The sequence below is a fragment of the Nothoprocta perdicaria genome, unplaced genomic scaffold, assembly GCF_003342845.1.
Source record: "Nothoprocta perdicaria isolate Ctin4 unplaced genomic scaffold, notPer1 scaffold_2, whole genome shotgun sequence".
NCBI classification, from domain to species: domain Eukaryota; kingdom Metazoa; phylum Chordata; class Aves; order Tinamiformes; family Tinamidae; genus Nothoprocta; species Nothoprocta perdicaria.
In genome coordinates, this window is record NW_020455204.1 from 610518 (window position 1) to 671465 (window position 60948).

The window sequence follows — 60948 nt, forward strand, 5'->3', positions numbered from 1 at the left end:
TTCTGTAAATGGGAATATGGACTTGCCTTTCTAAAAATCCATCCTGTGTCCAATGTGTAGAAGGTTACTTTGATTAATCCTTAAAACAGGGTCATGTTGTGGTGATCTCTCGTGTTTTTCAGACAAGAAATGTTTGAAACAACCTGGGTTGAGATTGAATTCAAATTGATAGTGGGTCTTGTAGTAGCTTTGTGCATGGACAGGGTACGTTTGCTTGCAAAGTGCATGTGTTTGTGTGTGTGATATGAGATCACAGCCATGTAAAGGTGGTGAAGGTGATATGGAAGGGGACAAAGGAGAAGTCTGCTACTTATTTATTCTGTCCAAATGCTTGTAGACTCCTGACCTTGAACATCTTACTGCTGTTGGCTTTCTCAGTGTTTGGGCAGCTCAATGCTTTCATTCGGTGATCCCTGCTTTTAATCTTTATCTTTGCAGGTACCACAAGAGCCAGGCGATTTATCTGGAGTCTAAAGAGAACACCAAGATCAGCTGTGTGATCAGTTCTGTGGGCGCCAACGAGGTTAGTGGTTTGTGTTGTGTTTCATGGGAGTGTGAAATTCCATGGTCAGGCAGTATGGGCAGACAAGACAGCTGTCTGGTAAGGGCTGCGAGGGAAAAATCTTTACTATGCAAACTCCTTGTGGAGCGACCTTGTCCTTTCAGAAAAGGCGGACTACTGTGTCTGAACAAGCTGAATCTCAGATGAAACTGAATTTTCTTTATACTGAGGTTAATTGCAATGCTCAGCACTTGTTGTTGAGGTTAACTTAAGTAGCTTTGAGCAGTCTTTGGCCAAGAACTTCAATCACCAAAAAAAAAATATCATAAACTGTTTTTGTCTTCAGAGACTTGGTAAAGTGGGAGGCTTGCTGTGTTTCTCTGCAGAGTGATCTACTACTACAAATGGTTGTTTGGTAAGCAGGAAGATGAGGGGAGCTGGCATGTTGCATCTCTTTTGCACTGCATTTATGTGTTTCGTTTCTATTATTTCTATTATTCATTTCTATTATTTCAAGAATTTAGATGCTATTAATGCAAAATAATAATCTTGCTAGGAAACCAGAAGAGAATGAGGACAGAAAATTTGTCACCCAATTTAGTTACCGTAAGGAGACCTAATCTAAATATGTGTATCGGGAAATAAGCTGGGGGATGTTCATCTAGATTTGGTGTGATTTTGCTGCAGCATCCCCTCAGTTGGAGAGCAGTGCATCAGCAGGGCAGAGGGAGGCAGCTTTTTCTTTGAAGCCTGCAAACAGTTCAGGGAAACAACCAAGATTCGATTTCTCTTCAATCAGCCAACAAAGTAACTTAAGTTAATTTGGCAGTAAAGGGAAAATATTTTATTATCAGCAAAATCAGTTGCACAAGGGATTTGCTTTTTAATGACACCTGTTCTCCTTGCTGTAGTGATTGTTGGGTTTGGTAGCTAATTATTTAGATAAAGTAATAGCAACTTGCTAACAGGTGTGTTATGGAAATAATACTGCTAATTTAATTGAAGTTATTACTATTTAAATCTCAGTCTTTTGGGAACAGGTTGCCTGAAACCTGAGAAACTGCAGTCTGTTAAATATATATGCATGAATTTCATTTTAAAGGGAGACACTTCTGGGGTTATTTTTTGTCTATTTGGGTTTTGGGAAGGTTTTTTGGAGTGGTGGTGGCTTTTTTGGCAGGAAGTTTGGGAAGGAGCTGCAGTACCTGTTTTCTCTCTGGTGCTCCTTTGCAAATATAGAAAGGCAGAGGAGATAAACACTTCAGTCTCCTGAAGTGAGGAGGTATTCTTAGGAGTACAAGCTGTACTCCAGATTTTATAATACATTCAAAAGCACAGTTGTCAAACTAAGATCTTTCTGGGCCCTGTTTGAATTTAGAATCTAGAAGGCAGATTTAGATTAGAGACTTCTGATTGCAGCCTGGAGTCCAAATCTAATAGCATCTCTAAAAGAAGCCAAGTCCTTCAAAGAAACTTTACTGAAAACCTTTGCACAAAGTTTCTCTCTCTCGATATTTCCATTAATGCTCAAAGTGAAAGGACATTAAAGGACCTTAAGGAATGTTAAAGATAGTATGACATGCAAGGGTCTCCTTGTGGCTGGGGAAAGGATATATCTGCAGTGCATCAGAGACACCTTTCTTTGTGTGAAGGTCTGAATGAATTTACCTAAACTAGGTTTGAGCTGTGTAACTGGCTGCTGGACTCTGAGCTGAGAAGCTCTTCCTTGATGACTAGAAATAAATTCAGACCAAGTCTTTGGTCTTGAAGTGAATTTGGTTGTTTCTGGTCACTGTGTTCTTCATTTTCTTAGAGCTGGCAGTTGTTATTAAAATACATACATGTCTTGATGCCTTTAAATTTCTTAACCATGTAGCACATTTTAAGGTTAATAAATAATTTTAATTTTATAATAATTTGAAACTTAATTAAATCTTCCTTGCAGATCTTCCAGAAAATGTTAACTTTAATGGAATCAGTTTACTGTTTTGTCCTATTCTGACAGAATGTGAAAATATAAATATTTAGCTATGGCTAGCAAAATATACTAAGTGTTTTAGTAAATCTTCCTGCAGAGAGATAGCTGTCAATTAAATATAGATTTTAATTTGTCTGGGGACAAAACCAAAGTATATATGTAGGCAAAGATTACACTTATATTGAGGGTCTGCTAGTAAAATCAATTTATAACTAGAATAGTAGAGTTCAATCAGCGTAGCTTGCAAGACCTGTGGCCAATGCAATAGCTAAAAGAATTTTGGATAATTCACATTCCAATGCTTACTTTAATCCTTTGTAGTACAAAATATTGGGCTAAAATATTCTAGTTCCAAGAACTGGAAAAGTCTTAATTTTTATGCATTTATTTAAATGTTTTAAGTGCATTAGAATGATTAAATGCAGAGGAGTTCTGCACTTCAAAAATCAAATCTGAGCAGGTATTTGAGGTCTCAAGTTCTTGAAAGTAATCATTATTTTGAAAAATTCTCTGAATGGCTGCCTCTGTGGAAGCAATTTTGTCCTTTGAAACCTGCTCCATATCTGCAAATGGTGTGAATTTTTCACTGCAGGTGTTTAAAAAGGAGGCCCTTTTATCTTTAAATACAATTTATTTAATGCATTGCGAGAAATGCTTCACTGAACAAAATCGGAGCACGCTTTTCGTTTGAGTAATAGTTACTTGTCTGAGCAAATCCCAGGAGAAGTAATTTTTTTTGACCTGTGGGCCTAGAGAGACTTGCTTTTGATTAGGTAGAGCTTAACATTAGAGTTCTGTTGCAAACTGTAGCAAGAAGGAAAGTTTGCTTTTGTGATGATCCTTGGAAAGATTAATTCTTCTTTAGGACTAATTTGAGTGAGAAGTTGGGGTGGGAAAGGTAGGAACGTGTCCTTTCCTACTTAGCTTGCAGATGCCTGAAGTGAAACAATGGCCATGGGTTAAGCTCAGTCACTTGTGCTTCCTGAGAGCTGTCAAGTCAGGCAGTAAGGATAATTGGAGCTAATTTTCACTGTATTTATGGGGGGGTTCCCCTTTCCTTCTCCAACACAACTCCCTCTCCCCTTTTTCTTTCATTTTCATGCAGATCTGGGTGAGGAAAACCAGTGACAGCACAAAGATGAGGATCTACCTGGGGCAGCTGCAGCGAGGGGTTTTTGTGATTCGCCGGCGCTCGGCTGCGTGACTCTCCGCTCCCCCGAGGCCTTTTATTCTTTTGTAACAGGTAGACAAACCTCTAAAGGGGAATGGCAGTCAGTTCTCTCTGGTTTTAGCAACAGAGAACCCTGTCAGGACCTCCTGCAAGACAGTTTGTGGCTGGCCACATCATCCCAGTAGCCCTTAAACCTTTAGTGATACCCACCCATTGCCCTGGACTGTTTTTGGACTTTGCATCAGGCTCCTGTCATGCTTTCTTTATATTTCGGGAGGCTATTTAAGAAGACCTTGCATCAGACTTTTCTTCATCATTTCGTGATGCACAGATGGGACTTGTATGTCGAAAACAACGTAGCATTTATGTTTTGATTCAGACCAATGGAAAAAAACCCTTTGCTTTTCAAGACCTGAGGTTTGTGTTCTTTTTTTTTTTTCTGTAAAGCTCAGGATATTGGGCAAAAAGAAATGAATGCTGCCAGCTTGCAGCTGAGATGTCTGTAACATCTGGTGTACATGAGCTTTATTGGATGAATCGTTCAAAGACTTGAGCACTGAGGTGTTTTTAGGAAAAAAAAATATGAACAGTTTAGGAAGTGTTGAAAATCTGGTTGATTTTAGTGTTGTTAAACAGTCACACTTGGTTAATCCAAAGCTTTATTTTCTGTTCATATTAAAAAAACCCTTAAATGACCAAGTAAAGAATATGTCTATACTGCTGCAACAGACTTCCTGAAATAGGCAGATAATTAATCCTTTGGTTTACACCTAAGTGGACTTTGCATTGGAGGTGAGGCCATATGAATGACACACACACATATATATATGTAGTGTGTATACCACTTGTATGTAGAGTGATGAAAGGTAAATTTCAGTTTCTTTACTGGTGTCTTGAGTAATGGGTCATGCTGGAAGGACACTGGAATAAGATGCTGCATCTATTGTATCTTACAAAGAAGCTTGATACAGAGTGGCAAGCTGCATTGGCAAGCTCTTAGTGTATATCAGAAACCTTAGTTTCCTAAAATGTCATTTAAAGTTTTTCCTTGAAGGGTATTTTAATTACAGGAGATAAGACTGGGTTTCTACTCTTTCCCTCCAGTAGCACAGGAGTTAAAACGTTCAGGGGGTGATAGCGATGTTTGCCTTTGAGATGTTTAAAGATCTCTGGACTCTGGCATTGCTTTGTTCCCAGTTTTTTGCGGAAACCAGCAATACAATCTGTGACTGCTCTGATGTGAACAACACAGCACTGGCAGCACTGTTAGATTTTTGCCTTCTGTGCAAATGGACTTGGTGATCCTTTTGATTACTGGACAAAAAGTTGTAATTTCTGCCTTTATCAATATCTGTCACCTTGTGAGGCGTCCTTTGTTTTTGCTTTTGAACTGCCTTCCCTTTCAGCATCAGTCTAGCCTTTCATATCTGTATAAAGGGAATATTTTAAATGACTGTTTCCATTTCTTTTGCTTACTGCAGTTGGGTGGCAGTCAAATCCCAATCACTGATGTGAGGATGTGGGTCTGGAGTGGAGTGTCATGGCTGAGCTGCTGCTGTGCTGTCTGTGTGGCCGAGACCTCTCACATCTTTATTGTGTTTAGAGATGCAACCAGATCTGGAGCTTTGGGGCCAGGAGAGGGGCCTGTTTCCCACCTCCTGAAGATACAGCATCCTTGCTTCCAAGTTAGGTGGAAAGCACCAGGCTGTATCTTGTCAAGGTAACAGCACACTTGATATAACTTAGTGTTCTCTGCATCTGTGAGAAATTTTTATAAGGTGATGATGTGCCAAACAGGATTTGTCACTGAGCCCCAAACACTAGTTCTTTAAATAAAAATGTTAAGTAAAAAGCAGGATTTACTTCTTATCCATATCATCATATCAGTATATGTGTTTAGGGAGATAGTGAGAATTCAGTCCAGACTGGGGAAGATGTTACCAACTCATTTTAGCAGGTGGTCTATCTGCTTCTATAACATCATCTATTTTGGGGATGCTATAGAAGTACTGAGAAATGTAGAAATGTGCCAGCTCCCTTAGAGCCAGGCACAGTATGGGTGTGTACAGTACAAATTCAATTAGACATTTTCAGCACTTCACCTTAATGCAGGCACCTAACATGCCCCGACCCTCTCTACCCCGGGCAAAAGAGGGAGAAAAGAGCTGTTGTCGTCACCAAGAAAACTCTCCCATCAGCCGGGGTGCTGGATGGTGGGAGATGGATGGATGTGCTAGTGTTCCTACTGTGTTGCCACACCGACCTTGGATGCCTGGGAGCAGGTAACAAGGGTTGTAGGGGCTCCCTTTTGTCAGAGTTTCCCGTCTGTTGCCTGATTTCCACTGATTACCCTATGGGGATATTCCTATAGCTCCATTTAAATATTAATTTTCACTCTTGGCAGTCCAGAGTGTGACCTTATAGCCCGTTTTGATCCAGTTATCTTCTGCACTGAAGGTGCCTCTTTAAGCCTACTCCATCCTTCAGTTAAAAGTAGAGTAAAAGTAAAGTCTTGCCTTAAATGATGATTGTTATGGTAAATCTGTCTCTCAACAGAATAATGTGAATATTGTATCCTGTTTTTGAGCAGGCTGTTGTGTGATGGCCTGTAACATTTTCAAGGCTGGAGATGATAAAAATGCAGTGCCTTATTGTGTGCTCAGGGAAGCAGTGCGTTTTTTAATTTTAGAAGGATGCTAAAAGTGTTTTGTGGCAAGGATGAAGCATCTGGACATCCAGGGCGTATAGACATCAGCTGTAGAAATGCAGTTTTCCTGCTGCTGGTTGGAGGAATGAAGACAAGTTACTCGAGGAGGTGAGCAAGGTCTTGCTTAGCATCTCAGAAAATTGGCTTTCCTGCCTGCTCTGTGCCTGTCTGGCATCCATCTTTTGAAGAACTCAACCTTCAGTGAACAGAAATGACTGCTATACCTATGAGAATAATACAGTGAACAATATTTAAAGTTTATGAAAAGTTTAACTTAGTTACATTTACTATAACAGAAGAAAGGTGAGTCTTCTGCCAAAACTAAACTTTTCTGGGGATTAAATTGCTGTAGTTCATTGTTTTGTATTAAACACTTTTTTTCCTCTTGCCCTTTGAAATAGAATATATATCTGCTGGGGGAAGTAAACACTAAAAAGCTTATTTTATTTCACAGTGAATCAGCCATTAGATATTCAAGTACACAGGAAGCCAGATCCATTTATCTAACTTACAGTGTTTTCTTGAAAGGTTTCAATAAGTCATATGTCAAGAAGATGGAATGCTAATATTAGGATTAACCTTAACTTGTGCACTTCATTGACCGTTCTGGAAAGGGACAAAGTGATTTAGCAGTATAAATCTTGACATATTTTTGATACTTTTCTTAAATTGCTGGGGTGCTTGCTAAGATAAAACCAAAGAGCGTTCAACTGTAACTGTGGGGAACCTCTTCCTCTTTCAGAAGAAGAAAGATGGAAATGTTGGATTCTTCTTGTGACTCTTTGTGGACTCCTTTGTGTCTCCTTTGTGGAAGTAAACAACATGTTAAATGATTAAGGAATTCGGAATGGAATATTACGGTTTGCTGTTACCAGTTTTAGCTTGTCTAATTTTAAAATTCAGAATGTAAATGAGGTACTGAACAGCAATAAGGAAAGTTGCTTAAGCCTTCACATCTCTAATGGCAGCACAGCGAAACTAATCATTTTAAAGGCTTTAGAACTAGTAAATCTAGTAACAGTTACTGACTTAATCAGTTTTTAAATTTGCAACCTATCGGTTGTCCAGCATGCCTAAGATAGCTTTGACACTTAAACTAATTTGCATTTACATATTTTTTCCCCAGTCTTGAGAGGGAAAAGTATCTGGCTAGGAAGTGGTGAAAAACTCATTTTCATTTCACTTTATTAGTGCTCATCACCGAGCTGGAATTCTTTTGACGGTGATGATTGCCTGCAAATCTCTGCTATCAAGTGGTTACACCAGTCAGTGAAACTAACAGTCTTTAATGAAAATAAATACAAATGCAAGTCAAGGTTAAAATTAAATCGAGGTTTGCTGTATGGTGATTTAAATTATATTTGGAGTTGGTAACTTAAATGTGTGAACAGATTTATTACACTGACTGAAAAAAGAGTTTGGAGAGTGGTTGCATCAGGAGACATGGCGAGAGCTCCACTTCTGCTTACAGCATAAAATGAGAAGGTAGGTGGAATTCTTTGGTTTGGTTCAATTTTCCTCGTCTATTCCCCCAAATATAGCAGATATTTGATAGTTAATTGATTTCTCTTGAAACAAATAACTTAAGGTCTGTTGATCCAGTAACTTTACTTCTGATGAATGCTAATAGTGAAGAATATAAAACTGCACGTGAATTTCTTGTTAAGAACAAGGCATAACGCTCATAGGAATGTGTTTTTTGTAATGTGATGGGGGACCATTGTTCCAGACTTCATACATCATCAGATATCAGGTAATGGAGAAGACTCTGAATATTACTGACACTAAATCATGTGTTAGAGTTGTACAAAATCAGCAGAAATACAGGAGACAATCTGAGAGAATTTCTGTTTTGGTAATGTCTCATCTCTTGAAACTGGGAATTACTAAGTCCCACAGTTTAACAATTACCTAAATAATACAAGGCATAGCAGAAAACTGTTTCGCCCACTATTATGATAATATTTTCGCAGTAGAGTATTGATTAGGGCTAATTTTGTATCAAGAGTGAAGTTTTCAAAAGCGACAGGAGTGGTTATAAGCCTAGGCTCAGCCTATTAGACTGACTCCTAAGAACTTAAACTGCTGATTTGCTGCTGCTTTCATGAAACCGGCTGGGAAGAGCTTTGAAAGCCTGAGTGAAATACAGAGGGAAGTGGCTATGCCCTGCTCTGCCTGTATCCTCCCTAGGTACAGCGCAAATGGGTGTTGAGGATGGTCCTTCCTCCCTGCCGGAGATGCCGGGATGCGAAGCTGCGGTGCTGGTGCTCCGTTCCCTTGGACAGCTGGCGTGGAATATGCGGCCAAGGGAAGTGGGGCTTGCAGGAAGGCTGAGCTATTCTTGGAGGGAATGGATGAGCCAGTCTGAGAGTTTCTGGAGGATTTAGCAACATTTGACATCTCCAGTCTGAAAGCTGATTTTTCTCAAGTCTGATTTGGCTCCAGAATACTTCCAGATCCCTAGATAGCATGTGCTCTGGGCTGGCCTCTTCTACCTGAGTGCCAAATTCCTTTGGGAACATGTCAATGTGCTTACCTTGTAATGGATGTAATCAGCCTTAAGTAGTGGCTCTGTTTTTTCCTGGCCATGCTAATTCCTGTTTGCCATGTGGTGTAATTAAAGGAACAAGCCTGTAGAGTCTCTGAGCAGAAGAGTTTTTCCCCTTTGGAGCATCACGTAGCTAGTTTGTCCATGTGTCAGCTTGCAGTCAAATCTCTCGTATCCCTGGGCTGAATGACAGAAGCAGTGGTTCCTGGTAGATGCATTTCCTTCCTCAGCTGACTAATTAATTAAAACTTGTCAGCTGAACAGAAGCCAAGGCCAGGAAGGAAGGTGGCAGCTTCTTGTCCCTCTCTGCGCCAGGCTCCTTGCCGCACCACCCTCTGAACGTTGTTGCTACAGGTTTACGTACAGCCGGCGGCAATGCGACTTTAATCTTTCTCGTGAGCGTTTACAGCGCTCCGGGTGTCTCGCTGAGCAGCTTGCTGGGGGAATGCAGCGTGCGGAGACGCGCCGCGTTGCCAGGCAGGTCCGTGCTGCACGCCGTGTGCTCGCTGCAGAGGGTGCTTCCTCCCCTGCTCTTCCGGGATGAGGGCTGCTGAGGGGCTCTGCGTGTTGCTGTGGGCCTGAGGTGGACGAGGCCCTGAGCTTGGGGACCTGCTCTGAGGGGACGGCTGGGCTCAGGGCAGGGTAGTGGGAATGAGTGTCGCTCGCCTTCGGGCTCGCAGGGTGCTCAGACCGACCGTCATCGTTGGAGCACGGGGAAAACTCGCTCATCTCCTGGCATGAATGCTGAAGTCTTTTGGGAGGTTGTAATGAGGGGAACTAGGCATGTAGTGAACTGGTTTTGGTGTCAAGAGTGCTGCTCTTGTGTCATTAACTGGATTAATTAGGGCCTTAAAAAGTGTTCTGGGCAGGACCTCGATCCCCAGCGCGACCACCCTGGGTTTGCTCCCGCGGGCTTGGCCGCAGGAGCAGCGGCAGCGCTGGAGGCAGAGCAGGGTGTCGCGAGCTCCAGGGCTCCCTGCCTTCCCCTCGCAAGCCAGAGCGCCCTGGCTGCACCTTGGTCCTGGGCTCCCTCGCGCACTGGCAGTGGGTGCTCTTTGAAGGCAAGCGCACTGGGTTGTGTGACAGCATGGGGACAAGTAACTGTGAAGCCGCTCGCCCTCGGGAAGGCTTTGTGCCGCTCAGCGAGCGGAGCTGATGAGAGCTGAGATGCTGCGTTTCCCACAGCTCATGATCTGCACCCCCTTGGGTTCCTCGCGTGTTTCATCTCTCGCCTCGTGCACTTTGCTCACGGTGCTGCCATCCCCTCTCACTTCCAATTTCACACCAGCGTGCCCTTGACATATTTATAAACGAGCTCTCTCATGTCAATCCACTACAAAGCAGCCAAATACATTCCAGTGGTTTTTTTTTCCTACCATCTCCTGTTGCTGTAGCAATCTTGCTGCTGTGCAAAAAGGGTGGGAGTAGCCAGAGCTGGTGCACGGGCCTCGCTTTCCTGCATGGTCCGTGCTCTGAAGAGCCTCTCATACCTGCTGGGGTCTGTCTTGGCAGCGATTTTATCCACATAGTGTTTTTGCTCTCTGGGTGTCCAAGGTTTATGCAGAGGGAGGTAAATGAGAGCCTGATTGCCCAGCTGGGGACGCTGAGGCAGGGAGTGGAAGATCTGCCTGAGAGGGAGAGCTCTCAGCGATGCATCTGGGAGGACGTGTCATGTTCACTAGCTTGGCCTTTCCTATGGATGTCAGAGCAGCTTAACCTTCCTGCAGGTTTTGCTCTAGGCTTTCTGTTGTGTCAGAACTTCTTCCACACCTTTCAGCATCGTGTCTCCTCTGCAGTGTCACCCCTGGGCTCTTCTGCATCCACCTGAGCTGGGAAGGCTCAGTTACAGGCAGGTGGCCTCGCTGTAATGAGGTCCTACTAATCAGCTAGCATTTGTTAGCCAACTGCATGAAGCTTGTTGCAAATCCTGTGTCAAATGTGCTAACAGTGGAAGGGACGTGTTTGCCCCCATAGTGATGGATGCTGTGGTCTACCCTGGGATTAATGAAGCCTTTGCTCATGCAGGATGGTGACAGTGTAAGAACAGTGTTAGCAAGAATACTGAAAAGGTGCTTTTTTGTGTGTGATACGATGCAAAGAGGGTCTGAGCACGAGCCAGCTGTGAGGTGACACCGAAAGGAGGGTTTCTCCCTCTGAGATGGGACTTGCTAGATGGAAGAGCAGAGACTTTCCGGCTGCCCTGTGGCTCTTGGGGCTCGCGGAGGAAAAGGCCTGCGAAAGGAAGGCCCAAGGAAGGAAAGCTAGCTGGCATCTGTCACCTTAGATTTGCTGTGATGTGTCTCAGCAACCAGCTGGAGAGCAGGAGGGAATAACTTAGGGGGAAAAAAAAGGCCAGAAACTGTAAATCTGGTGTGTTGAGAAGTACCGAGGGCAGGAGCAAGCCCCTTGGCTGAATTTTTTCCTTAGGAAAAAGCGAGCTGCTGTGGATGAGCAGCAGCAGGATGACATGGATCTCATAGCCTGTGTCACCATGTGGCCAGGTGTCCTCCCTGGGTCTACCCTGGCTGCAGGGCTGTCTCATGCTGAGCGAATGAAAAGGTGAAATGTGCTGTTTGCACCATCTCAGTGCAAACCTGCCTCAAAAGTGCATGTTTCCACCATCTCACAGCTCAAATGATCAGTTCCAACCCACACTAATTCCTCTAGATTTTCAGAACTCCATGCACAGCTTACTGGGAAAGGGAAGCCACCTATATACTGAGGATTTTTCAAGCTTGTTCACGGCTGAAAAGTCGGTTTTACTGAATGGCTCAACGTGTAATTCCATGCAGTGCATAGATGCCAGCGTAATACTTACGCAGATGGTGAGATCATCTACCCTTTTCAACTAAATCTTGTATAATGGTGCATTTGCTCAGGCAAAATGAACATAAAAATTTCCTCAGACTTGTGTGAAGCTGAGGTCCTGCTGAAAACTCATGGCTTCGGTGAGCTTAGAGAGGCTTCAGTTGAAGTTGCAAGTCCTCAGCCTTCTGGGGCCCTGCTGATTGAGTTGAAGAGGGGCAAAGCCTGTAAGAGTAGTGTTTGGCAGAGGGATATGGTCAGAACAGCTTAATTCTATGATAAAATGACAGAAGGATGTGAAAGATTGATCTGAAATTACTCTTCCATTTCTCTTGTTTTAGGGAAGTCAATTTGGTATTTTTGGACTGAGGTAGAACTTAGGTAAGAAAGTTTTCAGTCAAAGTCTTCATTTGAGAAGACTCTGAGGAAAGAAACACATCTGCCCTCTGTTTACATGACCTCAGGCATAAGTAACAATAAAAAAAGGTCATGAGACTTCTCGCATTTGCAGTGCCCAGTTTTGTAGGACTGCAAGTCAGCGAGTTCTCCTTTTTGTCTTCTCTCAGCAAAAATCTGGCTGAGAAAATGCTTTCTTGCAGGACCAAGCGTGTGGTTGTGCCCCCACTCTGCTCTGTTTTGTTTCCTCGCAGGGACAGCATATTTGGAACTGCATTTATTCCCCACTGGACTGTTCTTGGATGAGTGGATTTCCTCTCAATAACTTCATTTAGGTATTAGAATAATTCTCCAGATGATGCTGTCTCTCTTCAGAAGTCCTTCCTGCTTTTACAGCAGTGGAGCAAGTGTCGCCTTTGTGCAGAAGCAGAGGACCACAACTGCTGCAGCTCATGTTCAGGTTTGCTGCTTGGCCCAACTTTCAAATAAGCTGATAAAACTACCACTGTTAATCTCCCATCCTTCACAAAATTCACTTATTTCATAACCACTAATGTAGACTTTGCAACCATTGTCTGGAAGGGTCAGTCAATACTGCTTGCGTGGAGGTTTGGCCTTGGGGATGCAGGTGGCCGCTGGAGACAAGTCGTTTGTGTCATGGGTCAGGATAAGCAGTGTTCCTAGTCTGTTTTCAGACATAGCTTCCTGTTATGGGGATTTTTTTTTGGCCTTGAATCCCTTCCCTTTTGCCTCAGTCTTAACTAGATCCTTTGTCATTCTCTGGGGAAGCTTTCAGACTCGCTACTGTGGGTTTGAATTGGCTTTAAATAAAAGGTGTTCTGTTGCTGAAGTGTCCTGCCCAAGGACTCTAGAGTACTTGACACACGATCCAAAGAGCCAGCGCACAAAGCCATTAAACGTGGAGTACCCAAGCATGATCATGTGGCAGAAAGCGCCAGGAAAGAGTTGGCTGTTGCATTGCAGAGGAGCGGGCTTTATCTGGAAAACCATCATCATCGGGAGATGATTCTGAGGAAAGTCAAGGTAGCTCTCGTTGATTCATCGATGTAGGTGGCTTATTCTTTCACTTCAGTGTAGAGCAAGAGGTAGGAGGAAGAAAAACATAGAAGATTAGCAAGGTGGGTGGAAGAAGTTTTCAACAGGCTTCTATTTTTGACCCAAGTTCAGACACTGACTCCCTGCACTGCTGAATTGAAGCCACTTGAATTTGCAGCTTGCTTGAGTAATGGCCTTGGTGCCTTGTAGCCTGCAAGGAGACTGGTAGCCTTAACGAGTCTGATCTAATTTCCTCAACTACTTTTAGATTGGAACCCCAGTAATGGATGCTGCTTTGTAGGGCAGGTGAAGGGAAGTGTATCTATCCATTAACCATTGCTGGAGTGGATAGAGAAGGCCTAGAAATCTGGATCTGTAATGAAAGACAGGACAAAAAAGGCAAAAGCCTCTTGCTGGGAGTCATGTTTTGCAGCTGTAGATGTGTTGAGTTACCTGGCAGCTTGAAGAGTGATTGACGAGCACTAGTTGATGCTTTTCTTTTAGGTTTAAACCCAGAACCTTTCATGAGAATTGGTGAAGTGGGTTCATTTCTGTTGTGGATTTGCAAAAGCCAGAGCATACAGTGATGGAATGAAAGATGGTTGCTGTGGGAAGAAGCCCTGTGGGACAGGGAAATGCGGCCGGAAAGCGAGGTCCGTTCCCCAGCCACAGGTGTGGGACATGATCCAGAAGGGCAGCGTGCTGTGTGGTGTGCGCTGGAGCTCAGCCCTAGCGCGCCGGTGACCACGGAGCCGGGGAGGTGAGGATGTGGAGGTGCAAAGGGGCGTGTGATGGTCCTCTGGGGTCTCAGAACGGGGTAGTGTTTCCTGGAGAGAGAGTGACAGCTGCCGGAGCAGGATGCAGGGGATGCAGAGCAGATGAGGAGCTTGGGAAGCCTAGACACCTTCTGCATCTGAACAAGGGAACTTGTATCTGCGGCCTGGGAAAGCCTGTCCTTCCCTCCTGCCTTTCCAATAGATAACAGTGACATTAAACGTCTGCTCTGCATTAGCAAAACCCTTGTACTAACCATAAGTTCCTCCTACCTCCATCTCCTGGCAGCTCTTCAGCTCTTAACCGATGACTACAGTACTCCTTAGTGCCACATGAGCAGAGCCACTTTCTTGGGAGGAACGTTGTGTGTGCTCTGCTGAGCTGGTAGAGTGCTCAGATGAATATGCAGCTCCCTGCTGTGGCTTAGAAAGCTGCATCTGTATTCCTAAGTCTTTTTCTCAGTCTTATTGAGATGGGAAAGGAAGATTATGGCACTTGATTTAATCAGCATAATCTCCAGATAGAACATGCTGCTGTACTGCCAGGAGTTATTAACTTATGTTGGTTTGCTTCTACTAAGGCAAATTAAATCATTAGTTTTAAGAGTGAATTAGGTACATGCATTCACTAGCTCTTAAAAAGGCAGCTCAGGAGTTCTTGAGAGCTTCTTGACTTGGCTCTTTGTGGGAGCCATCAAATCATTTTGGAAGCACGTCATGGAGAAGGGAGCAGTGCGCAGCATTTGGGTGTGCAGTAACACATGACACCAGCTAACAGTAAAACATCTTTCCTGAGGTGAGGAGCAATACACCTTGCCAGGGAAGGCAGGCCCAGGGAGTGGGAATAAAACTTGGGAGGCCTGATGCTGGTCATGGAGTAGCGGCAGCTCTTGGAGCCCCTCAGTGAGAGCAGATGCGATGAGTGTGGCTGCTCCCGGTGCTCCCTTGGTGGGCAGGGGGCTTTGAGGTGCCCTGTCTGGATGGTGAGCAGACTTCGCTGCCTCTAGTCTGAGTCTAGTAAGGCCCAGGACGGGGAGAGATAAGGGGCCCTGATTGCCATTCTAGGGCTGTTAGAAATGTGGTAATGAGGCGCTGTGTACGTTCATTTTTCAGCACTGATTTCCCCCTGTACTTGCTCAGCCCACTCTGCACCCAGGAGGAGAGGGAGCGCTCTGTTTGTGCTGTAATTGCGCTGCCCAGGTTTTCTATATTTATTCTGCAGCTGGACACCTAACTGGATCATTACGTGCACAGATGGAGCGGCAGAGGAGCAAGGTGCCTTCCTGAGACAAGGCAATACATGGCTGAACTTGGGAACGCTCGAGTCATTGCTTCCCAAGTCTTGCTTGTCTGCTCAGTGCTTGGAGGCTCAGGAGAAGTAGGACAAGCAGCTAGCAGGAGACAGAAACATCTCCATGTAGAAAAGGCAATGAAAGAGTATTTCCCTCTCAAGAGTTGATGGCATCTGTTGGGATCAAGCCCCCGGTGTAAAAGCAAAGACAAGGACAGGCTGTTTCACGCAGCGTTGAGTTGGGTGATGGGACTGCTGCAGGATGGGTTTGGGCCAGGTAAAGACCTTGGGGTACGTCCTTGTGGATGACCTTATAATACATAAGGTAGTTATATACAGCTGGAGAAGGGCCACTTTGTGCTATTTCTTATGTTTCTGTAGAGAAGTTTCCTTGGTGCAATTTCCAGCCAGAGCCCAGGCTGGATGCCACTTGGTTGCAGTCCTGTGTAGCCCATCTCTTAGAATCACAAAATCTTCCACCACTTTGTGTAGTCTCCCTGGAACTCCAGCCCATCTGCTGCGCCCTGGGTTTGGGAGGTCTCTGGGCTGTCCTGAGCTTCGGCTGACAGCGAATGAAAGGTGCTGGCTGCTCCAGGCAAAGCAGCCTTGGCTCTTGCACAGCACCAGCAGCATCAGAGGTTGGTGCCTAGACAGAATTTTCCCTAAAGGGCAAAACTGGCATGATCTGGGGGTGAGTAGATTTCAGTTACTCCTATGATTAGGTTAATATCTCAGCGGAGGTCAGAATGGAGATGAATCCCCAAGGTTAAATCCCCTTGGATGGGTAGGGAATCGGTGTGGGGAGCAGGCCTGAGGGCAGCTCTTTCTTATATCACCCTTTCCATTATGTTGCTGGGTGGTAGTGCCTCTGCAAAAAAACAAATCCTCCTTCCTGACTTTCATTTTCCTATTTGAATATTTAGATGCCTTTTTTTTCTTTTCCCCTGCTTGAATATTTAAAGGCAAGTGTTTTTGTAGAGCATTTGCAGGTGATGCACTGCATGGTGCGGCAGCACTAGGATTAAATGCTAATGTGGGTGGGATGATAGAGGATGTTTTGGAACTGGACACCTCCTGGAGGTTGGTTTGTGTTGGAGGAATAAAAGCACATGGGGAGCGCGGGGCGTGCAGACCCCAAAAACATCCCTGCTGGAGAGGCATCCACGGGGCTGAACTCCCTTGCTGTTCAGCTTGCTGTGCTGGAGGATCCCCCATCATATGCATGTGGGTATCAGGGGGACCAAACTACTTTTGGGCCCTTAGTCTCTTAGCTTTGAAGCCTATGTTTCCCCCAGGAGATGCTCAGGTTGGTCTGACTTGATGAGCTGGAGCAATCCTCACCGTGACCGCCTGGGTTGAGGGCACAGGTAGCAGCGTTAATGGAAGAGGAGAGGAAGAAATCCCTGGCTGATATTTGCAAATTCTAACTGTGGATGTTGAGGATCCGTCAGTGACAGAGCAAGAGGAAAAACGTTATTTTTTCGTTTGATCACGCTGCTTTCTTTTTTCCTTGAAAGAGCGAAACAGCGGGGCTGCACCGGAGCTGACCGAGCTCCACGTTACCGTTCCCTCTGCGCAGCCTTTTTGCAAGCAGCAGCAATGCTCCTTTCCTCACAAAGGAGGTGTCTGCAGTCTCCCGCGTGCTGGCGGGGACACAGGGGCAAAGCTGGCATGCAAAAATGTATTTTGATTCAGTGTGATGTTGTCTTTTCAGGCTGAAGATCTGTCTCCTGCGTTTCCCTGCCGATCTCCTGAGGCTTGTCCCACAGCCGCGGAGAACTAGGCAAGTCTGTGCTCAGGACCTAGGGCTCCCACGAGGTCCGCAGGCCACTGGGCTCAGCTGGAGGAAAGGAGGAGGCTGAAGTGGCTGGTCTGAAAAGCCAGAGCATGAGAGGGATCCTTGCCCTGCAGGAGGGCAGGCACAGAGCAAGCAGCGCTCCGTGTCAGGTCCTGGAAACGCTGGATCCTTTTCCCCTTTCTCCATCCATGCAGGTCCCTAATAGGGAGGTCAAATCCAGCACGGCAGGATTGTTCATTGTGAGGTGTTTTTTGAAGCTGAATGGGCAGGAATCATGTTTCAAAACCATAAATAAAAGGAGCTTTTAAGCTCTCTTCCCTTCTCCAAAATAGCAGCCGCGTCACCACGTGCTGCGGGGATGTCAGGGCGAATCTGTTTCGCTGACAACAAGATTGTTCTGTCTAGACCGGGAAGCGCTGCCTAACAGAGGGAGACTGCAAAATAACGTGAAACCACAACACTTTATAGGCATTAAGTTTTATTTTAAGCTCGCTTGACACAGATGATGCTTGATGGATAGTAGTGCATGTGGGGGTGGGATGGCAGCTGACTGAGATGATGCTCAACGTGGCCCTTGATGGATGTCACACAGTCACCGAGCGCAGCAGCTGGGGCTGGCAGGGTGACCTGCAGCTGCTGAATTGTCCCCTTTCCCCAAACGTGCACCTTGTCCCCTTTCCCCAAACGTGCACCCGTGGCAGTGTTTGGTGCTGCCCGGTTTAATTTTGGAGGGAACAAGGATCATTGAGGTGTCTGGGCAGCCCTGCTCGGTGCCTCAGAAGTCTGCATTGTGCTGGGAATACTTGTCCCTCTGGAAGCATCGTGATCACTTAAGAGGAGCTTTCAGCACACAAAGGAGAAGGAGGAAGCTTGAAAAAAAAATCCTATCAGGGCTTCTAGTAACTTTTCTCTTTTTGCTTCCTTAAAGAAAAGAAAGCTGCTGCACACAGAGGTTGGTCGTTGTCTTTCTTTTATGACTTTCATCAAGAGGCTGAAGAGCTTGAGAAAATCCAGCCCGAGCCAACCTTTTGCACCCAACCTTCTCCATGTGCTGCTTTGGGTCGGGGTCACTTTGTAAGGTGAGGAGAGAGCAAAGCTCGCTGAGGATTGGGGCACGGAGGAGGAGGGCGAGATGCCCGTCTTGGGCAGCAGCAGCAAGGTATGTGCTGGGTTCTGGTCTGCATGTGCAGGGCACTGCTCTGTCTGGTCACTGTGTCTGAGAGCTGTGACCAGACTCATTTAGATTGGTGGGAAGAGGTGTATGGTGCTGTGCTCGGTGGCTTCACACATAGCTCTATTTAGCTCAAAATGTGGTAGAACCTCAGTGCTGATTTCCCCATCAAAGGTGCCTGTTTGTTCCTTGCTCTGTGACTTTAGTGCCAGCAAATCCATCTTCCACTCCCTGATGGTTTGCTTTAACGTTCTGAAATTCTCTGTTGTGTTTCTGATATCTGAGCAGTGAACAGATGCAGTCAGGCCAGGGTTGCTCATGAAGGGTCCCTGGTGAATTTTGAATTGGGATCTGGGTTGTGGGGTTTCAAAATCCCAGAGATGTTTGTGGGTGTCCAGCTCTCCAGCTCTGCTGTGGGCAAGCTACTCTATGTGACTTGGGGAAAATGTGGCTTTCCCTGTCCCAGGAGCAAGCCTGGTTTGGTCTGTGCATGTGGCTCCTTGGATCTTAGGCTGAAGCCCAAGATCCTTGTAAGTGAGTGCCAGAAAAAAAATGAAGACTTTTAAAAAACCTGCAAGTCCCCATCTGTGCTTCTGCTATTTCTGTGGTAACCACAATGTGCTCCCTGTTTTCCAAATGCTGAGGCCAGTGTTAGTCCCTGGGATGGGAGTGGGAGCTCTGCAGCCTTGGGAGGTGCAGATGAGCTTGGTGAGAAGGGTGGAGGGAAGGGAGCTGAGGGGGAGAGGTGGTGAAATGCAGGTGACTCCTGGTGCGAGCTGAATGCAGCAAATTTATGTGGAAGAAGCCAAAGGAAGCATATCAAGGATGTCTCAGCTACTCAAGTGAGAAATCAAATTAAACTTTGCATCAAATAGTAGAGCTGTTCTGTGCTAGGGGGTATGGCAAATTCATTAAAGGTCTTTACACACCAGCCCCCCAGCAGTTAGTGGAGAGAGAAGCAGCTTTGGTGCAGGGAGCAGCTTCCCCGAGTACCTGGGCATGTTCATCTTGGGGGCAGAGGACGAAGGGGCTCTTGCTTTAACCCTCGTCGTGTCTGTGTGGGGAGGAGGACACTGCCCTGCAGTGCCATGGAAGGACTGGGGCCAAAAGCCCCAGCTGGGTGGAGGTGCCGGGGTCCCCAGTTAGCTGCCTGGTGCTCTCCCAGTGACAGGCTGGGAGCTGGAGTCCCTTGGGATGCCCAGGGCTCTTTGGTGACTCAGGGCAGACTGAAGGAGATCAAAATACTATCACTGTGCAGATATATGGACCAGATCTCCTCCTCCTAGGCTGTGAGCTGTGAGGATGAGCACAGTCGTGACTCCTGAGCTTGCTGCTGTAGCTGACAGCTTCTCAACTTGTTCTGCCCTTACTGCTGCCTCCACTGCGTGCAGTTCTCCGTAGTTCCCCGCTGTGATTACTGGCATAGCGAGGGTGCCGTGATGTCCAGCTCTGGCTAGAACGCTAATAAAAGGGCTTAACGTGGAGGAAAGCAAACCCTGCCCTTGCGAGGACCTCGCTGCAGAATCGCCCCTAACTAACCTCGAGGCAATCGCTTGCAGCAGGGCTGTGTGCCAGCAACGAGCCCAAAAATACTGCGTGTCCAGAAGCAGCTAGAAGGCACGTGGCTTTCCTGTTGTAAAGCTGACAAGACCTGCTGCTAAGGAGGGCGAGGACAAGATGAAATTGCTCTTGCCTAGCTGGAAGTCTGATTCCATCTGTCGGTGCTGGATGGGGTTCATGCAAAGGATGCACGGAGGGCTGGGGAGGGTCCGTAGGCTCCGTATTTGGAGATAAAGACAAGCCCCTTCCCTTTACCTGGGTTTGATGCTGCCTGTGAGGAACCGGCTGTTCTTCCCAGTCGCAGGCCAGTGGCGGTGGCTTTGGCACAAGCCCTTGCTGGCAGCTGAGATAACCTGGAGTCCTGCGGCAGGGCTGGCGGAACCCGTTACCCAAAGAGGGCAGTGCCGTGCTGTGATCCGTGCTGCGCTTCGTGCCTCCCTCCTTTGCACCCTGCTCTGCTCCCAGAAAGCTCCTGCGGAGCAGCGAAAAGCGAAGCTCGAGGATTTCGTGGAGCGCCACAGCAGAAAGTCTGTGAGCAGCAAGCGCCAGTGCTGCCCTGGCCAGTGCTGCCCTGGCCAAGCTCCATAGTGGCCTGAAGAGGCAAATTAGCCTGTTCCTAGATGCTGGCCCTTTTGTATACCCACTTTTTTAGATTTCATCTAAATTCTGCTCCCCTTCCTTGCCAGAGCCAGCCAGGTAATGACCTGAGTGGGGAAGAGGCATCCCCATCATCTTGGCCCATATTCACTTCAAGGGCATCATGCTCCAGGTGCTTGTAAATTATAAGGGAAACGTCTCCCTTTGTCCCTTAAGCTTTTTTCATGTGTCTCTTGTGTTAATATGTTTTTTTAAGGTACACGTTGGCCATCGCTTGTGCTCGCTGTGGTCCAGGCCGCTGTGTCCGGGGAGCGGGGACAGAGGCGCCGCGGGGCCCTTCTCGGAGCCCCCTGCCCAGCCCAGCGCCTCGGGAAGCGCGTCGGGACGAGCCGCTTCACCCCGGATGAGCCGGGGAGCGCGTCCTCAGCGGCGGCTACCACGCACTGATGGTGTCTGCCCCTTCCAAAGGCTTCCAGGCCTCTTCCTCACCCAATAGGGCCTCCTCGCCGCCATCCCAGCAGTGCTGCCCGCGCTGGTGCCAAGCAAGCAGGTTTGCGGCCCCGTGGGGCTCGGCACCCCCGTGTCCCCTTCCCCACAGCGAGGCCGGAGCTGCCGCTCCTTTAATTCCGCGGGTTTCCCGTTACAGCAGGGGATGAAGTTGCAGATATCTCTGTGCCGCGATAGCATCTCGCAGCTCTCCTGGAGCGCTGTCCCGCCCTGGCGATGCCCGATTACCTTATCTCCCCTGTGCAGTCGCACTCACCGCAGGGACAACAGGCCTGGAGCAGGAGGGAGGCCTGGACCCGCTCCCCGCTGCAGCACGAGGCTGCTCCTGTCACGTGTGAACACATTTCCCACTCGAGGCAGCGTCTCTGGTTGCTAAAGCAGAGTGAAATCCACTCTGGGTTCAAGCACGTGGGATCCCCAGCCTTGAATCCCTGCTAAACACTCCCCCTTTTCCTAGCCCAGAACTAACAGGGAGCGTTTGCTGCTGAAAGGTCCCTGTCCAGGGCTGCAGTGGGGCTGGGAGCTGCTCTCCAGCCTCGTGTTCCTCCCATGCCAAAACAACAGTCTGCAGCTTTGGGACTGCTCGATCAAGGCTTTGGGACAGGTATATATTGATTAATACCATAAAACCTGGTATTATGAATGCTTCGGATGAGGTTAGTGTAGAGTGAGTGTGAGCCATGTGCGATGTTGTGGCCAAATTCACATCTTGAGTTGTTACTGAGTCTGCAAACTGGGGCAGGAAATCTTGGTTTCTCCTGTTCCTTTTCCTTACTGGAAAACTGGCTCCAGAACCAACATGGTTTCTGTCCTGGTCTGGCGTGTCACCTGCCTGCAGTGCTTCTCCTGGAGCATCCCTTACCTGCCTAGAGCAAGGAATAGCTCTTGTTTCCTCTGCCCTGGCCACCTGCCCTGACCTGCAGCTTCTCCTCCTCCCTCCTTCTCACAGGAGTGATCTGAGGCTTGGGGAGCTCGGTCCTGGATTGCTGTCTGCCCCTTGCTGCAGCAGCACAATATCCCCTGGCAGGGAGGGAAATCCCACCTGGATGCTCCTCTCCTAGCCCTGCCCAGGAGAGGCACCGTGTGCCTGGTTAGAAGAGCTCCAGAAACCCCAGGAGAGCCTTGATGGAAGCAGCAGCAAGAGCCGGAGCTCTTGCTCCGTGGTGCAGTGGTGCAAGGCCTGAGCTGTGTGTGGGCTCATCTGCACCGTGTCCTTGGGCTTGTGCTGAGCAAGGGCAGCACCAGACCTGGCAGACGTGCGTGTGCAGCCAGACTTAGGTTTCCCCAGTAGCTGCAGCCTTTGAGGGTGCCAGAAAATGGCAATAGAGCAGGATGAGAGCCCGGTGGTGCGCAGGGCAGGGACCTGCTCTCCTGGGCTGGAGCAGGCCAGCAGGCAGCTTGTCACAGCCCTTGCCAAGCAAATCCTGAAAGGAGAGTCCCTGTTGCTCTCTGATCATATCAGTTCTCGTTAGCCCCTACTGGGTGTATTTTACATAATTTGTTTCCCAGAGTGAAATGTGTTACAAATGCAGCGTTTAATCACCTTGTAAAAAGGGATGAGAAACTAGCCGCCTCCTGGGGCTAGCAGAGAGCTAAAAGGGAATCCAGAAAAGAGCCCACATGCTCTGCCTACGGTGCAAGGTGGCCTGCAGAGCCCGGGGAAGCAGCTGATATTTGCCTTCGCAGGGAGGATGTGCAGGGTGGAAGGGAAGAGCTGCTGCCAAAATCGTCAGCACCGAGATGTCCAAGCGGAGACGGTGGCCAGGCTCCCACGCCGGAGCCTGCGCTGCTCCTGGCCGCCTTTGCCAAAGCAGGGAGGGGGTGGCCTGGGTGCTCTCAGCATCTCCGAACCAGCTCTATGACTGCGCTTGCAAAACCGCTCAGCTCTCCCCTTGTGCCTGCTTTAGGTCCCTGATGAGGATATGGGTTTCTTTGGAGTCAATGAGATCAGTCTGAGCGAGTCTCATTGGAGCTGACCCCTTTGCAGGAGAGGAGCGTCTCCAAGCAGGACCTTGGGTTTAGTTGTAGGGTCACCCATGTGCTGCACTTCTTCTTGGTCTCTGGAGATGAATCGGGGTCTGCTGGACAGCGAAGGACGGAGCGAGCAATGGGCACCAGGTGCCCAGTTTGGATTTGTCTGCCTGTCGTGGCCAGCCTGGGTTGGAGGCTGCCACTCACTGATGTGTTTTACTCACAGCAAGTGGAGGATGAAAAATCAGAGCAATATCCAAGGAGACAGCGGCCACTTGACTTTCCTTCCCTGCGGTGCGAGCAGTGAATCTGGCGCAGGTTTTGCAGTGGAAAAGGAGCCTGAGGCAGCCCGGGGGCCTCCTCTGCAGCACGTCAAGGCGCCCCCGCGCTGGGTGCCTGCCTCCCCCCTGTTATTTATTATGCTCTAAAACCCAAGGTAATGAACATCAATAAACGTCATGGGGGTTTCATGCGTGGCAGCAGCGTGTTTTATGGAGCGGCCGCTCGGCCGGGACGCGACGGGCTCTGCGAGCTGTGATTAATGCTGCAGCCATCAGCGGCTGCTGCACGGGGCTCGTGGTCCCCACGCCACCCATGGAGTGCCCGTTCTTGGTCCTTTGAACTCACACGGCCACAGCCACCGTCCCTGAGGAAGGGCTGGGGGCTGCTCACGGAGCTGCACTTCCCTGCTGGGTCATTTTCTCAGGGTTTCTTATGCTGGCCCTCAGGCTGTGCATTTCATGGGGAGAGCTTTGGGCAGGAGGGGGCCTTAAACATCCAACTTGGTTGAAGCAGGAGCCCCAAGCCCTGGTCTTCGGGATTAGTTCAAGTGACTTGTCTTGAAGATAGTCCAGTTTCTTTCCCGTAGGAACTTGCCTTCCGCTCGATCTGTTCCTCATCTCCTGGAAAGCTGCTCCTGGAAAGTTGAGCAGATCCAGCTCTCATGGGGATGGTCCCTGTTGTTGCTCATCACTGGGTTTTGAGGCTTCTTTCCCCTCACACTTCTGGACAATCGCTTCCTCCTCTTCCTCTTTCCCTCTGTCTTTCTGCAGCATCACAGGTTTGGGAAGAACCATCTGCTGCTTTGATTAATGGCCCTTTTCTGAAAAAGCAACAGAGACAAATGTCCTTCTGGACACCGCAAAGAAGAACTGAGAAACAGGCTGGCTAATTTTCAGCCATTAGTTTGGAACCCAAACTCCTTCCCAGTATCAATTTAGCTATTATTTCAAAAACTAATTAATCTTCACTCAGGCAGCTCCACGGGACGTGTGTTTAGATAATTAACAGCCCATGGATTATGAAAAGTCTCGCTTTCGGATTCTGCTACAGTGCTTGCCTTCAAGAGCAGTCCACTGTCCTCCTTACCACTGCCTTTCATCAATCCATCTTTTCTGACAATTAAGAGCAAATAATTAGCCATGATGGATTTTGCTTGCTTTCTTGCAGAGCAATTACATTTTTTTTTTTTGGTTCTTAAATATTCTTTGGCTGTGCAACTTCTGGGTGGCTTTGCAGCTAATTACAGGCAAGCAGGGAAGTCACTGCTGTCACCAGGAGCACCTGTGAAAAGGGATTCCAGGAATAAGGGATATGTAAGGAGACCTTAAAGGGTAAAGAGTGGGATCTTTCTTCTTCTAGTCAAACTGGGCTTTCCGAGGGAGCTCAAGACCACTAGTTGTCCTTGTGGCACTGCTCTTCCCCACTGCCTCCAGCCTAATTCCTAAGGCCTATGTGAATGCCACCATGACCATATGTTGCCTTCTCATCAAAGGGTTCAGAGTAAATCCAAGTTTGTGCTGTGGACACAGCCTGCTGCAGACTCCGCTTTGCACCACGGAGCAACGCCTCACGCAGTGCAATGTGAGTTCACCCCACGCGTGGCCAGGGGATGAGATGAATCTCTTTGGGCTGCACCCCTTCTTGTTAGACCCGGCTGAATTTGTGGCATATGATTTGCTTGGAATAAGATATGCCGTGGAAATAGCGCTTTATCACCTTGAAGAAAATGAGGAAACCTGTCCTTTGCTTGGATGGCCAAGAGGGGAAAGGAAGGAGAGGCTGGTAATTCTTGGTAGAGCTAAATGGAAGCAGGGAGCAGTCTCCAAGTGCCAGCAAAGCCGGAACAAGGGAAAAGGGGCTTGGGCAGGGAAGAGAGATGGGATATGAATGGCTGCAGCCCTTGCTGTCTGGGCCATGGGTAGAGCTGCACTGCCAGTGATTTGGGGGCACCAGAGATCTCATCTGAACTCAGCTCGCCTTGAAGAAACTCTCAGTTTTCCATTGATCATGTGCTGGGTTTTCAGCTCCTTAAACATTAGTGATTTCTGGAGTGTAGGCTTGGCTTAGCTGCTGAATGTTTGTAGATGTATAAAGCAGCTGATGTTTTTCCCCCTCCTAACAGGATTTTGGGCACTGTTTCTTTGGAGAATTTTATGGGAAACATTTGGGCAGTGTTTCCTGAGCTATTGGAGGGCTGTTGTTCGTGTCCGGTGCACCCTGCACAACCTGATGTTCTCCCCGGGGCAGTCCGTGCGGCTGGGAGGTTGTCGCCCAAATCCGAACATCTTGGTAAGATTCTCCCTTGCATGAGACTGTTAGCAACTCTGTCCTAAATTTTCATCCTGCCTAGGAAACCTTTCCAGAGAAGGTTTTGCTTGAAAAAATTCTCTTTTCACAGATCAAAGCTTCTGCTCTTCTGCTCCTATTCATCACTTCTCCCATCAGGAGAAGATTTCTGCCTGGGAGATGACTTGTCAGTGCCCTCCAAAGAGCTTTTGTAGCATAAGGAGTTTTTCCCCTTTTTCCCTTAAGTTTCCAAGGAGTTAAACTTGATTTTGGCTCTTTTTTTCTTTCTTTCTCTGCCCCCTGCCATTAAAGAGAAGTTTCTGGCTGAAAACCTCTCTTCTCCCAGCTCTCCTGAGCGCTGGGGGATGCTCAGCAGAGGTTGCTGGTGTTGATATCAGCCACATAGCCACTAATGCCATTGCTGTGAAGAAATTCTGGCTTCTGCAGGCAAAATCCATGCTCCTGCACCTTCCCCATCTCTGGTTTTCCTCTCAGTTTTCCCCTCTGGGATCTACCTGGATCTTGTATCTCCCTCACCTGCTTCCCGGCTTATCTCCTTTCAGTTAAAGAAGGGTTAATAGGGTTTTATGTATGAAAGATTAGTCTTGAGTTGGTTTCTAGCAGGCTGGGAATTACAGGGCCCCCAAAGCCACGTGGGGATTGTTAATTACTGCCCCCCATGTTCCCTGCTGCTGGCTGGGCAGCTAATTGCTGCCCGCACCTGATTGCGTTTTGCTGCCGTTGTGGTTAATGTGCAGATCGTGCCTGGGTTGCTGCTCCCCAGCTTCGAGGTTATTAATGAAAACCTTATCTGGCTGTGCAGATAATGCCAGCAATAATTAATGCTCAGCGAGGCCTGCCACGCAGTTCTGCTCCTTTGCTGCATCTCTGATGGTGGATCCAGGCCAGGGCTCCATCCTTGTCCCCAAGCCCCTTGTGGCCCTGCATGGGTTTGGGCTTTGGGAACCAGTGCAGAGAGGCCAGGTTGAAAAATAAAAGCAGATTTTCTTGCTTGGGGCTGACCCAGGTGTGTGTGAGGTGGTCAGCTCGGCTCCAGAGGAGCGCGTGGGACTGCGGATATCCCAGTCCCGCCAGGGCTGGGAATGCAGTAGTGGGGAGGCCCCCCGGTGCCTTTGGACCCTGTCCCCCTCCGCTCTCCCTCCTTTCTTCTCTTTCCTCAGCACTGTGTTTTGAATCACCGCCTCTTGCCTAAATCTTGCAGCCTGAGAAAGGACGATGGCACTTCCAGAGCGCCCAGGCCAGCACTGGTAATTCCAGCACCAAGAAGGAGACTGAAGGCGATATAAACGTCAGGAGCAAGCTCGGCTTGTATTAATAGTCCTATTAGTTACATTGCTGTAAAACAGCGATGCTCGAGTTGTTCAACTGCCCTGGCTCTGCTCAGCAGCATTAATTCCAACAGGGGCTTTTTGATGGGAATCACGGTGTCTCCCAGGAGAAAATCCATCATGATCCATCAGATACCTTTAAAATACCAGACGCTGCCCTTGGCTCTGGTAGGCACGGCACTAAAAGCAGTGGTGGTAGCCCAGGTGTGCTGTCCAAGCGCATCTGGCCGGGTCCCCTCGCGGGACGGGGACACAGGGGCCACTGCAGCAGCAGCAGGAGCGCTCGGGCACCGCGCGGCTGCTCTGCAACCCGTGCCTGCGCGCGGCCCGCAGCCCGCGATAATTGAAACTAAATGATGCGTTCCGGGAAGGAGCGTTCCGCCTTGCTGCCAACGCTTATTTACTTGTTTGTTCCCGCTGGTGGCGGTTGGCGGAGAGCAGGGGCCTGGGGAGACAGGCACGAGCGCGGCAGCACCTGCGTGCAGCGCTAGCTCTGAGCGTTTTGGCTCCGCTTTCCCCCCAAATCAGGGCAGCAATAGGCAAGTTGCAGAAAGCTTCCCAAATTCGTGGGGGCCAAACCCCCTTTTCCCTGTGGATTTGGGTCCGCACTGCCAGGAGCTCCCCCCTGCTCCACTTGGATGTTCCTGGGCTGTTCCTACCTTGCTGGATGTCAGTTTTCACAGAATCAGGGATTAAGAGCAGAAAAAAAGCCTGATCGTGTGGCCAGATTGGGGCCCTTCCATCCCCCCATCATCCCTGTACCCATGCTGGCGACACCAGAAAAGCTGCCAGGGACAAAGTCGCTCCCTGACGGCTCATCCGGGATCCGGGTGCTGACGGGGATGCAGTCGCTCTTAGCTACCAGGCTTTTCTCCAGGAGAGAAAACCTTGTGTGTTCATTTGCTTAATTATTCTCCCTCCCTGGCTTTATTGGGGACCCCCCAGCAGGGAGGATGTTCTTTGTGCCCAGGGCCCCCCCATGGACATTGCCCTGCTCACAAGGCACCCATTGGCACCGTGTGTCACTCCCCAGGTCACTGCTGAGGAGTGAGACCCTGGGCCTGGCTGCTGCAGCCGGGAATAATGGGGAAATAATTCGGATTTCTGCCTATTTGCACCGTGGCCCCAGCTGGCTGGGCTTAATCGCGGCTGTGCCCAAAATAGATGCTGCTCATGCAGCACCCGGCGCTGCAAATAGCTGCATCCCCGGGAGGAGGAGGATGGGGAGCACCAGCCGTGCCCATCAGCGACCTGCAGAGGGTTGGGTTTAACCCCTGCCACGTTTCATGGGGCTGTTAGGCCAGTGCCAGACTGGGGCAGGGGGGCGCGTGTCTGTTTTTTTATTGATGCAGCCTTAACCGATGCATTAAGAGCCTGCAATGCTCCCGATAGCCCAGCTGTAAATCCGCTCTGAAGAATTTATAGGGCAAATATCCCCGTGCTGTATCACCCACACAGCCCGTGAGGGCCGGGGGACAGCAGGGTGTAGCGGGGATGGCAGAAGCAATAAGCGCCCGGCACGGCTTTCCTCGGTCCCTCCACGGTGCTGCTGCTCCTGCATCGCATCCATGCCTGGAGCGGATCCCCAAAGCTTTGGAGCCCTGGAGCGGTGGAAGCCGCCAGCCCCTGGGCTGCTGCACGGCCCCCCAGGGACCTGCCGTCCCCGGGCGCCTAATTGCTAATCAGCGGCTGGCAATCAGCTCGCCCTGCTGAAGGTGACTCCCGCGGCAAGGAGCGGGGGTGAAAATACAGGCACTAATCAGCAGGGTTCGTTAGGTGAATGCAGGGTGCGTGCCGGGATGCTGCGGGGAACCGTGTCCCTCCTGCACGAAGCCAGGGAGCAGGAAGCCCAAAGAGCCGCATCCTCGGATACCGGGGTGAGCTCTGCATCCCAGGAGCTGCGCTCCGCTGGCTCTCGGGCCAGTTTGGATTCTCCACTCCCGGCCTGCGCTTCGCCGGCTCCAGAAATAGAAGCAGGTTGAGTCCTGCCAGGGCTGTGGCTGGAGCAGAACCACATGGATCGCTGTCCATGAGCATTAGGCAACTGCTTGCCCTGGGCATGGTGGGGACGTGCAGCCCTGGTGACAGGGACGGGCACCAGGGCTCCGGCTGGGCCCCGGTGCCCGGGAAAAACGCAGCTCCCTCCAGCCACGAGTGTCGGAGCAGCTCCCTGCTCCTGTGTGTTTTAGCAATGCTTTTCCAGGCAGCTTATGATGGCAAAGTCGAGCTGCGGCGGGGATGGAGCCGATCGCTCCCTCCCGAGCTGCCAGCGAGTGGGTTCCCGCTGTAGCAATGACAGCCACCACTCTGCCCACGTGCCACCCCCGTGCCAAGCTCCGAGTCCAGCACTTCTTACCCCTGTTATTTGGCAGCCAGCTCGGTGACACCTCAAACGATTTGAGAGTCCTGGGTCCACGGTGCCGGGTGAGCTAGCAGCTCCCGTGGGCTTGCCTGGCTGGAGCTAAAGCAAACACTACTCTGAGCGAGCACTGACTCCTGCTAAATCTGTATTTATGGCAAGAGAGCGATTGCGTTTCTTGGTGCTTTTCTTCTTTCTCAGCTCCCACTGCCTCTTGTCCCCGCTCCGTTTTCCTGGAGCAGCTCCTGTTCGCAGCGCACAGAGTCTCATTTATCCAAGGTCGCCAGCTCTCACTGTGCTCTGGAGCGTCTGCAACAAGGGCCGTTTTTCTCCGCATTTTGGCCGTGCACAGGATGGAGGCAGGAGGCCAAGGGAACCACACGGCTGCACCTGAGCCCCCCACCCATCCCCTCCCCTAAAGCCCAGCTTGGCCGTTAGGCCGCTCTCATCCCTCCCCAGGTGCCACCTCGCTCTGAGCCGGCCGTGACGCTGTGGCTGGCAGAGGGACCACATTCACCAAACGGGCAGAGAGGGGCAGAGCGGGAAGGGGGGGGTTCTCCCCACATCCCCCCTTGCTCTCCCATATCCTGGGCCGGGCTTCCCCTCTGCGCTTGCTGGGAGCTGTCCCCGCTTTTGGCGGCGCTGGGGGCACCTCAGCAAGGCGGGTGACTGCGCGGGGCAGAGGGCCGGGCGCGGGGGACCTGCCCGGCGCTGCTCGCGACGTGGCCGCTGTCACTCGTGGCGCGGGGAGCGGGGGCGGCGCCGCGCGGGGCCCGGCCCCTCCGCCCGCCTCGCCGCACAAAACGGCGGCGGGGCCGGCGCGGCCGCACACGCGCCCCGCGAGCCGGCACCGAGCCCCAGCGGGCCGAACCGAACCGAACCGGGCCGGGCCGGGCCGGGCCGAGCGGGGCCGGGCGGGATGTAGCGATCAGCACCGCGGAGAGCGGCGGGGCCGGGCCCGGGGCCATGGCCAGCGTGCAGCAGGGCGAGAAGCAGCTCTTCGAGAAGTTCTGGCGCGGCACCTTCAAGGCCGTGGCGACCCCGCGGCCCGGGAGCATCATCGTGGCCAGCATCACGGCCCGCAGGCCGCTGCCCAGGTAAGCGCTGCCCCCGGCTCGGGGTGGGGGCTGTCGCCGCCCGGGCAATGGGGCTCCCTCCTGCCCGTGGGGTCCTGGGGCATCCTGGGGACGCTTGGCAGCATCCCTTGGTCCAGGCCCCGCGGAACCCATCCCGACCGTGCCAGAGTGATGCTGGGGCGGTGGGGATGCAGCGCTGGTGGGAATGCAGCCCTGGCATCGGTAGCATGTGGCTACTGCCTGGCTCTTTGCAGCGGACCCCGCTGCTCCTCATCACCGCGTGCCCTCTGGCAGGGCTGAGCCTGCCCGTGTTCCCAAGCTCTCCAAGAGGTGCCCACAAATCGCCGACCTGCTGCTGATGCCACTGGAGTTGTGGGGGCTACTCATCCCCATGGAGGTGCTGCCAGACACTGTCCATCCACCTCGCAGCAGCCCCCTTCTAATTCAGAGCAGTTTTGTTATGGTTCTTCTTGTTATTGGTTTGAAATGCCCACTTTGTGCTGGTTTCCTGAGGCACTGGGGCTCCTGTGGGTCTGTAGCGATGCTCCTGCTGCTCTCCTGCCGCTGGGAATGAGCAGAAGTTTGGTGAGCAGGAGGGGTCGGGAGGGAGAGCGGCTCGGTCTGTGGGCACCACAGAACCCCACGGTGGGGTTCAGGTTCAGGAAAGCTGCTGTCTCACTGGCTGCACCTGATCCCACATGGAGAGTGGAGCAGAGGGAGCCAGGCTTCCGAGCAGAGGGAGCCTGGCTCATTTCCGCAGCCGGCGCATGGCTCGCCTCTGCTCCGGGTGCACGAGAGGTGCTGCCATCGTCCCGCTCCCCCCTGTGCTGGTGCCACTGCCTGCACACCAGCCCGCGAGCTGCTTAAGCAATTGGTACCGATGGGGACCATGCAGGGCTAGCGCTGGTGTGCGGTGGCCGGAGCTCGCGCACGGGCTGCTGGCTCAGCCACAGGCTGGTGCCCAAGCTGAGCACGGACACGAGCGTTTCCATCTCTCTCAGAAGCCCCCAGGTGCAAAGGGGCTCTCCTGGTGTCCCCCCATGACATGCAGACCATCCCCGTGGCCTCGGGCCTGCTGCGTTCCACGCTCTGGCTCCTCGTGAGCGCTGCGCGAGCGGAGCTCCCTGCCTCCATCCCCCGCGCGTTGCCGCTGCTTTTGTCTCTGTGCACCATATGCCAGTGGCAGCAAGTGGCCGCAGAGGGGCCCTGGGCCAGGGGACGCTCCCTGCACCACGGCCACCTGCGCCCCGCGCCTGCATCCCGATCCCTTGCACATCCCCGCTCTCCTCCACTCTGGGAGCGGTTTGTACCGGGCTGCTCATCCCGTCGGCCTTTCCTCCCTCCCCCCCGGCCCCGAGAGCACTCCCGGCTCTCGGAGCAGCTTAGGGCAATGCCAGCGCGCAGCGCGGCTCCGGGGCACAGCCAGCCCGGGCGTCCGCAGGGACGAGCACGGCGGCCATCTGCTCCCTGCTTCGCTGCCGCCAGCCCCTGCGCCAGCGAGCTCGGCCCCGGCGCCGCTGCGGCGGATGCTCCCTGTGAGCCTCTTGGGGAGCAGCAGAGGGGACGGTCCTGGCCAGACCCCCCTTGCTCTGCGCCCAGATTCTTGGGGGGGGGGTTGGACCTGGCCTAGGCCAAAACAGCTATGTGGGCGCGGGCGCTGGTGGCCGTAGGGGCTCTCCAAGCTCGCTGGCTCTCAGGGAGCTGTAGAGGGTTAGGGCTCTGCTGAAGCCGCGAGTCCCCTCGGACAGCGACGTCCTGCCTTCCGCCGGGGGCTTTTTCAGGCTAAATGGATTATCGACCTGCTGGCAGCAGAAAGGGAAAGCGGAGATGCCGGGCGAGGGGCTCTTCCAGCTCATCCACCAGCAAGCGGGGACACAGGCCGGGCTTGGGGGCCGGAGCGGGGACCTGGGCAGCCTGGAGAGCTCCAAGGAGCCCCCTGGCTCCCCCCACACATCCCCCCCTGCCCCGGGGCTCCCCGGGGTCCCCCGGCATCTGCCGGCCGGGGGCAGCAGTGGCCGGTGCGCCAGCCGCCCGCTTGCCATCTGCCGCCTCCCCGCCGGCCCCGCTCCCCGCGCGGCATCGCTAATGAGCCCGCGGCAAGCGGCGGGGACGGAACTGGGCTCAACTGAACTAAAAAGGCGGCCCCCAACGCGCTGGCCACGCCGCTCACGGCGCTTTTGTGCCCCCGCACAGCTCCAGCTGGCCGGCGGCGAGCGAGCCCTGATTAGGCAGCTCCAGAGGCCGCCGGAGGGGAAACGGAGGGGGAAACGTCTTCTGTCTGGATGGAAAATCAGCAGGGAATGCAGGGAGGGGACAGGCTTGGTGCTTATATAAAATATTTGGGTTTTGCTCTTGAATGAAGCTGTTTGGTGATGACCCCAAGTGTGGCGGGGGTCACCTGGGCTGCAGCCGCTGGGCTGGGTTCCCTGCAGCACTGGGGTGCAGAGCACAGGTTTGGAAGGAAAAAGTGAGGAAAGACAGCATTGTCAGGGAGACCCCCGGCTCTCTCTCGGAAGGGCTGACTGGCAGGAGCAAAGCAGCAGCTCTGCGTGCAGGTGCCGAGCGAGAGCCCTGGTGGCTCCTGGCCCCTGCGGCTGCAGACGTCACGGTGTCACCGCTGTCCCACTTAACACTTCGTGTTTAATTGAGGTTGCTTCATAAATTAATACCCAGGGATGTATAACAGCATGAAGATGGGGTGGTCATTGCAGCTTATTCCCTCCGCTCCAGTGCGAGTGGACACTGCCGCAGCAGAGCTGCCACGTGGGGACACTCCGGCCCTTGGCAGGGGTTCCCACGGAGGCTGCTGCTGCCCAGGCACCTCCTTCTCTGACTCCCTACAGGGCGTTTTCCCTCCTTGGATTTTCCTGGCGTAAGACGGAGCACGTCCAGGTCATGACTCGGGCGTCCTCAAGCCCTAGGATTGCCTGGGAAGATGCTTGGCACGGGCTTGCTCTGGCCAGTGAACCAGGTTGGACTCAGGTAACGGAGATATTTGCAGGGTTGGAGAGTCCAGCTGGTAGCCAAAACAGCTCATGCCACGGGCCAAAGCCCAGGCCTCCCAGATTCCCACCCGGGACCTTGCTGTGCCATCCTCCGTGGCCCAGCTGGGTGCCACAGCAGGGAGGGCAGCTGCCCAGCCTGGCATTGCTGCTGCCACGCAGGTTAATTTTGCACTGGAGAGTGGGCCGGGAGTTGCTGCCGGCTCTGCTGGACTGCGAAACGTGCCCAGCGGCACCTCCTGGCACCTCCTGACATCTCCTGGCACCTCCTGGCTGCTGGGCAGTGAGGAGGCCGGGACTGGAGCTCCCAACCCGTGTGCGGGAGCCGGGCAGCCGCGCGGCAGCATCCCCTCCTCGGCCGTGGCTCCGGGCCCCTGCGCCGTGTCCGCCACTGCCGCCGTGGGCTGGTAGCGCCGTTCTGCGCTGGCACCGATTCCCGGGTCTGCAATTTCCATCGTCGGTGCCCAGCTTTTTATAGACCGGGAAAACGGGAGAGCGCTTAATGAGCTGTAATGTTGCAGAGCTGCTGCCGTGATTGTGCCTAATTATTTTCTTTATAAAAATAATTAACAAGCCACACAACCTCCAGCGTGAGAGGCGCGCGGCGTTAATTAAGCCACGCGGTGTTTCCAGTACAGGGAGCGGGCAGAAAGTCCAAGTGGAGCTGGGCAGGGGGCTCCAGATGGACGGAGACGCCTGTTTTGCTGCGGGGCTGGATCTAATAGCATTAATTCAGAGTCCCAGGGGGTCTGTTCGCTCTTACTAGCAGACCAATTCCTCCCTTTTCCTGGAGATATCCTGGGAATGAAGGCAGGACGAGGAATTGCTTCTGCGACCCCCTGCTCAGCCTTGTCGACCCCAGCAAGCAAATGAAATTAGGATTGTGATGGTGATAAAGCCTGCGGGCAGACGAGCAGAGGCGGGAGCCGGGTTCAGCACGGGGCGCTTGCTCCACGTACATCTGCTCCAGCCGGGCACGACTTGCCCTTTCGGAGCCGCCTCCCGAGCGCCCAGTCCCCAGCGCATTGGAAGGCCGGCGCTGCAGCTCCCGGCAGCGCTTGCCGGCCTCTCTGGCAGTAACATTTAACGAGCCACGTTGCTGCCCGATGAACTACCCGTTTCGTGGCTTCCCGCTGTCCTGCGCTGAGTGCCTGCAGTCCCAGAGACCCAGATGAAGCTGCTTCAGGTGGGCAGCCCCAGGGTGCAGTGGCTGCAGGGTGCTCAGAGCGAGCCCAGGATTGCGTCGAGCCAAGCCAGGACTTTCCCATTCCTATATCCGGGGATTTCTTTTTCTGTTCCCATATGCAGGAGAAAATCCACATCCTTAGCAGGTATCATGGCAGGGTATTTGCCCAAGGAGAGGGATCTGAGGATTGGAAAGACCCGGCGCTCCTCCCAGGCACTGTGCACAGCTCCGGTGGGCTGGGGTTGAGGCTTCCCAGATGGTTCCCATCCGGAATCAATGCCAACGGGCCGTGTCTATACCCTGGCAAGACAAGTGCTGCCAGCCTGCGGGGTCAGGAGCAGCAGCTGGTGTCCGGGCTGGAGCTGCCTGTGGTCCTGGACCACGCTGTGTCCTCTGGAGCATCTGGTGCTGACAGCCACCTCTTCCAGATGGGAAGTGCCTGGGTTTGGGTTCAGCCGTGCAGAACCAGGAGGCTCCTGGCAAGGAAAGAGCCGGGCTGCTGCGAGAGGACACTTGGAGTCCAAGGGATTCCGAGTTGCAGGAGTCCAAGGGGCGAGAGGGGTTTGTGGTGGGACACCCTACAACCACTCGGGGTTGTGGGACACAACACACCACACGGGAAGGGGGCAAGGCCTGGCTGATGGAAATGGGGTGAAATAATGGATATTATGGAATTGGGTTTGTGCTGTGCGATCAAAACCGCCTTGAGAAAGCCACGCGCTCAGGCTGCAGCTGGTGCCTCTGCTGCCACGCAGCAAAATAGCTGTGAGAAGATTAAAATTGGACTGGCTCGGAGTCAGTGCAATCAGAGAAAATATCACGGTGATTTGCTATTATAATTTTCAATAACAAACCGCAGGGCTCCTGCCACACCGGCGCGAGGTGGGGACGGGAACCTGCCTGGAGCACGCGCGGGTTTGTGGAGAGCACTTGCAATTTTCCCCATCTCCTAAATTTGAAGAGGTATTTTTAGTGCACATCACAACCAGATTTACGTAAACACATCTGCTGGAGCTGCTGCTTGGAAATGTCTTTGCAACCTCCATCTTCTTTCTCCCCACCTCCCATCCCTGGGACAAAGGAGCCATTCGACCGTTTTCCTTTTTAATCAGCTGAGCAGAAGCAAGAGAGCGAGAGGGACGATAAAAGGGCACTTTTACTAGCAAAAGCAGCGGTTTTTAGCAATGCTGCTTTCAGCGGGCCGTGTTCCCAGGGACGCAGCGGCTCCCAGGGAGCCACGACCCCGTGGTGAGGGGCACCTCAGCCAGGCCCTGAGGGCTGGCTTGTCATCCTCCCGCAGGGCCAGGGCACAGGGAAGGATGGGCAGGGGTGCGAGCTGGGGCTACCGGCCACGGGGCACCGCGGCACCCGGCCGGCTTCCCTGGCCGAGCCGATCTCCGATTGGGTGCCGTAATTAAGAGCACTTTGTGGCCGATGTTTAATCTTTCTCTCCATTTAAATGGGATTGATTTTTCCCATCGATTTAGCCGACGTGCCTCCATCTGGCCACGTCCACCAAGGAGGAGCACGGCTCCTGTTGGCAGAGAGTTTCTCATGCTCTTCCTCGGGGTCGCTCCAGGAGCCCCTGTCCTTCGGCAGATGGATATTGCCAGATCCATGCCCTGGACGAGGGCATCATCATCATCATCGTTTTAATGCCCAAGGAACCACCCACAACTAACAGGCTCATCGGAGATGCTTTAACCTTTTTAGTTGTTGCGGCATCACTTGGCGGGAGCATCTTCCCCGAGGGCTGCAGAGCCTCGAGGGTTGGCAGGGGCAGAGTGGGGAAGTTTTCCAATCATCTCTCCCAAATTCCATCCCGAGCTCAGAAATGCCCCTGGCACAAGGGTGGCCAGGGCTTGGCTTTTTGGCAGGTGCTCCAGCTGGCTGCCCTGGAGCTCTGGGGCAGGTGACACTGTCCCGCACAAGCCCTTGCCATCCCCAAGGAGCTGCCTCGCTGCTACTCTGCCCGTGTCACCATGGCAGGTTTCACCCAAACTCCATCAGTGCTTGGGTTCTCCGGCTTCATCCTGGTCTGCCCAGAGATGCCCTGCAACAGGATTTCCCACTGCTCTCAGTGCTCCGAGGTTGGGAATACCTGGTTTCTTTCCCACCGATGACCTTGTCCGCATCCTTTCTGCTGTGGGGAGAGAGAGGCCTGCTGCAGCAGCGTTCTGGCAGGGAAGGAAAACGTGGGAGAGCCCAAATCTGCAAGCTCAATGTCCAGGGAAAGCGGCCAAGGGCTGGGGCTGGTGGCAAGGCAAGCGGGCCGGTGCTCCAGGCAGCGCCTGCTGCTTCCCACCCATCTGCTCCCACCGTCTGGAAAAACCTGGCAGGGCAAAGCCTCCTTCCTCACTCCTCTTTCTCCTGCCTGCTTGGGCTGTCAGCTGGGGCTGCGGATATAAACATATATATATATATATATTTTTTTTTTTCTTTCAATCAATGTCCGTGGGAGTTAATCCGAAGGGATTACCAGCCAGTTTAGAGCGTTAGAGACTCTTAGCATTCATCGGAGGAGAACATTTGGTTGAATCTAAGCCAGCCTTTGATGGGATTGGAGAATAATTATTTCCATCAATAATTACTTCCAAGCGCAGAAGGAACGACTGGTTCCCAGCACACGCCAGGGCAGCCGTCCTTGCCGATGGATTTTAATGCAGGGGCGCTCAGTGCACGGGAAGGCAGGTGGCTCCACTAGTGCCAGCGTAGGGATGTCACCGCCATCCATCCCACCGGGATGGGTGTCACTGGTGCCCTAAAGTGCCACCAGTCCCGGGAGAAACCCTCCCTTCTCTGCTGCTGGAGCTGAACCACGCCGGCCTTTCCACCCGTCATTAATTTGGGGACGTTTTTAATGGATCCTAATGACTGCGCCTCAGAAGACTGTTCTTAAAAGGGGTTTGGGAAAGGCCACAAGCTAATTAGTTGCACAAAGAAAGCAATTAACTATGTAGCTTCCCGGATGGGTAAAAATAACACAGATGTCAAAAAGCGACTGGGAGATTTATTACAAGTGAAGTAATCGACTTCAAAAGCCAGAGGGACCCAAGGCTCCGCCAGCATCGTCTCCTGTGTATCCTGGACTTGAGGCTCCGCACCGGCCTCTCCCTCGGTGACCCCAGCACTTGGATTTGACTAACGCACATCTAAAGCTAACATGTGAGAAAATTGCCTCCCACAACACACCGTCGTAGCGTTGTCTTGCTCTTTGCAGCAGCACTTTTCCTTGCAAGAGCACTCTCACAGCCGTACAGCCTGAGCGCGCGCCGCAGAATTACGCAGTGTTATAATGAGGGGGAGAAGGGACCCTGCTCTCTGTCCCCACAGAGTGCCAACCCGCTGCGGGTACAGCTCCCCAGGCCAGACCAGGCTCCAACCTGCCAATGCTTGTTTGATTTCTTGGAATAATCCTGTGGATGACACAGTGTTCTCGGCACCCCTGTCGGGTATGGTTTATGGCTTTCCATTAATCCTCGTGTTCTTTGAAATAAACATCTCCGGGGCCTGCAAATCTACTTACTTCCCTCCTGAGTGCTTGAGCTCTAGTTTGTTTGGGCTTACTTACTTTATTCATTTATTTATTTATTTATTTCCATTTCATAAATTCAGCAGCCCTGTGTCCTCCTGCCCAAGCCCCAGTGGAGACCTCTTTTTTGGAGACCTCTTGCCCCAGGGTGTTGCCATCCCGGCTCTGCTCCTCATTCCAATGCGATATCGTCCAGCAAGGTGCAGTTTGGTATTTCAAATGCAAAAAACTTCTCTCTACCAGACCCCAAGGCAGTTGAGGCCAGACAAGATTTTGGCCAGGCCTGCATGTTTTTTTGGGACGCTTTGTGCCGAAGCCAGTTGCAACAAGTGGCCATTTGGTTTCTGGCACCTCTGATCAGAGACCTTGACCTTGGTCTTCTTTATTTTTTCTGGGAAGTTTTCCTGCTGGAGCATGCACTCCCTTCTCTGCATCCCCATGCAGACGTGTCATTGCAATGTGTAACATGTTCTCAACTCAGCCACATTGCCAATGAGGTTCAAATAAACGCAGGGCTGTAAAACCAGGCTGCATGTCCCAGTCTTGCTGCAACTGGGCAGACAAACACAGAGGATCTGTCTGGGGAGAACATAGTACATGTGCTCCAGGCTCTTCCCTTGGCAAAGCATCCAGTGAAAAGGCCGAGTAGTCCGAGCAATGACTGGGGATCATGGCATTGGGTCCCTCAGGCCCTCTGGGCTGAGCTGTGTCCTTGATGTCCTGCCGCAGTGGGCACTGACTCAACAAACCTGGTGTGTGGGCGGGAGGCGAGAGCTGCTCGGGCCACACGGCTGCGCTGTCCTTTCCTGCATCTCAAGTTGAATGTAGACAGCGAAGGGCCCTGCATTCCAAGCTGAATGTAGACAGCGAAGGGCAGTCCCCAGTCCTGCCCTGCACCCAGTCTCGTCACAGCTGGAGCGGCTCCCTGTGGAAGGCGCTTGCATATGTCCACACTCCCTCATCTCACTGCCCCCAAGTGCTGCATTAGTGCACCCAGACCCTTTTCCTGTGGCAATGGGCTACGTAGGTTGGGGAGCAACATGTACATTTCCTTGAAAGGCTCAAAGCCATCCACTTCTCTTCTGTGTGGACTGTAGGTCTCTGGCTATGGAAAGGAAAGCAGTGTGGATTAAGGGTCCATAGGGAATCACACAAAAAGCCTTCAGCAAATGTAAGGACAGTTTTTCACTGCTGTTTTTCTCTGCTGTTCCCCTAGCGCTGGGACTCTCAGCTGCCTGTCGTACTCTGCAGAGGACAGGTGTCCTGAAAAGGCAAGTGGCAATGCATCCAAGGAAGCCTCTGCCACCAACGGTTGTGTGAAGGGGAAGGAGAGGCATGACCATGTTCGCCACCGGTCACGCAGGTAACAGCGAGGGCCATGAGTGTGGCCAACCCAAAGCGGGGCTCACTGAAGTGGGTATCTGTGATTATTTACCTGGGCTGTGGTTTCCCATCCCCTCTGTGGACCTGTGAGAGATGACCCCAGGACGGGGGACAGAAGAGCTTGAGCTGCCCCATGAAGGTGGCTAGGACTCAAAATGAGGTTCATGGTCCCCATCTGCCTGCAGTCTCCTGTGTTATTAAGCTGTGCTGGGGCTCCGCGTGAGCAGTGAGCTCATATGTGTTCTTGGATGTCCCCTTGCAAGGAGCCCTCGGTGAGGGCAGGTGGCCTGCCAGAAGCCCTGTGCCACCAGGGTTAGTGTGGTGCCTTTGGTTGGGAATTGCTATCAGACATTCCTAGCTATGTCTGTATCAGAGACCAGCAGCACTGGCCTTGTTAGGACACAGCTTTGTTATCAGCTCATCATAAAACCCTGGCAACTGAAGAGGGGAATAATGGGTCAAACTTTCTAAATGAGGCAGCCAGAGACACTGAGCCCTTCCTGCTAAACTGTTTCTATGATTAAAGCCTAGCCATTTGGTTAAAGAGGCTAGAAAGAAAGAGAAAGCAAGCACATTTCATATCTCCTGATTTCAGGCTAACCAGAACAATAATCTAAAGGGTATTTTTAATTAGACTTTGATTACAATCGGGGAGAAACAATTAAAGTCTGATCAGCTGAGGGAGCAAGTGTCTACATCAAAGACAAAAGAATTTGTCTTGGGCAGAGGAGCAGGGCTCTAAGCAAAGCAGCCCGGAGCCCCACCGCGGAGGCTGAAGGTCTCTCCGCACGCTGTGGCCGTGCCTGGTGCTTTTCCTAAGTCACCTTTCTCTCCGTCTTTAAGAACATTTGCTTCCCTTAATGAATAGCCACAAAGTACCTGTTGTCGTATTTTCAGCCGCGTACTCCAAATTAATTCAACTACAGCATTTGCTTTTCATTGAAACATAATGTGATTTGCTCTTGTGTGTTTTCAGAAAAAAAAAATCAATTTGCTGACTTTATTTTTTTTGAGGTTTAACAGCTGTGTAAGAGATGCATATCACTAAATTACCATAGCACCTCAGTAAATATATATTTTTATAATCAACTGCCATTTACCACGCATTAAGTCCTCTAAAACAAGCTAGAGAGATGCATCTGGCTGCAGTAATTACTGCATGCAAATTAAAGGCTAATTAATTATTTAAAGCACATTTACAAAGGGCCGCGAAACTTAAATCTCTTCAGGCGCTGTTGATGTTGGCCAATGTGTAAGCGGCAGGCAGGGCTGTCTCCTTGAATCTCCATTTCTCCAATTCTCCATTAAGCAGAGCTGCTTAATTCGCAGAGAGGCTGTGAGAGCCCCTTGCCCCTTCAGTGCGTATCTTTTATTATCATAATAATTATTATTATCTTCCCACTGCGCCCCTCCAGCCGCTCAGGTGAGGGGCAGCGCACCCCGCCGCCAGCCCGGGGGAAGAAAAAGAAGAAGAAATCCAGCCGCAAGAAGAGAAGGAGGTGGGTGAAGGAGGCTGGGGCAGCCTGTATCGGAGGAAAGATGAAGGGAAAATGGGGAGAAAAAGGGAAAATGGGGCTCGAATGGAGGGAAAGGGCCTGGCGGGGAGGCGCCAGGCGCCATGTTGTTGGGAGGCGCCATGTTGTTGGGAGGCACCATGTTGTTGGGAGGCGCCATGTGGCGCCGTGTTCCTCTCTGCTGTGGGACGGTGCTGGGGGATGAGGGATGGCCAGGGACCATCAGGGACTCTGGTGTCCCCCGGGTCCTACCTCACACCCGCTGCCTCCCCCCTAGGTCTCCCTCCTACAGCCCCTCCCCTGTAAAGAAGAAGAAGAAGAAGAGCTCGAAGAAACGAAAAAGAAACAGGTATTTTGCCCTTAAAAATACAATTCCTTCTTTATTTTCTGCCGTCGGCGCCTTGGGCGCTGTCCCGCGAGGCTGGGCCTTGCTGTCTATGCTGCGTGGTGGCCGCCAACACGGGTGGGCACCATGGAGCAGTCGTGGGTGGTTTTGCAGAGCCACAACTGCTCCACGCACGGTGGTGCTGATGCTGTTGGTGAAACAGGGGGAAAAAGTCCGGATCTGCAGCTCGGCCAAGCCCAGATGGCAAGAGCCAGGGAACGTGGTCATCCCCAGCTGTGCTGGGCTCACCCTCTTTCTCTCAATTACCTCTTCAAATTAAAGAGCATGCTGATATTTTTAAAATAGCAACTATTTTGTTTCTTTCCCTCCACCGCTCATCTGAGAGCAGTGGGTGCCATCTCCTCGGGAAAGTTCAGGTATTAATAATTCATTGAACTCAGATAAAAAAACATTAAGTGTACCTGTTTTGTGGGTTTTTTTTTTTTTTTTTTTTTTTTTTTCAGGTTATCCTCAAAGAAGAGAAGACACAGGTAAAACTGGAGCAAGTGTGGGTAGACTCTTAAGATTTAAATGGTCTTTTGGGGAACCTGGGAGGTTGAGATTCACTGGGTATAAAACATGTTCCTTCTCTGTTTTCCTGTGGGATTCCCTTTCCTTTCCCCATCCTATGCATGTGCATCTCCTGACAGCACCCATCTTTAAAACCTCGAGGCCAGAGTCATCTCAGTGCCTTTGCTGATGTGCACTGGAAGCACTCTGCCGACTCCAGTGTGTACAGCACCCAGAAACATTCATCTTCTCCATAAGGAAATGCGAGGCCAGCAGGATGGCTCACCCCGTTAGAGATCCCTTCTGTCCAAGGCCTCAGACCCTCTGTGCCAAGGCAGAATATTCATCCTTTTCACTTCTGTTGCATGCTTTGGGGTGAATTAAGTGTAACATTAATGTGTGTTTGTGTGACTTTTTATCAGAACAGAAATCTCCCGATTAATTAGCCCTTTCTTATTTAGTTCTTCAAGCCCCAAAAGTAAGAGAAAGGAAGAAAGAAAACACAAAAAACAGTAAGTAGCAATACATGGTACTCCCTGCCCTGCCTCTGCAGGGCTACGGGGCTAGAAAACATTTGGTGTGTCTGGCCCTTAGGAATTTGCACTGGCTACAAAGTGCCAGGCAACTCTCCGAATTGTTTTGAAGCTAAAACCGGTGCTTCTGGTTTTGCCAGAATGGGAAAAGGCTTGTAGAGGCTGGAGGTATTTCATTTCCCTGTGTTCTGTGTCACCTGTTTTGGCATTTCCTTTGTATCACACATGGGATGCACAGTGTCTTGTTCATCCCTCCCTGAGTAGAAACATCTGCCTCTTGTTGAGGGCAGCATGATAGAATGAACTAGGATCTACCTCCCTGCTGTACGTGGGACTCCCACGGAGCACAGTGCCCTACAGCCTCCACTGTCCAAAGAGACTTCCCGAGGAGCTTTATCACTGTCTTATTTGTTCCTGAACAGCCCTCAGAGGTTACAGTAGGATATACATTGCAACCATATATCTGAATGGAGCAGAAGGCAATTGAGGTGGGGATCTGGGAAGAGAAGTGAGTGTTTGGAGCTGATGGAGGATATAAAATTATGGGATTGAAGCTCACATCTGCCCTGAAACACAACCCTTGCCCTGTGGGGAAGGTAACCCAAAGGGTGCTCTATGAAATGTGGTGACAGTTTTGTTGGGGCCAGGAGGAAGGCCTGTTGTAAGCACTTGACATCACACCAGAGCACACTTTCCCAGCTGCAGGGAAGGATTTTGGAAGCAACTTCTCTCACAGTTCTTCTCAGGATTCACTTCCTTTTCAGCCTTCTCCTGAGTATTGCAACCTGTGGTTTCTCACCTGCTTTCTAAGCAATGAAACAGCTCTGGGGCTGAACCCTAGGCATCAAAATCCTGGCTGGTTCTGTTTCTACTTGGAAAGGGAGAGAAATCCACTTACACGATGGGACTCTGCTGACTTGATTGGAGTTTGAACTTCTATCTCTTAGTCAGAAAATGAGTAGAGGGATGATGAGCCCTAACACTGCCCCAGTGACACCCCAGTACCATTTAGGACTGGAGTGCTTGGGAATCATGTAGATGTAGAGGATGCTGAGTTTCCTGTGCCAGTTCATTGGTAAAGCTGAAGCTTTCTAGGTTGTCAGTAAAAGGAGGCATCTCCCGAACACACCATAGTGTAGGCAGCAGCCTAAAAACCTGTAATTAAAGCAAAGATTGGATGCCTTGCTCAAATGCATTGACCTAGGGGAATGAGAGCTGCTAGAATTGCTCTTTGGGGATAAACGAGACAGGGTGTTTTAGCCCTTATCTCTCATCTCACAGATCACAACTGAGCCACTCCTGGTTGCTGCAAACATCCTCATTACTGCTGGGTGTGTGGCAGAGAGATCCCACGAGCCAGTTTAGAGCAGGGTTTGTGTATAATCACTTTGCTTTGGCTTATCTTTGTTGAGCAAGTGGTTACCCAAATCACATAGGATCAGTTCTTCCTCCTGCACAAGTGCAAAAGCCTTAACTAGGGGCACCGATGGAGAGGGTAAAGAGCAAAGATGGAGGGTTTTTACAAATCCACCAGGTATTCAGTGCTGCCAATTCCTGCTCTTCAAAAATAAGGAGGGTGGAATGTGAAGGATTTTTTTTTATAATACAATAGTAGAGTATAAAAAGCATTAGAGAAAACAACCAAGTGAAGATCAAGCAATTGCCTTGATGCCTTTTCCCTTAAAGGAGATGTTGTTCTCAAGCAGTTGGTTTGGTGAATTGCCCAAAGCTGTCCAAATATGTGTGTTAGTGTTGTCAGGCACTTACACGGCGGGGTTATGAAATCAGACTCTTCTCACCAGCTAACCCTTTATTACATTCACCTGTTCGTACCGCAGTGCCAGGCAACTACAGTACGAGGTCTAAAAGATCTGGTGTGATAGGCACCAGGCACAGCAAGAGGGAAAGAGGGAAGGGGCACTGAAGGTGCCAGCTTGCCCCCCAAGTTGTCCTGCTGCCCACAGACAGAATTTAAGCTTTTGACACTGGCAACAACAGTTCCTCAGTGACAGAGCTGGATAATCCACCAGGAGCAGTCAGAATGGAGCAAAACAGGGTGCAGCAGGGTGCTGAAGTGAGGTCTGTGTGCACAGTTTGCTTGTAGCTGTCCTGTGGCCTTGGAAGCCCTAGAAAAGTGACTGGGGAAGCTCGTGCATGTGTTCACACTCATACAGCAAGCAGGGAAGGAGCCCGTAGCCCTGGCTGCACCCTCCTGTGTAGAGCGGATAGGCAAGGCTGATTGTTTCCAGGTGCTCTGTGTGTGTCTCAGCCTGTCCTTTTGCACCTGCTCTTCAGTAAGGAATCAGAGAAGGGCACACACTTGCTGCAGAGAGGGGCACAGCATGACGTGTGGGCAGCTGAGTTTTATGACTAGCCCTCCAACAGGACAGATCTCCCCAAGATCTCTGACACATCTCTGGTCAGTAGTGCAGAGGTCCCAGGGTTCCCTGGCTGTTTTAGGGTATCCTTCAGGATGGAAGGTAAGCAGGTAGGAGGCACATAACCTCCTGATGGCCTTAAAAGCAGAGAGGATTTGTCCTCTCCACTCCTCTCCTGCACACAGGCCTGTAGATCTCCCTCCCAGGCAGGCTCTACTGCTGCCCTAATAGCTTGTAATTAAACGACTAGCATTGATCTCAGTAAAGTGGTTATCTAAAGTGGCCTTTTAGGTTTAGATATGGAGGGATGGAGAGTATCTCATGCCCTCTTAGTGTCCTGTGCAAATGTTTCATGCACCAATCTCTTTTGTTTAACATACAGATCTCATTTCTGCTTCGGATGTTGTTGTCTCAGGCCTCCAACTGTGGAATCTTGCATCCCCCCAGTCTGCCAGCCTAATGGTGGTTTTTCTCTCTGCTTCTTAAAGCTCTCGTGGGCGGCACCGGAAATCTCATCGGCACCGTCACTGTCGCTCAGAGAGCTCCGATTCCCACACCGCTAACTGCCGAAGCAGGTAACGTCACCGCTCGCTGACCTCGGTGTCCTTCTACAGAATTCCCCGGCTGGGCTAGGAGTTGGGGCTGCAAAAGCTGCTGTGACGCACAGACACTCTGTGAAGCGGCGTCTCCTTCTGTTAGCAGCTCTGTCACGTGCTGGAGGGTTGAGCAATTCTTGGCCTTGGCTGTAGAAAAGAGGGGTTTGGCCCAAGGAGCAGTGGCTGTAGCTTCTCAATCCAGTAGCTGCAAGTTTTAAACCCCAAGGCTGATGATCAGTCTGCTCTCTCTTCGCCAGCATATTTGCTCTGTACTGCTAACATTCCAGGAGAGTCCTTAAACTTACTCTTAGCAGTGGAAATATTTTGGTCTGTGATGTTTATTAGCCTCCATTTTTGGCCTGATTAACATCTCTGGCTCGTGGATGCCAGCTACGTCCTGGGAGCAGGTGATGGTGAAGATTCACATTGCAATAGGAAGGCCCATAACTCATGGGAAACATGAACATTTTCATGTTTCACATTTTTCCAAGCAGTTGGCTCTATAAACTGGCCCCACTCTCCCACTCCACCTCTCCTCACTACGAGGAACTTGCTCATGGAAAGCTGAACAGTGAAGGGAGGATCAGTAAGGAGAATCGGTCTCTGGTGGGTGTTCCTACAAGAGCAGAATGGGGTTTTTTTTCTATTTTTTGTCTTCTTGGAGGAATACTGCCAGAGGTGTGTTCAAGGCTGTGGGAAACTGTTCTTTGCCTTGAGTCACAATAGAGTCATGGAGCTGAAATTTGAGGTTAATGTCCAAAACCACAAGTTTTCCAGGTGGAAAAGCTTTTTTTTTAGGAAGTAGAAGAACAAAACATCCCTTTTCTGTCCCTCGTGGCTGTCACGTGGAGGGCTCTCTCCCGCGTGCAGTGACCTGGCACAAGGACCTGAGGGGTGTCTACGGCGCCGCTAATGGGCACCACTGCAACACAGAGGAATAACGGCTGTGTCTGTCTCTCCTCCTGGAGGCACGGAGCCAGGTCTCGGGAGGAAGGGCGCAAAACGCGGCGAAGACGCTCCCGGCACCATTCAAAGGGCGCCGCAAAGCGAAGCTCCTCCGCAGAGGTTCAGGCCAGCCCACAAGCCAGCCAAACTCTCCCCCTCTACAGCTTCCTGCCTCCCAAGGATGTAGTAAGTATTACCCGCTCTGCTGCCTTGCTCAGACTAGCTGCAGAAACCCGGGCGAGAAATTGCATATAAAATTTTTATAATCCAATTATAGCGATGTTAGACAAAGTTGGTTCGAAGCTGTGTTAAGTATTAATGATGCTGCTCTCCAATGTATCTAAAGTCATTCCTTCCTTCGGTACTTTCACACCACGGGTGGGGCTGGAGAAGGGAAAAATTTGCGAAGACTCTAGTCCATGAATAATGAATTGAGGACACTTAACCCAAAAAAGTGGCCTCCAGCAATGATATTTTACGGAGAAATGTTTGTTATGCAGCCTTTGCTTAGCTGGATGTGAACTTAATTTACTGGTCTTCGTGTCCAACAGTTTAGCCCTTCAGGGGAAGAAAGGGAATCAAACATATATAAAAGAAACCTTTACATTTAATGAGTTGTTGATTATTGGCAGGGGATGTTTTCTGACTATGGAGGTGCTGCTACGATCACTGTTTTGCTGGTCTGACAAGCCCAAGGGCCAAATTCGGAGCTCCAGAGCAGCTCTCGTTGATGCTAATGGGAACTTCATGTGCAGCTGAGGGTAAAATCAGGCTCAGTGCCTTAGGCTGTTTTTCCGTATATGTGGAGACGTGCCTTGAATTTGAGGGAACAGGAGATGAATATTAGATATAGATTATTAAGAAGTCTTGCTTTTGCTTGCCACATTCTCCCCTTCTTCCCCATGGATGCAGAGCAGAGCTGTGATGCTCTTTGACCACAGTGTTAGTCTCTGAGAGGTGCTTTGGAGAGACAGGTTGCTACAGAAGACCCAAGGTAGTGCAGAATCCTCTACACGCACGTGTGCTGTGTAACAGTAGGGACGTCTTGGGTGCAGAACTGTCTAAGCCCCAGAATGGCAGGTAACAGGGCTGTGATTTTTCCTCCTCTGTGGATCAGTCAGTGGTTGGAAAGAGGTCAGTCGTACCCAGGAGCTGGTTACATCAGCTGGGAGATGGTGCAAGCAAGAGGAGACACCATCTGCACTTGCCTACCATGTTTTGGTCAGTGTGCATGAAGAGTCTACATGGATATAGACGGGAACAAGCTGTCTCACAAATGTATATACACACATTTGCTCTCATTTTATGCACCTGTTGAGCATGTAGTGCACATGAAAGTCTTGTCTATGCAGCTGGTTTCTAAGATAAAGTATGGATGGCAAAGCCTGCACACGGAGCACGTGTGTATGTGCACACACCTAACAAGAGTAACAAGCTCTCAAGCTTTTACTGTCATGAGCCTGGGGTGTTGCTGTCTGCCAACTCGGGGAAGGCAGGAATGAGTTAACAACTCCTCCCAAAAACAACCAGCAAAGGACTGCATTGTTTCACCAAGGATTTTTGGTTTGGTTTTCTTTTGGCTTGGGTTTGCTTGTTTTTGTTTTGTTTATTTGTTTTCTTTTTTTTTTTTCTTTTTTTTTTTTTTTAACACAAGACATATATTTTACATAAATGTTCAATTCTAAGCCTGGTTTTCAATTGGTACTAGGTTTCCTCTCTCTGAAGCCAGGGCCCAAGCCCTGTGAAGCCGACTGCCAGCTGTTCTGTTCCCAGAGCAAAAGTAAACTCCAATTTAAAACTGTAAAATCCTCTAAAATGAGCTAAACTCAAGCATGCTGCACTCCCTTTTGCACTTGCCTCACTCAAGAGTAAATGAGCACGCAAGCTGCAGGGCAGGGAAAAATCAGAGCATTTGTCTCTGATAATGCTCTATTTATATTTAAATATATTTAAAATCAGAGCATTAGTTGTTGATGCAGGTAATAGATGCAAAGTAAAGACATCAGGACTCTGCTGTAGTCTTTTGATCTAGGGTTAAGACCACACATATTCCAATGATAAAAAATATATCAGATCACTTAATGTGCAATTTGTTGGTGTCCTCTCTGCTCCCAATGAGAGGCGCATTCTCCTGGGGTATCATTCAAGAAAACTTTTAGCACTTGCTTAAATTGCAGCTCCTGGTTAAGGGCTATCCTTGACAGTTTTTTTTTCTGAATGAGATCTTTAAATATCATTCAAAACCGACAGGGGTAAATGGAATGGAAGCTTTTAATCTCTTCTGTTAAGGAGTACACGCTGCTGTTTTGAGGCTCTCCTGTTTTGTGTGTTAAATAGTTGTTAAGTACTTTTATGGTAGATAAGTAGTTTTATCAGAATCAGCTTTGAAAGCCTGGATAAGGATGAAAAGACTTTTTTTTTTGTTGAGATTTTTGATTCAGAAATGACATTCTATATCAACATTTTAAAAGCAATATCTATGTTTTGTATGCCAGTTCTTATTCTATTTTGCTTTTCTCCTGAGAAGTTGAAATGTTTGGTTTTAAATTTTACACACCTCCCCATCCCCCCCCAAATTACTGTCCTTCCTTTCTCTGGTAGGACCCTAACTTCCTAACTAGGCCTAGCTTTATCTTAGGAGGAAAAGAACAACCAGAATGCCCTGCCCATGCAACCCCCTAACTACTGCTTCCCCCCTTGTCTTTATTTGCAAGCCAATACCCTTGCTCCTCTACACACATGCCAAAATACTCCCATCTCTGCTGCTTTTCCTTTCTGCAATGGATTTCCTAGCTTCTCCACCTCTCTTCCCTTTATTCAGCAGCAACTGCAATAGTCACCTGTTGAGAATAGGATTAGAGGCCTGTGTCTCAGCATGCAGGGAAACTGTGGGTGATGGCAGCATCTATTTTTGCACACAAACAACACTCCCTGACCTGCTGCAAACGCTTTATTCCACACTGATACAGATATATTGTGTGCCACTCTGCTTTTAGTTTAACAGCGCAATATAAATACCTGCAGGGTACGAATCTAATTGCCTTTGTTGCACCTGATGAAGATAACTGCACGCTGCCTGCGCTTTCCTTGCCAGCTCCTTTCCTTCCACTGAAACTCATTTGCAATGTCACAATTTAACACAGTCTGCAGCCAGATTCTCAATGAGGCTCAATGGGGGTAAGGCTCTTGCAAACAGCATTGTTTATCTTTGCATTAATGCGTCTGCAGGAAGATAGACAGGGGGGAAATACTGTGCAGGGGCTCCCAGAACCTTGCAGCAGCCCTGGATGTTGTTTTCTAGCCTGGCTTTTTGGTTTACATGGGAAGAGCTGTTTCTTTAGCTCTTCTACACCATGTTTCTGTCAACAAACAGGGCTCTTAAAAATGGGAGGGCTACAACCTCGCAGGCTGAAAGGGGTTTTGCCAAGCAAAGGTTTATTGCTTTGCATTATCAGGAGTTTACTGCCGGGAATGGATTTTGTGATCCAGGCCACACACAAGTGTTGCCAGCCCCAGATAACCCACTGTCTGGCCTTGTGGGGACAGTTGTACCATTGCTGTCAGGTTCTTGGACCTGGCCTAGCTCTTTTGGTGGAGGAGGCCTGATTTGGAGCTCTTCATGCAGCTAAAAGGAATCTTTCCGCTCAGTTTTCCTTGAGTCAGGAATTTGTAATTGTGCCTAATGGGGATATAGAATATTCCTGTAGCACCAGTATTTTTGCACTGACTTTAACAGCAGGTTGGCTTTTCAGCTGGAGGCAAAATGCTAGCAGATTTAACCCATTTTCCCTTGGGCAAGAGCTGCCCCCGCTGCTCCAGGGGATGGATGTCCCTTGGGGAACAGCCCCCATGGAGCAGCCGCCTCGGAGCCCCCGGCAGCCCCTGTCGGCAGGTGCTGCTTCCCGTTCCTTGGCAGCTGTTTGCCGGGTCATCGGCGGAGCGAGGCTCGCTGGGGTCACCCACACAAGCTTTTTATCCCTTTTCTTATTATAATGCCCTGCAAACGAGAGAGAGGGAGGCATTATGCCCCTGTGAAAAAGAAATGAACTCTGCTTTGAAATGCATTGCAAAACAAGAGAAAAAGACCCAGGAAAGTAATCCCTCAGCTAAAGCGCAGTCTGTGCATTGCTGCTCATTGCTAGATCCCTGTTCCCATATGGCTGAGAAAATTTATAGTCATATCTCTCCTCCGGGCTGTTTGAAGAACGGTAAATGCACTTGTTCAGTTTAATTGGGAGACGGGTAGTGATTATATTTTTGTAACCTATTAGACTGTGGTGCCTCTTGATCTAGGAGCTCACTCAAAATTACATTCAGAATTATGAGTGAAGGCCTTATTTCTGCTCCTTCATCTTGATTCAATAATGATTTGGAACTAAAAAGAAACAATAAATACATATCTTGGGTACCATGAGGGCAGCAGTAGGTCCCCCTGCTGAAAGCTGCAGGAAGCAAAATTCACTGAGATTATTTAATTACTTGTTAGAGAGGGGGATAAAATCCAAGTGTTCACACAGAGCAAATGAGGTTTATAAAGGACCAAACTTTTAAAACACCCCAGGGAGGCGGGGAAAAAAAAAAAAAAAAAGCCATTAGAATTCAATTGAACATGGGATGTTTTCAGATGTGGCTCGTGGTTTCCATTTTGTGGGGCTGATGCGCCTTTCCTAAGCAGTAAAATGGAACAAAAGCAAAGCAAAGTCAAGGTCAGCAGAGAGGGAGTTTGCCTGCGAGCAGAGGTCTCAGTAAAGCACCACCAGCTTTCACGTCCCTCGCAGGCTCGAGCAGTTCCCATCCCGGCTCTTGCTCCAGGAGTCCCCTCTGGAGCCTGGTGCCCACGATCGTGCCCTCCCCTGGGCTGTGTGCCCTGTATCTCTCATCTTTCCACCCGCTGCCTCTTCCCGTGTGCTGCTAATGCAGCTTTTGGGCTGAAAAGGAGCTTGCTGGTTCTCAAATCACCCCATAGAGGTGTTGCCCTAGGAACAGCAGACACTTTGAAAGGTAAATTCCAGCAAATGCAAAGCAAGAGTGTAATATCCCAGGTCCCAGGGGCAGGCTGCAGAGCTGTTTTAGATATACCAGGAACTGCTGAATTTATTGCCTGTGGAGAAGAAAAGCTCTTTTGTTTTTAAGAGAAAAGGGGAGCGAAGCGTTTGCAAGTGCAGTGTTGGTGTCTCCCTCTGAGCAGCCACGTGCTCCTCCCGGGCTCTCCTGCCTGCACAGCCAGGGAGCACCTGCAGGGATATTTCTATGTCTGCAAATAAAAGATAGCCAAGAGCTGGTGAGGTCTGCGGTGTGCTTCAGATTCAAAGCAAACCATGCACCGTCTTCTAGAGCAATCTGCTGCCCTACTGGAAAACGCAGATAATCCTGTATCTTCTGGGATGTGGCTGGGGAGAGAAGAGTGGCTCATACCAAAGAGCTCACTTCTCCCAGGGCCCTGCTTATGGTGCCAGGGTTTCAGTAAGGGTTGGTGGCAACAGGAGGAGAGCAGGTACCTAAATGTCTTGTACTCTTTGACATCCCTCTTTCCATAAAGTGCTAGAGCTGTGAGGGCTCCCAGGGCCTCCACGTCCAGGGCTCTGAACATGGCCTCGAGGTCCCGGTGGATGGAGAAGGAACCCACAAAGAGCCCTCAGCTCTAGCAGATTTGCAGGGATGACCCAATTCCTGGCATCTGTGCAGTGCTCCTGTCTCTGGAAGGTACTTGGAGGTCCTCCAAGTGGCTATGTGTGCAGAGCACGAGGCCGTTGTGGATACCCCTCCTTGCGGGTGCCGAGGGCCCGCTCTCTGTTGTCGTTCAGCTTCAGCCATCACTGGTGTTGGCGAGCGGATCTGAGCCAGACCTCCCCGCCCCAGCTAATGCCTCTTGAACCGGGTCAAGAGCAACCCCTGAGAGACGCGTGTGCCGTGTGAGCGGCCGGCGGGGGGAGGCGAAGGCACCATCTGGTGATATGGAGGAGCTCCGTGTCCACAGGACCTGGGCTGTCCCTGCACTCGCTGTGGGGATTAGGAAACGAGCCCGGTCCCTGCTGCCCAGGGCTAAGCCCTCGGAAGGGGCAGCCCTGCCCGTGTGAGATGCAGCTCTCTGCTTCATGCTCATGGTTCAGGGTTTGACGAGGCGCTGGGGGAGCAGGGCCCTGAGGGAGGCGAGGCGGCGCCCGGCGCGCACAGGCCCGTGGCGAGCGTGTGGAGGAGGAAGCGGGCTGGGATGGCTGTGCAGGGCTCTGCAGCGGGGACACCACACATCCTTGTCCACAGGCCTGTGCAGGCAGGTGCCAGGGGCTAAGAAACGAGGGATAAACTACCCAAGTGATGCAAATCCACCCCTGTGGGGCTCGCGGTCCCTGGGGCAGTCCTGCCTGGGGCAGCTGATGCGGATGTGCTGTCCCAGCGGGATTTCACCGACGCCGGCGGCTGGCAGGACTGGGGCTGTCCTCACCATCCCCACCGCTTCCTAGCTCACCGCAGCGGGAGGATTTTTCCCTCACTCCTTTCTTTTATTTATTTTCCCCCCTCACTTCACCTTCTCTTGTCACTTCCGTGGGGCCGCTGCGAAGCCAAAGGGGATCCAGCACAAGGTGCTGCTTTTGGGCCCAGCTGCTCAGCCTCGAGGAACTGAACAGCCCCGGTGTGAAACAGAAGGACACAAAAGGGAATCACAAGTGAGACGAGCAAACAAACAGCCAAAACGCAGTCGCGACACGAGTGTACGTAGAGGAGTCGAGCGAACAGTTGGCAGTGTGGATTGAAGAGAGGGTTTATGTTTTTTTTTTTTCTTGTAATTTGAGACTCTAATGATGGACTTATGTTGCCCGCTCTTCCTTTTTTCTTACACCTTACCTACTAAAGGAGGAGTTCTTGATGGGTAAGTGGATGCTATCCGCAAGACACCAGGGAATTTATTAGAGGTCACTTGAGCGCTTTAGCTATACCTTCTTCAGGGGGAAAAAAGCACACAAAGAAATATCTGTATAATTTTAATTTTGAGAGGGATTTTTCTTTATCCCTTCCCCCTCCTTTTTTATTTTATTCCTCCCCTATATATATATTTTTTTAATTTCAAAGTGCTAAGGTTGTTTGTTTGCTAGTTTTTAATTTGCACAGAAGCCCTTGATTTTATTTTACTTTTCTTTATTCATTTTAGTGACATTCATTCGGTCTCTTTATTAAGCAAGCTTAAAAAAGAAGCCAGGCTTTTTTGAGATTTTGTTTCTTTTTTCTTTCCAAGCAGCATGTAGTTTTTTTGTATCTATATTCCTGTTTCTTTTCCCCTCCCCTCCCTCCCTTAGGTTAAATAGGGGCTTTTCCCCTCCATTTTACCTTTTTTTAATTTAGTTAGTTAGTTTGATTCTTTGGTTCCCCATTTACTTTGTTGAACTCTTTTGTTTTAACACAAATTGCATGCTGATATTCTTTGCATGATCTCTAAATCTTCCCGTTATTATAGCAGGGGGAAAAGACGTTTCTGCTTACTGTGGATTTCTTTCAGGGATATGTGCTTTGCTTTCTTCTTCCTTTCTTCTTTTGCTTTCTTTCTTTCTTTCTTACTTTCTTTCTTTCTTTCCTTTTGTTTCAGTGCATCATGATGGTAAAATTTCTGGGTTTATTTAAAAAATATCAGACAAAGTAAAACCAAAACAACCCCTCCCAAAAAGCATTCCAACAATGCCAAATGGCTTTTTTGCTTTCAGATCTCTCAGTCAGGGTCTTCTGCTGACCTCTTTACCAAAACAGACAGCCCGCTTGGCAACCTAGCCAGCCAGAACGGAGAGTATCATGAATATGACTCAGGAAACGATACTTCCTCCCCTCCCTCCACTCAAACGAGCTCCTCCAGGTCAAAGGACAGCCAGGAGAAACGAAGTCTAGTCCATGATGGCTTTGGCCATGCCTTCTCGTCCGGGAAGCCCAAACTGGCCAACAGCGATAACAGCTCTGATTCAGGAAACTCCTTCACCAGTTGCTTTTCCCAGAGCAAGGGAACAGCTTTGGAAAATCTATCTCCAGATGCCCAGGGACAAGACCGAAGGTCAGTGATTACCAGTAGCTGCTACTGGCAGCCACATACCTGCTGTGTTTTTGCTGGGATGACTGTGTTTCCTGCCCAGTTGCCAGTTGCAGGGGTGAACTGGTAGGAAGCTTTTTGTGGTCCAGATGCAGTTAGACACAAATCACATCCATGGTCTTGCCAGTCTGGAGTCCAGAGCTCGGCAAGGACCAATGCTTCAGAGTGAGGAGAGAAATGAAAACCCACCTGTCAGGCTCATGGGCATGGTGCGTGGCTGCCCTCCTGGTGCCAGTGTGGCCAGCTAGGCATTTGACCCAGGGCTGAGCTGTGCCCTGAGCACAGTCCTGCTTAGCTGGTCATGACCATGCAAAAGAAAAGAGTCATTGGCCATTGGACAAACTGGGGACTGGGGGATTGCCATACAACTTCCTTCCCTCTGTTTACCTTGGGAAGGAAGGGAGGCAGGATTCATTTTCCCTAGAACAATTATGGACTGTTTTTCTTCTTGTCCCCTGAGCCAAATTCAGTCTGTCCCTCCCTGGCTCATTCAGGACTGGTCTTGGGTGATTAGACAGCACTTTCTGGGTGGAAGCAGCACAAGGAGAGACAAGTGCCTCACTGGCTTGGGATAACCCAGAGCGTGAAGGCTGGGGAGCCAGAGCGGGAGACAAACCTCAGTCAGATGGCTCAGGTCATGGTCAAGGGAGAGGAGCACATGCCAGCCTCCAACACCTCCCATTCCTGGAGGCACTGGCCTTTTGCCAGGTACATACTGGGGATGCAGATATTGAGGCAAAGCAGCTGGTACCCAAGGATATGCCCAAGGCTAGTGGTGTTAGGACCTCTTCCAACTCAGGTCTTCCGTCCTGAAAGTTAGAGTCAAGACGTGGTCTGGCGCTGGAAGTGCTGAATCAGAGAGGGAGAGAGGCAGAGGAACTGGCATTAGGAAGAACCAGCTCTGACTTTTCAGCTAGCGGCTAAGATTTTAGGACTGTGGGTACCTTTCACGTTGTGACTGCAGTGGGACACCTCCACCGTCACACAGGTAGATCTAGGATAGCGTGTGGGCATTGTTTGTGGTGGGGTGGCTCCCCACTGGGTTAACCCCAGCTCAGACCCAGGGCACGTCCCGTGCAGCGGGGGGACCTTGTGCAGCCTCATGTGCAGGCAGTGGGGCCGCTTGCACTCGGCTGCCACCTGCGCTGCTTCACAGCCAGGTTGAGGTCACACTCCTTTGCGCTGCCACCCTCTGCCTTTTCCTTGCTCCAGGATTGCTCCCCACCTTGCTCCATGCCCAAGGGCCTGATGACAGCTCACTGGCACGGCCCACACTCTGCCAACCAGACACATCTGCTGTGTTGGTCGTGGAGCAGAAGATCTGCTGTCCTGAAGGATCTCAGGAGAAGGCACCAGCACCACCTTAAATCTCTCCCACAGCCCTTCCCTGGCACCAGGCTGGAGGGTGGCTCTTGTACCACGACCTATACATGGGTCTCCTGCAACAGGAACTTAGGAAGCTGGGAGGTTTTCCATCTCCAGATGGGGAATGGGAGGACAGGAGTGCTGTTAGCTGAAGCATGCTGCTCCCCATGGCCCGGGACTGGTCCCAGCTCAACCACAGCCTCAGCAGCTGTCCAAACATATGTTTGCAGGGGGTGCCTGTCTCTCTATCTTGGCTGCTCGGAGAAGAAGCGACCGTTCCTGCCGTCCCCAGCGCACAGCTCCCCGCGGAGGCCGAGCTCCCGCAGCGAGTCCTACGCCAGCACGGGCCGCTCCTCCTCCGGCTCCAGCCACTCCAGCCGCTCCCGCTCCTCGCACCACAAGGCCTCCCCCAGGGACTCCCGAAGCAGGTCCTGCTCTTCAGGGAAGAGGTGAGGCCAATTCAACGGGCTGCCCTTGTGACGCCTCCCCCATGAGCCTGCATTCGGAAAAACCAGTCGCAGCCTCACCTGCAGGATCTTTAACTCTTTTTCTGGTTCTTGCCTCTCCCCAGGTCTTATTCACGGTCTCCTAGCTATTCGTCCAAGTCCTGCAAAAAAAGTCCTGGGAGCAGGAGCTCGAGGCCTCGTCGGAGCCCCAGTTACTCCCGCTACAGCCCTGGCAGGTACAGCCATCTCCTCACACTGCGTCTGATGCCTTGTGCTTTCCAGTTGCCTCTGTTGCTTGGTTGGTCTCTCGTGTACCTTCTGGTTTGTTCTGGCAGGCTCAAACTGCTCCCTCACCTTCGCCGTGGGCAATTATTTTCTGGTAACATCTCTGCTGTTCCCCACAAGCCGGCTCATGCTCCACACACTGCCTGGCTGCTGATGGCAGCAGCAGTAATTCCCCAGCTCCTGTGGGGCATGTTGTGAAAGCTTCACACTCTTAAACCATTGCCCCTGGGCATTTCCAGGGTCTCATTCCTGCAGGCTGTGACAGTCCCTGCATCCGCTGCAGGAGAGTGTATCCCTTGTGTGCCAGGATAGGGTCCTGGAGCTGGAGGGTGTCGCTTTGTGGATGGCATTGAGCAGGGAAAGGGGTGTACGAAATTCCAACCTCAGCCATTCTGTGATTCCATGAAATGAGCTACCCTCCACGAAGAGCCTGTGCTGACATGTGGGAGAATTCAACACAAAGCCATAGCAACGCCGGCACTGCTTACGGAGAGCCCTGCCGGGGCATCCCACCCCCGTGGCGCTGCGCAGCCTGGCTGCCCTACGCGGGCCCTCCGTGACGCTGCTTCTCTCCCTCTTGGCAGCACAGCCAGCAAGAGCGATTCTCGTGGAGCCGAGGAAAGGCAGAGCGCCTGCACAGAGCCGAGCCCAAGGAAGCCACGTTAGCTCAGCCACACAGGGCCACGAGGAGACACTGCTGTAGCCCTCCAGGCAGCCCCTGGTTAGCGGGTGCCTGTTTCTCAGGCAAGATGAGTGTCTCTCTGCCCAGCTCAGGGGTGTGGGCAGAGGTGATGCCGCCAGAATATTCTGCTTGGAGTAGCTCCCTTTTGGAGCTGCATGTCCTCCGCTCACCTGTTCCTGTGTGGGTGATTGCTCCCGTGTTCAAAACCCACACATGCAATTGCACAAAGCAGAGCAGTGACAGTTTCCAAACTGGTTCTTCCTTAGAGATCGTGATAGAGAGCACAAGTACAGCTCCAGTGAGAAGGAGTCGTACAGGGAGCGTGACCGGAGGCGGCGGCGGAGATCCTATTCACCCCTGAGGAAACGCAGGAGAGATTCTCCCAGCCACCTCGAAGCTCGGCGCATCACAAGGTAAGGGGACACATTCCTGTCCCTTGAAGACAAGCTGAGCTGTAGCTCCCTTGGGGGAAAATGGGATCTCCTTTGGCCCCAGCTCTCTGCAGGGAAGGCTGCTCCCCCAGCTCAGGGAGGAGACCTGTTTTCCTGAGCCAGATCAGTGTGCATTTCTGCCCCTCCAAGGGTCTGGCATTTTGCAGACAGAAGGAGAGGGAAGCAGAGATTCCCATTTATAGCAGGTGAAGAAGTTAGGACTGATAAAGTCAGAACTAGGGCTGACACATCAGATAGTGGATGCATCCTCCCCCAGACTTTCCAGGGAGGACGTTCACTGTGATAGATCTCCCACAAAGGAAAAGGAGCCAAATATGGAATGACAGAAAGCCTTGAACTTTTTTTCTCCCCGTCCCTGTGATTTCTGTAGCCCTTGAGCTGAGGCTGTTCCAAGCAGAGACCATGAGGGTGCTTGACCTCATATATGATGCTTGGGGCACATCCCAGGGCATGTCCCAGGGCCTTGGAGGTGGTTGGGATTCCCAAGGCTTATCAATGCTGAACAACTGCACAAAAGCAGAAATGCTTTCTGGAGAATTTGGCAGTGAGTCTGTATTACTGATAACTCTGGTCTCTTTTTGTCCCCGTAGTGCCCGCAAACGCCCCATCCCCTACTACCGGCCCAGTCCATCCTCCTCCAGCAGCGCCAGCAGCTATTCCTCTTGGTACAGCAGCTCTAGCCGCTCCCCGAGCCGGAGCCGGAGCTACTCCAGCTACCGGACAAGCCGGAGCCGAAGCTGGAGCAGCTGCAGTGACAACGGCAGGAGCCGCAGCCGCAGTTCGGGCCCCAGAAGCAGCCGCAGCAGGAGCAAGAGCTGTGACTCAGGAGGCAGCACCAGGAGCCTCCGTCGGTAGGGAGTGCCGGCACCGGCGCACACGCCGATGATGTCTCCAAATTCCTGGCATTCTCCGCTTCCTTCCCACCTACTTGGCCATTGATAATGATCATCCCCGACACTGATGTGGTGGCAGGGCCGGGTCTCCCTTCTGCAATTTCAAGCAAGAGCCCTCGTGCACTTGGCATGGAGCATTCCCAGAAGCAGGCAGGACCCTGCGCCGCTCTGCACAGCGTGGGAGGATGGCCCAGCTCCCCAGGCCAGCACCAGAAGGAGGATCAAGGCTCTAAAGAAGGTCTTTAATGACAGGCCTGCTCCGTCTCATCACTGTCCCTCCCATACAGCTCTCCAAGCACTAGCAGTTGGTCTAAAAGAAAAAAAACCAGCCACTTGCTATTGAGAAATCCCATCAAGCCAAGAGCCATCAAAATAATTTCCATTAGAGGGAGAGACACAGCTAGGGAGGAATTGGGTGGAAGGCTTTGGTGATGAGTGTGGTTGATCTGCTAGGGCAAATACTAAAGGCAAATTTGGGCCTCTCCTTCAGAGTTTCTGTCCGCTCTGCAGCAGGCCTCCGCTATGAGAGATTATTTATTTGTTGCCAGTCAGCCAGTCCCTGCTATAAATAGGAGGCTAGAAATTCCTCCCGACGTAATTCCTGGGGAAAAGAAAGCTAGCCCCCCTTCCTCCTGCCCTGTCGTCCCAGGCGTGGATTAGTCTGTCTGAGGGTCCTGTGTTGTCCCCTGTCAGCACTGTGGCTTTCTCAGGAGCAGTGTGGGCCTGACACCCACGCGGGGCCGGGGGGCAGAGCTGGCACCGCGCGGCGCCCCAAGGGCAAGGTGCAGCAAAGGACACGGGAGCCACGGGACCCAGGCTGGGTTTGCAGTCTAGGACGATCCCCTTGCAATTTGGGGGTCGTTTGTGTGTGCGTGGTGGGGTTTTTTTGTTTGTTTCCCAAGGGGATCCTTACCAGGGACTTCTGCCTGGCGGGTGGGACTGCAAGGGGACAGGACACGGGGATAATTGCAGCGCGATGCCCTGGCTGGGGTGGGTAGCAGCCGCACAGCCACCCTGTGCACAGTGCCAGCTCTCCCTGTCCTGCCCCGCGGGCAGAGCCAGCGCTTCTGGTCTTTGCAAGGGGCATCCCCAGGGCTGAGGCCACCCTGCCCCACGGCAGGTCTGTCCTCTGTGGCCTTTATGCTGCCGCAGCGGGAGCTGAGCCGGAGCATCTCCATCAAGCCGGAGCACACGGGGTTAACAACATGTTGCCTGAGCCAGGGAATCTCAGCTTCCCTTCCTTGTAAGAGGCAGCAATTTTAAGCAGCACTGAGGGGGATTTCAGGAAGTCATTTCTCCTTGAGCCTGGGAGCTCCCCTCAAAGGCGGGAGCAGCGGTCGCCCTGGCGCTCCCTCCTCCATCCCTCCGCATGGGGCCGGGGGTTGCGGAGCGGCCCGGCTCCCACCCGCTCTCCGGATGCTCTTCCCGTGCCGCAGGCGGCACCTGCACCCCGGGCCCTTCCTCGCTGCCAGGATGGCACCGCGGGCGGGCTCTGCTCATAGCGCCGCTTCCCGAGGACACTCACGGGTGGCCCCAGGGCTGCGGTGGCTCTGCCACCCTGGGCCCCGCGTTTTTGTCGCCGTGCCAGAGCTGCGGGCCCAGCTGCCTGAGCAATCACTGTGTTTTGCAGGGTAACAAAGGCTTCTCCCCACACAGGCTGAGCTGGTGCTGAGGAGTTTCTTTCTCTTACAACACCTGGGTGTTTGGAGAAGCTAATTTGGGATTAAGCCTTCCCTCCCTCCTTTTTTTTCCACCCCCTCCCCTTCCATCCAGCATGGTTATTAAGGAGCTGGATTTAATGAGTCAAGGAGGTGTGTCCTGTAAGTGGCACAAAGAGTGCTAAGTGGAGGCAGCATCTGCTAGAGCAGAACGAGGAGGGGTATAGAGAGACCTGAGCTTGCCCGCCCAGGTTCCTTGAACTCAGGACTAACTGCAGCCCCTGGGCTGCTGGCACTGGCAAACAGGCCAAGCTGTGCAAAGAGGAGGCCAGACACATCGTGGATCTCAATTACGTGATTATTGAGCCTACAAGGACGTGTTGTCTGTTGTGTAAGCCGTGCTGTGGTGCTCGCTGTGTCCTCGGGTGGTGCAGGAGGCAGGTTTATGTTGGGAGCCCCCCTCTGCACAGAGCCTCCCCCTGCCAACCCTTTTGGCTGTGCCTTCAGCCCCAAGAGCTGCCCCCTCTTCCTCAGACTCATCCCTTCCCGCCTTGCTTTGTGCAGGTGATTGGAGGCTGGGGACGGGGATGTGCTGCTGTGTGGGTGGGTGTGTGCACACATGGCACTGTTCAGGGCTGCCCTTCACGTTGGTGGCTTCACGTCCAAGCCTCAAGAGGCCACCTTCCCAGAGGTAGGAGAGGCCGTTCTTGGCAGGACTGAGGAAACTGGTTAAGGCTGCGGTTGAGGGCACAAAGATGGGCACCTGCTGTGCTGTGAAGAGCTTGTCTAGGCAGCAGTGGGGTGCCCTGGATGCCCTGGTCTTCTGCGGCAAGCTCCCATCTCTGTAAAGGGCTGAAAACCTTGTGCTTCTTCCCCAAAGAATCTTTCCTAGCTTGATGTCCAAATGCCCCATTCTTCTGCTTGCTGGGAAGACGTGGTCGCGCTTACCAGA

General features: G+C 51.3%; 2 protein-coding genes across 2 annotated transcripts in view; both read left to right on the forward strand.

Moving 5' to 3' along the window:
- SUDS3 (SDS3 homolog, SIN3A corepressor complex component) overlaps nucleotides 1-4054 on the forward strand; it is a 14592-nt gene extending 10538 nt beyond the window's left edge. The window contains exons 11-12 of the mRNA XM_026037747.1: nucleotides 439-523; nucleotides 3586-4054. Of these exons, the coding sequence (XP_025893532.1) occupies nucleotides 439-523; nucleotides 3586-3684 (184 nt within the window). The 3' untranslated portion in view covers nucleotides 3685-4054. The remainder of the gene's footprint in view (nucleotides 1-438; nucleotides 524-3585) is intronic.
- Nucleotides 4055-30073: 26019 nt separating this feature from the next.
- Nucleotides 30074-58880, forward strand: SRRM4 (serine/arginine repetitive matrix 4). The gene is made up of 13 exons (XM_026037417.1): nucleotides 30074-30204; nucleotides 39120-39266; nucleotides 40702-40785; nucleotides 41078-41149; nucleotides 41650-41676; nucleotides 42157-42207; nucleotides 45095-45181; nucleotides 46171-46333; nucleotides 53842-54179; nucleotides 55811-56029; nucleotides 56152-56262; nucleotides 57260-57406; nucleotides 58036-58880. Exons 1-13 carry the CDS (start codon nucleotides 30074-30076, stop codon nucleotides 58298-58300), a joined length of 1842 nt encoding a protein of 613 aa, XP_025893202.1. The 3' UTR covers nucleotides 58301-58880.
- The last annotated feature ends 2068 nt before the right edge of the window (nucleotides 58881-60948 follow it).

What these genes read in the sequence shown, in the direction of transcription:
- SRRM4 (XM_026037417.1), top strand. Translation starts at nt 30,074, where the DNA reads ATGGCCAGCGTGCAGCAGGGCGAGAAGCAGCTCTTCGAGAAGTTCTGG. An exon ending in TCAAAGAAGAGAAGACACAG is followed by an intron (nt 41,677 to 42,156) that starts GTAAAACTGGAG and finishes TTTCTTATTTAG; the next exon opens with TTCTTCAAGCCCCAAAAGTA. An exon ending in ACCGCTAACTGCCGAAGCAG is followed by an intron (nt 45,182 to 46,170) that starts GTAACGTCACCG and finishes CTCCTCCTGGAG; the next exon opens with GCACGGAGCCAGGTCTCGGG.